This window comes from Mytilus edulis, chromosome 2 (assembly GCF_963676685.1).
Source record: "Mytilus edulis chromosome 2, xbMytEdul2.2, whole genome shotgun sequence".
Lineage (NCBI taxonomy): Eukaryota > Metazoa > Mollusca > Bivalvia > Mytilida > Mytilidae > Mytilus > Mytilus edulis.
The window spans coordinates 84,435,898-84,486,601 of record NC_092345.1 but is presented as its reverse complement, the minus strand read 5'-3'; the positions used below and the strand labels follow the sequence as shown (position 1 = coordinate 84,486,601).

At 32.2% G+C, this 50,704-nt stretch overlaps 3 protein-coding genes across 5 annotated transcripts; 1 reads left to right on the top strand and 2 right to left on the bottom strand.

The window, feature by feature from the left end:
• Nucleotides 1-7,549: 7,549 nt before the first annotated feature.
• On the bottom strand, nucleotides 7,550-23,642 carry LOC139513189 (cobalamin trafficking protein CblD-like). Of its 2 annotated transcripts, XM_071301467.1 has the most exons (8): nucleotides 23,500-23,641; nucleotides 20,923-20,969; nucleotides 20,224-20,356; nucleotides 16,871-17,091; nucleotides 16,062-16,146; nucleotides 11,199-11,335; nucleotides 8,778-8,864; nucleotides 7,550-7,874 (listed from the first exon to the last, which is right to left on the bottom strand). In XM_071301467.1, exons 2-8 carry the CDS (start codon nucleotides 20,932-20,934, stop codon nucleotides 7,677-7,679), a joined length of 873 nt encoding a protein of 290 aa, XP_071157568.1. In that variant the 5' UTR covers nucleotides 20,935-20,969; nucleotides 23,500-23,641; the 3' UTR covers nucleotides 7,550-7,676. The 2 variants fall into 2 exon arrangements, with proteins under 2 accessions (XP_071157568.1, XP_071157569.1); XM_071301468.1 differs by lacking the exon at nucleotides 8,778-8,864 and having other exon boundaries at nucleotides 23,500-23,642.
• Nucleotides 23,643-23,657: 15 nt separating this feature from the next.
• LOC139513187 (mitochondrial protein C2orf69 homolog) lies at nucleotides 23,658-42,602 on the top strand. Its single transcript, XM_071301465.1, has 2 exons — nucleotides 23,658-23,941; nucleotides 41,832-42,602. The coding sequence occupies exons 1-2, from the start codon at nucleotides 23,771-23,773 to the stop codon at nucleotides 42,567-42,569; spliced, it is 909 nt and encodes a 302-aa protein (XP_071157566.1). The 5' UTR covers nucleotides 23,658-23,770; the 3' UTR covers nucleotides 42,570-42,602.
• Nucleotides 29,342-38,719, bottom strand: LOC139513186 (uncharacterized). 2 transcript variants are annotated; one of them, XM_071301464.1, is made up of 5 exons: nucleotides 37,986-38,719; nucleotides 31,127-35,886; nucleotides 30,760-30,820; nucleotides 29,775-29,937; nucleotides 29,342-29,416 (listed from the first exon to the last, which is right to left on the bottom strand). In XM_071301464.1, the coding sequence occupies exons 1-5, from the start codon at nucleotides 38,028-38,030 to the stop codon at nucleotides 29,379-29,381; spliced, it is 5,067 nt and encodes a 1,688-aa protein (XP_071157565.1). In that variant the 5' UTR covers nucleotides 38,031-38,719; the 3' UTR covers nucleotides 29,342-29,378. The 2 variants fall into 2 exon arrangements, 1 of the variants encoding a protein (XP_071157565.1); XR_011662402.1 differs by lacking the exon at nucleotides 30,760-30,820 and having other exon boundaries at nucleotides 37,986-38,718.
• Nucleotides 42,603-50,704: the final 8,102 nt, after the last annotated feature.

The window sequence follows — 50,704 nt, the reverse complement described above, 5'->3', positions numbered from 1 at the left end:
GTGAAAAATGAACAACGAAATGATTTTGAATATAAACATATTATTGCTTATTTGGAGGACAACCAACTCCCTCTGTCTCAAAAACATGCACGGCGCATACTACTAGAAGCTCCGGATTATATATTGATAAGTGGTGTACTGTATCGTTCTAGAAAAGCTAAATCCGATCGAAATAAGAGAAAGTCCGCCTATCAGTTAGCTGTTCCCCACAAAATGATCGATATGATATTGTGTATGGTTCATGATTCGCCACTAGGTGGTCATAGCGGTATTCAAAATACACTAGATCGTTTGAGAGATGATTTTTATTTTCCTAGGATGGGAAAAATTGTTACAGATTATGTTGCGTCATGTCATGACTGTCAATCCAGAAAAGTTACGAATCTTAAAACAAAAGCCAAGATTGTTCCGTATCGTACACCAAGTGAGCCATTCCAGGTATGGCAAGTTGATTTGTTTGGGCCGCTCAAAACATCTCCGAACGGAAACCAATATTTATTCACTGCAAGTGATATGTTCTCAAAATATCTATTTGTGTTGCCTATTCGAAATAAGGATATGCTTACTGTTTCAAATGCAGTATTTAGCCTAGTATCTCAATTTGGAGTATGTGAAACACTGATTTCAGACCAAGGTTCTGAGTTTATTGGAAGTTGTACACAAGAAGTATGTAAAATGTTTGGTGTTCATCAGGATTTTATACCGAGTTTTATGCATCATTGTCTCGGGCTATGCGAAAGAACACACAGAACACTGGCGGAACGCATTACCCCATATATAGAAAAATGGAAAGAGTGGGAATTCATATTACCCGCTGTTGTGTTTTCAATCAATGCATCAATCAATCAAAGTACAAAGTATTCCCCTTTTGAAGTTTTATACGGCAAGAGACCAGCCTTCCCGTTATCTGCATTTCCGTCAACAGATTTGAATAATATACCCGCCGATACAAAATCATACATTGTGGCACAACAGAAGCGTCTCGACACAATTCGAAATTCAGTGAAAGAACATTCTATTGAGGCACAAGATAGGATGGAAAAGGCGACAAATGCAAAAACAAATGAATTGGAATTATCAGTTGGCGACTACGTATATTTGCAAATTGAGCAACAAGGACAAGGCAGAAAATTTAAACAAACATACGATGGTCCATTTGTAGTCACGAACATACCGAGTGATCATTTAATTCTTTTGCGGGATCCAAACGGAAAACGTAAATTCAAACAACCAGTACATATCAATCGATTAAAACTTGCCAATATCCGGGAACCTAACCCTAGACCCTATTTTCGAAATGACAGCACATCTAGCTCATCTCACAGTACGACAGAAGCTGCAGTGTCTCAGTCCGATAATTTGTCAGCATCACAAGGCAATGATAGCCCGGATGAACTTAATCCGCAACATGTAAATGAACTTAGACGTTCTTCTAGAAATATTCGTTTACCGGCAAGATATCAAGATTCTGATTTTACAAATTTAGATTCTGTTGCGTCGGAAACAGACAATGGTGGCGTTTTTAAAGTCAAACGTATTTTGGCGAAAAAGCGAAATAAGGGAGGATTTCTTTATCTCGTGCAAAAAGTTGGTGAACCCGCCGAAAATGCGGAGTGGCTTACAGGTTCACAATTACCACCGAAAGCTCAGGAACTCATGATTAAACGACCACCTCCTTTAATTGAATGAGGACTATGTAGTCAAAATATGTTAGATTGCGCTATGTGTAAATAATGTGTATCAAAGATCTATTCCCATTGAAATTTACTGTATTTTGGTGATAATTGTATCGCCAATGTTATATTATGCTGATGTACAGTCGGAGAGAAAATACCGTTGTTATAAGATATTGGTTTCCGTTTTTGTTTGGTGATAATTGTATCGCCAATATCAAAATAAGTGTTCAATTATGCTGTAGTACAGTCAGAAAGAAAAACCCGTTGTTATAAGACTATAGTTTCAGTTTTGTTTGGTTATAATTGTATCGCCAATATAAAAATAAGTGTTCAATTATGTTGTGGTACAGTCAGAGAGAAAATCCTGTTGTTATGTATATCAAAGCCGTTGGTTTCAGTTTTCGTTTGGTGATAATTGTATCGCCAATAATTTAATAAGTGTTCAATAATACTTGTGTGTGCAGTCAGAATGAAAATCCCGTTGTAATAAGACTTTACTTTCCGTTTTTGTTTGGTGATAATTGTATCGCCTATATTATATGTTCAATTAGGATGGATTATTGTCAGAGAGAAAATCCCGTCGTTAAGACATTAGTTTTAGTTTTATTGGTGATGATTGCATCTCCACGATTTATATGAAAAGAAGACTGCGTTAAGCTACAACTACCATTATGCCGATATTTTATTACTGTATACTAACTGAATTCAAGTCAACCAAATTTACTTGCATTTAAGACATATATTGTGGAACATAAAATTGTGCTTGGTACTTAAGTTCATGTGCGAGTTAGACATAAAATCTACTGTCTCATATGATAATGTTGATCTTGTATGTGTGTGTGATTGTGAGTGATGCATGAGTGTCTGGTTGTAAGCTTTTGTAGTTTGATATTTTCATTTGAAGTCAATTTAAGAGTATAGATCTCTACTAATTTCACAAAGATAGGAACGCAAAGTTACCATTGCAAAATATACAATATCATGAGTATTGACACATCAATTTTATAATTATCCATAGACATGTATGCTAATTTAAGCAATAATAGCAAGAAATGGTATGAAATATCTTAGAGTATACTAGAGTATGAAAGTAGAAATATATAATGGAATAAGGAAGAAAGCAGTTATTTAAACTATATTGTAATGTGTTCGGCACTTCCGTTAACCAGACAAAATTTTCCAAATTTTATAATTTGGGGCGGGGATGTTATATTCCTATTTTGGGTCTTCTGGTTATCGGGACTGCCTCACACAATTTATACATTTAGGTCAGAAAACGTGGAACATGTTTTAGCTTTTGTCATTACGTTGAGTTGTCGTCTGCCAGTGCAGAGAGCATGGAGATTAAATAAAGATTGATTTAAACAACGTAAAGTTTATTCGTCGCTCGTTGCTTGTGCTTGCCATAGTCCCCCAGCCAAGTACACGATAACAGTTTCTCTGTCATTCTCAGAATCTGGGTAGATGCGCCACATACCTCTTACTCACTGTAGGCCTTTCAGATGGCTCTTTGGTATACACGAGCCAATGGAGTTGTAAAGTTCGAGGTGCGTAAGGTATTGATCTGGACTTGGTTTCACATCACCAAAGAGGTCAGTTTCCAGAATAAATACAGGTTTTACAGAACTTAGCGTTTTCGTGAGTTTTGGCATGAGGTTCGCCATTCTTTAGGTATAATAAGAATAAGAATTTTTTAGTCTAAAATCCAAACAATAGGATTGTTACTAAAATACAAAACAAAACCAAAAACAAACAGACAGACAGACAGACAGACAGACAGACAGACAGACAGACAGACAGACAGACATATTAATTACAAAACGATAGACATTAAACACTACAAACATGTAGCTTTGAAAGAAAAAAAATAGATTATTAATATTAATCATAATACTATTTTTGACAGCATGCCTCCTCTTTAAAATTATCTATTCAAATAGTATGCTTAGGTAGCAACCATTTGATTTTCTGGGGGGGGCTATGGATTTTTTTGGAAAAAAAAGTTTGTTTCTAGTTTTTGGAGAAAAAAATAATTTGTTTTTGACCCTGAGAAAAAAAAATTGTTTGTTTCACACTCAGCTGCCACTAAATGTAATGCTAAAATTGAAAGAAAAAAATTGTTCTAGATTTGTCGCGAAAAAATAGATTGTTTTTCGCTAAAGGCAAAAAAAAAGTTTGTCTGGAAAAAAAATCCATAGCCCCCCCCCCCTCCCAGAAAATCAAATGGTTCCTGCCTTATATATAACATTTTAAGTTGAGCCATCAATTACACAGTTCATATATTGACATTATAATTGTTTCTCTCATCATACATTTCACTTTAGACCTGCCTTAACTGCATCAGTGTAAGCTTTGGATGAATTGGTGTTATGACTGATATCACTGTCATTTTGTTGTTTACTTGTGGTAGCCATATTTTTTTACAACGTAGTTTTGTCTGAATTACACATTCAATTTGGCTAATTAAACAGTATATGCACATCACTACACTTTCAAAGGTTCGTTTTGTCGGAAAAAAAGTCGTTGCAAAGTCCTCATGCCTGTCAGACAGTTTTCACTTGACCTCGACCTCATTTCATGAATCATTGAACAAGGTTAAGTTTTGGTGGTCAAGTCCATGTCTCAGATACTATAAGCAATAGGGATAGTATATTAGGTGTATGAAAGGACTATAAGGTGTACATGTCCAACTTGCAGGTGTCATCTGACCTTGACCTCATTTTCATGGTTCAGTAGTTATAGTTGAGTTTTTGTGTTTTGGTCTGTTTTTGTTAAACTGTATGCAATAGGTCTACTATATTTGATGTATGGAATGATTGGAAGGTGAATATGTCTAGCTGGCAGGTGTCATATGACCTTGACTTCATTTTCATGGTTCAGTGGTCAAAGTTAAGTTTTTTAAGTTTGGTCTTTTTGTCTAATACTATATGCAATAGGTCAACTATATTTGGTGTATGGAAATATCTTATGATCTATATGTCAGTTGCACAGGTTTTATTTGACCTTGACCTTATTTTCAGGGTTCATTACTCAGTGTTAAGTTTTTGTGTTTTGGTCTATTTTCTTAAGCTATAAGCAATAGGTAAACCATATTTGTTGTATGGAAGAATTGTTAGTTTTACATGTCTGCCTGGCATGGTTCATCTGACCTTGACCTCATTTTCATGGTTCATTGGTCAATTTTTAGTTTTCTTGATTAATGTTAGGTTTATGTGAGAGTTGTAATAAAGCTTTATATTTATGACTGTCAACATAATATCAATTATTAGTAAAGAAGGCGAGACATCTCAGCGTGTGCACTCTTGTTTGTTAACTTTGCATGCCAACAGTCACGCTGCCAAAAATTATATGGAAATAGGCCATCTATCAGAAAAATAGAAAGACACTTCTGTTTAAGTTTCGACATTTATTGATGTCCCAGGCAAGACAATACTTATACTTATACTTTTTAGAAGACTGTATGTTGACCTAAAGACATTTATTGTTGTTTAGTGTTGTTGAGGGACTGCCTCACTGACTTATACATATACCCTTTTATTCTTATATAAATTTCAGAGTAGTTGTGATACATGTATTTGTACTAATTACACATAATAACTTTTTTGGCACATCACAAAATAAATTATGACCACTTAAATATGCATTCTTTGTGTCTTCAGTCAGTTTTTGTCCAATTTTCTCATAATCTACAGTTTATAGTATTATTTACCTTAGCTGCAACCTTTGATCCAGGAAATATTGTGTCTTGTAACATGAATGGTAAATTTTCCTTTGATTTTCTAGGGAATTAACTTCAGTTATTTTTAGAGGAGTGCGTTAACTTAATGATTGTAACATGAATGGTAAATTTTCCTTTGATTTTCTAGGGAGTTAACTTCAGTTATTTTTAGAGGATTGCGTTAACTTTATGATTTTTTAGTCATTTAACTCTCCAATCCCGCCGTTGAAGACTTCTCGTTTGAATAGCATAGAATGTGAGGAGCTTAACCCAGTGCATTAACTTCCATCTCAAAAGTTGTTAATGCACAGTATGGCTCCGCCTCCTTGGGGTAGTAATTAGGGAGCAACTATTTAATTAAAAAAAGGGGGGTGTCTGTTTTTTTGTTTTTTTTTGTCGGTAACTTTTTTCGTGCATAGCGCGCACGATTTTAATCATTTTTTCAATGTTATCAATCAAATTAATTTTTCAATAAATAACACTATAAGGTATAGGGGGAATCTGGATTTAAAATATAATTTTGTCCTATGTTTGACCAGAATATTATTTTTAATCAAGTTGAGGATCAGAATATTTTTTTTAAGAATTTTTTTTTTAACTCCCCATAAATGATCATTCCCTTAACGAAAGATTAAAACAAAATGAAAGAAAAATGAGTATACATTTCCCAACAGTTATTTTGCTTGGATACCTGATGTATCGTGTCGAAATTAATAATAATCTAAAAAATATATAGAACTTGATGTTTAGTAATTTCCTTTATATCATAAAGGTCTATTTCCATGTTTTTGCTTCAAACATTTGTCACTGGACCTTACACGCATTAAACATGCAACCACTACAATCAATTAATCGATCTTTAGACAGTTTTTGGGTTTTGGGAAATGAAAGAAGATTATTTTGAATAACCTTTATAAGGAAATGTTTCCTTTTTATCACAATGTCCATTAAAACTACACGTCTTTTTTTCTGGATTTGAAGGAAAATAAACATGATAGAATAAATTTTGCATTAACAAGCCCAAACCCCCCCCTCTCTGGAAATCAGATATAGTATCACACGACTATTTGATTGACATATAGAAAAGTGCAGAACATTTTTATTGGTCAGGATTTAACCGTTGATATGTGTCATAGTCCATTAATGTTACAAATCATATATGGACACGCCTTACTCATTAACATATTTAATCCATTCAAAGCTACGCTTTTCATGAATTGAATAAGTTAATCGTAAAAGGCCTGCTATATATATAACTAGTGATTTAAATCAAACCTTGGCACCTTTCATTTACAGAACATTTTGAATTGTATATCGTTGTCTAAGTTTTTAAAGCTTTGTAGTAGAAAAATGCACAAACTATAACCATAATGTGCTGCCTTTCTAGCCTTTAATATAAAAATTAAGAAGCAATAAAGCTAATAAAATTATTTTATATTTCCAATTAAGAATCAAATTGGGGTCTTTTTTATATTTTATTATTTAACTTGAAATTCAAGCCAAAATTGAACCGTGTCCTTCAGGGAAATATATATGTATATTTTTTATTTCATAGCATGTGGCACTAGAGCATGTATGTTTATTGTGTTGATTTTTAGTCAAAAGTAGTTTACTCTTTAATAAAAGTTCAAATTAAAAAAAATCCGATAAAAAAAAATTTGCATTCAGAAAAAACATAACATACCATGCTGTAATAAGTATTCATATATACAAAAACAACATTTTGGAGTTAGAACTGACAAATTCGTCTATCACAAAGTGCAAAAGTTTTACAATTTATCAAACCTTATTGAAAATAAAAACAAATCAAATTTGGTTAAATAAAATCCTCGGACTTAATCCATTACAATGGTAAGACAACTAGTTGCATACATAATAAACTCAGAATCTGCTATTCTACAGATTATGGAATTTGTTCTACATTTGTGTTGACATTTTATTTTACTGACAACTGCCTTACAGGTGACTTAATTACTGCAATGTTAACAGTTTAATCACCTAGATGGTTAAATTGCTTGGAAATTTGTTTGGCACCAACTAATGTATCTAATTAGATAGTATCTGTCAAATACTTTGTGTGTTCGTTTTTGTGACATAAAAGTGTATTACAAAAATATTTCATACTAGCTGGCTGTACATTTATTAGAATCAAGTCTAAGCATTTAAAACACGTTTATTTCCATTCTTTCATCAGTTTAACAGCATTTAATCTCTCACCAACTTACATAAATAATAGCATTGGAAATAGATAACAAATAAGTCCAAATTCAATTTCACTCTCACTAGTTCTTTGCTTTCATAGCACTTATAAAAGGGTGATCTAACGGAGCGTCAGTGAACAGACAGCCAACATAAGAATGTGTTCCCCACAAACGATGTCTGAGAACTTTACAACAGCCTAGATCATCTATTTCAAATCCAAATGTTCTGTACCGTTCATCTGTTTCAAACATGGTGGCATTGGTATGTGGACCAAGGAACTGAAAATAATCAAGAAAAAATAATGTGGTCATTTTATAAATTTCCTGATTACAAAAGTCTGAATTTTTTCAAAACACTAAGGATTTTCTTTTCCAAAGCATAGATTACTTTGGCCATACATGGCACAACCTTTTGGAATTTTGGGTCCTCAATGCTCTTCAACTTTGTACTTGTTTGGTTTAATAACTGTTGTGATCTGAGCGTCACTGAAAGGGTTTTGTAGACAAAACTCGCGTCTGGCATATTAAATTATAATCTGGTACCTTTGATAACTATTTACAGGAATCAAGGAAATTTTGAAAGTCTCTTTTATTATTTCAGAAGAATTACATCAAAATAATTTGCAGAGCAATGTTGATATGATTTATTCTCTTTGTACAAATAATATTTTCAACAATATTAACTAGATCTTCTGATAACTTATCCAACTCCTATTAATGTCACTTTTCTAGTACAGTATAGCGGGTCATTTTCACGGTGTGCAAATTTTCGCTTATTTTCGCTGATAGAACAAAATGGCCAAAATAAATTCTGCCAAATAAAAAGTGTACATTCAAAGGTATTGATAAAAGTTTTGAATCCGCCAAAAATACTTGGTATACCTTATTCAATGAAAATCCGAAATTTTACCCCCGCTCAAAATCAATGGCAGATCTAGAAATTTTCATAAGTGGGGGCCCACTGGCTGCCTAAGAGGGGGCCCGCTCCCGTCAGGTTTCAGTGTTTCCTTATATAATCAACCAAATTTTTTTCTCTCAAAAGGGGGGGGGCCCGGGCCACCTGGGCCCCCCCTAAATCCGCCTCTGAAAATAACCCACTATACGGTATCATTTAAATGTGTAAGAGAATTTTTGTGACAAATATAAAGCTTAACACAGATTTTGTTATAATACTTTACATACAGGTTTTCCGCAAGAAGGATCAATAAAATCTGCCCAGTATCCAGCTTCCATTAAAACATTACAAATATCTGTTGCTGCTTCATTGAACTGGAAATAAAACACAAAAATTACAAATATCTGTTGCTGCTTCATTGAACTGGAAATAAAACACAAACATTACAAATATCTGTTGCTGCTTCATTGAACTGGAAATAAAACACAAACATTACAAATATCTGTTGCTGCTTCATTGAACTGGAAATAAAACACAAACATTACAAATATCTGTTGCTGCTTCATTGAACTGGAAATAAAACACAAACATTACAAATATCTGTTGCTGCTTCATTGAACTGGAAATAAAACACAACATTACAAATATCTGTTGAACTGTAAATAAAACACAAACATTACAAATATCCGTTGCTGCTTCATTGAACTGTAAATAAAACACAAACATTACAAATATCTGTTGCTGCTTCATTGAACTGGAAATAAAACACAACACATAAATAAATCATTCCAGAATGGTCCAAATCTACTTTTGGCTGTATTTTATAACAAAATAACATTTTAGAATAGATTTTGACAAGCAAGACTTTCATTTTTTATCAAGAAACAATCAAATTACTAATTTCTAACATAATCAAAGAGCTTTTCTCTTGACAAATGTCAAAATCAAATTTTACACCTATTTCATGGTCTATGACATTGTGTTCAAATATCTGAACATTTTGTCAAGCTGTTATTAATTATCATCACCAAAAGTGTAATGGGGTGACAGACATGGCCCATGATGGGCATCACAAGATAAAGAAGATACAAATGTGTCCTCATCTCCTATTTTTTAAACTGATATATACTAACCCAGTAGTTACAAAAGAGACCAAGAAAAAAGAAACCTGATGCTCCGGAGGTCGCAGCTTTATACGACCGCAGAGTTCAAACCCTCAACATTGGGGCAAGTATGGACATAGCTCAGAATTTGGATTGTGATTAAATAGTTGACACAACACAGGTTTCTGACACATAATGAATGTGGTCTAAGAACTTAAACTTAAAAACTTTTTAAAAAATTTTAAATTGGACATTACCTATTATGGTCCAATATCCAAAATCTAAATACATGGTTAGATTCAGCATATCAAAGAACCCCAAGAATTCAATTTTTGATGAAATCAAATAAAGTTCAATTTTGGACCCTTGAAACCTCAATGTGGACCAATCTGATAACCGGGCCCAAACATAAAAAATCTAAATACAAGGTTAGATAAGCATATATCAAAGAACCCCATATATACAATTTTTGTTGAAATCAAACAAAGTTTAATTTTCGACTGCGATTTGGACCAACTTGAAAACTGGGATTAAAACAAAAATCTAAATACATGTTTTGATTCAGCATATCAAAGAACCCCAAGGATATAATTTTTGTTGAAATCAAACAAAGTTTAATTTTGGACCACGATTTTGACCAACTTGAAAACTGGGCCCATAATGAAAAATCTAAGTACATGTTTAGATTCAGCATATCAAAAAACCCAAGAATTCTATTTTTGTTGAAATCAAACAAAGTTTAATTTTGGACCCCAATTTGGACCAACTTAAAAACTGGGCCAATAATCAATAATCTAAGTACATGTTTAGATTCAACATATCAAAGAACCCCAAGAATTCAATTTTTGTGTTAAAATCAAACTTTTAGTTTAATTTTGGACCCTTTGGACCTTAATGTAGACCAATTTCAAAATGGGACCAAAAATTAAGGATCTACATACACAGTTAGGTTCGGCATATTAAAGAACCCTAATTATTCAATTTTTGAAGAATTCAAACAAAGTTTAATTTTGGAACCTTTAGGCCCCTTATTTCCAAACTGTTGGGACCAAACTCCCAAAATCAATCCCAACCTTCCATTTGTGTTTATAAACCTTGTGTTTAAATTTCATTGATTTCTATTTACTTATACTAAAGTTATAGTGTGAAAACCAAGAAAATGCTTCTTTTGGCCCCTAATTCCCAAACTGTTGCGACCAAAACTTCCAAAATCAATCCCAACCTTCCTTTTATGGTCATAAACCTTGTGTTTAAATTTCACAGATTTCTATTCACTTATACTAAAGTTATAGTGCGAAAACCAAAAGTCTTCGGACGATGCCAACGTGATACCAATATATGACCAAATATTTTTCAATTTTTGCGGTCGTATAAAAAGGGTTCATAGAGAGTTGCATAGAATCTTCCCTATATATTCCTTAATATGATAAAGACTAGAGTTATAGCTAAGAAAGGGTCTGGAAAAGGTCCTATTCACCAAAATTGTGTGAGAAAATTTCCAGATCCTTGTGGCTAACACAGATAAGATGGCTACAAACTGAATGTTGCTTATAACTCTTGTTTATTCTATATCAAGCGATTGCCTATGCCAATATAAACATGTACCTCTGCCAACAAATTTTCTCTCTCTTCTTCCACCTCCTCACTCCATCCTGACATATCATTTGTGGTTTTCTGACTAATAACAATCACAGTCAAATTTGTTTTTTTTAAATCTCTTTCTGGAAAAAGATCCTGAACATCTGCAATATTACAAATTTTAACAATCAATTGATCTATGAATATTACAAATTGTCACACATCAATTAATTTATGAATATTTCAAATTGTCACACATCAATTGATCTATGAATATTTCAAATTGGCACACATTAAATGATCTATCTATATTAAAAATTGTCACACATCATATGATTTATCTATATAACAAATTGTCACACATCAAATGATCTACATGTACATGTATCTTTATAACAAATAGTCACACATCAAATGATTTATCTATATTACAAATTGTCACACATCAAATGATCTATCATCAGGATAGCTTCTTTTTATTCATTTCAATTTCTTTTTGAAGTGCAACCAGATGCTCCACAGGGTGCAGCTTGATAAGACTGCAGAGGTCGACCCTGAACAGTTGGGGGAAGTATGGACACAACATTCAAGCTTGATACAGCTCGGATTTTGGATTGTGATTAAATAGTTGACACAGCATAGGTTTCTGACACAGAATGAATGTAGTCTAAGAACTTAAAAAATTTCAATTGGACATTTACCTGTTATGGTCCAATATCCAAAATCTAAATACATGGTTAGATTCAGCATATCAAAGAACCCCAAGAGTTCAATTTTTGATGAAATCAAATAAAGTTCAATTTTAGAACTCAATGTGGACCAATTTGATAGAGGGTCCCAAAATTTATTGTGCAAAAACCAAGAAAAATGCTTATTTGTGCCCTTTTTAGGCCCTTTATTCCTAAACTGTTGGGACCAAAAACCCCCAAAATCAATCCAAAAATTCCTTTAGTGGTTATAAACCTTGTGTTAAAATTTTATTGACTTCTATTTACTTATACAAAAGTTATTATCTGGAAATCATCCGTCTTCATCTACGATGACGACAACGCAGATGAGGACGACATGATACCAATATTCGACCATTTTTGTCGAGCCTTCGACTTTAGTCGAAAAAGCGAGACTAAGCGATCCTACATTCCGTCGTCGTCGGCGGCGTCCACGAATATTCACTCTGTGGTTAAAGTTTTTGAAATTTTAATAACTTTCTTAACACGGCTGGTAATCTACACACGCAGAACATTTGGTTCTGCAATAAAAACCGTGAGAGAATTTCCGGTTGTGCTTGAGTGGAGCAATTGTCACCGCTTCGAAAGGTATATACATTTCTAAATCGCAATTTTCTTATTCGACTGATCAAAATATTGAAAATCGGAGAATGCTATGCTGTGGTGAATAGTTAAACAAAATGATACATGTAACATTTACTGTTGTACGTGGAGTTGAACTCCTACAAAATCAGTTGCTGCACGAGAATTTGCCTAAAAAAGTGACATTTAAATTTTAAAATAGTTCTAATTACAGACCCTCAAGTTCAAATTTACTTTTTATTCGGCCAATGGGTATGAATGTCGTTTTGGGCGGTGTGTACGCTGTCCGGTGTTGATCGACATCTTAATAAATCTTAAAACTTCATAATTTCATTATGACATGCGTGAGGGGATCGGTTCTGATTGAGGACATCGCGAATGCGTGAGGGGACGGGAAATCAAAATATTATATATCCAAACAGAGTATTTGAAAGTTGCCTAAATGTGGTCAGGTTGTTCATGAAAAAACACATTTGTGTGCATAAACAAAATTAATGAGATAGAATTTTGAAATACATTGTGGGAAGATAGGTTTTACGAACAATAAAAGGAAAAATTTTGTCAACGATTTGTTTCTAGCTACAAATAAAAGTTGAAAAATTTCATATCAGCCCAGTATATATTTTTTACGAAAACAGTTAACTCCCCTTGTATTGCGTATTTTAAAAAAAATGGATCGCGAAAACACAAATTTTGATATTTAGTTGAATATTTTGATTTATACAATACATCATAAAGTTTTCTGTATTTGAATAAACAGTCTTACCAATCAATTACAAATGTCTCCAATAAAGGCAACAGTAGTAAACCGTTGTCGAAATTCATAAATTGATTGAGAAAAAACAAATTCGGACTACAAACTAAAACTGAGGGAAACACATCAAATATAAGACAAAACTACGACACAACAGCAACACAAAATTAAACTTTAACACACACAGAAACGAATAACAATTTAACAATGGCCATTTTCCGGACTTGGCACAGGAAATTTTAAGAAAAAATGGTGGGATGAACCCGGTTTTGTGGCATGCCAAACCTCCCGCTTCTACGGCAATGGTAAATATATCAGTTAAAGACAACATTACATGACATGACTACAATACAAATAAATGATAGAACATATAGGAGAGAGAAACACTCCAGTTATAGCTAACAAAAGGTACCAGGTTTAAAAAACACTTATACGTCAGACGCGTCTTTCGTCAACACAAGGCTTACCAGTGACGCTCAGATGAAAAAAGTTCGAAAGCCAAGACAAGTACATTGAAGACCAAAAGTTCCAAAAAGTTGTGTCTAAAACGGCTAGGGTTTCTGCCTGGAAAAAGAACATCCTTGTTATTTCGAATAATTCATAATTTTGCAACCAGTGATGTTTTATAAAATGACTATATAATAGATATACATGATAAAATCGAATTGGTGACTAACTACACAATAAAAACGGATACATAAAATTACCTAAACCAGCACATTAAAATTCACAGCCGAGTTAGCCAAACCATAAACGCACAAAGTGACGTAATATATGAATTTCTTAAACAATATCCCAAAAATAGGATAGACAGAATTCAGGATTAGATTTGCAATACTGATATAACATTTATCAATAACAATGAAAATTGCAATATTAATTAATATCAAATTGTGGTAGTAAACTATACCGATTATTTGCCCAAATCCACGAATTTGGACACATATTTGAAATTTATTGGTTAGACTTTTATTCATAAAAAGAAAACATGGTCATTTATTGTTATTTCAAAATTCTATCTCATAATTTTTATTTATGCACACAAATTTGTTTTTTCATAAACAATCTAACAATATTAAGGCAACTTTCAACGACTGATAGCTTGTATATAAAGATATGGTTTCATGTCCCCTCACGCATTCACGATGTCCTCAATCAGAACTGATCCCCTCACGCATGACACAATGAAAATATGAGGTTTTTAGATTTACGCGCCGCCCAAAACGACATTCATACCCATTGACCGAATAAAAAGTAAATTTGAACTTGTAGGTCTGTTAATAGAACCATTTCAAAATCGAAATGTCACTTTTTTAGGCAAATTCTCGTGGGGCAACTGATTTTGTAGGAGTTCAACTCCACGTACAACAGTAAATGATACATGTATCTCTTCGTTAAAGTATTCACCACAGCATAGCATTCTCCGATTTTCAATATTTTGATCAGTCGAATAAGAAAATTGCGATTTAGAATTGTACATACCTTTTGAAGCGGTGACAATTACTCCACTCAAGCACAACCGGAAAATCCTCTCACGGTTTTCATTGCAGAACCAAATGTTCTGCGTGTGTAGATTACCAGCCGTGTTAAACTATACTGAATTTCTACCAATCTTGAACAGAAGCTTGTTTATGATCATAAGAAAGTATCCAGAAGTAAATTTTGTAAAAATAAAATTCCATTTTTTCGGTAGTTTACTTATAAATGGACTTAGTTTTTCTGTGAGGAAACATTACATTCACTCTGTGGTTAAAGTTTTTAAAATTTTAATAACTTTCATAAACTATCCTTGATTTGTACCAAACTTGGACAGAGGCTTGTTTATGATCTTAAAATAGTATCAAGAAGAAAATTTTGTAAAAATAAATTTCCACTTTTCCGATTTTACTTATAAATGGACTTAGTTTTTCTGCGAGGAAACATTACATTCACTCTGTGATTTAAGTTTTTAAAATTTTTATAATGTTCTTAAACTATCCTGGATTTTTTACCAAACTTAGACAAAAGCTTGTTTCTGATCATAAGATATTATTCAGAAGTATTTTTTGTGAAAAAAAAATTCACTTTTTCCGTATTTTACTTATAAATGGACTTAGTTTTCTTTCAGTTAACATTACATACAGTCTGCAGTTAAAGTTTATAAAACATTTATTAGATTCATAAACTATCCTTGATTTTTTTACCAAACTTGGAAGCTTCTTTCAATCAAAAGACAGTATCGAGAGGGAAATTTTTATTGATGTTTTTCCTCATTTTTGTTGAGTCTGCAATTAACAGCAAAAGTAGGCGAGACACTGGGTTCCGTGGAACCCTTACAAATTTTTATTTTTATTGTTGTATAAAAACAGAAAACAACTTTTTTAATAGTTAAGTTCTTATTTTGTTATGTTTTTACACCACTGTCCTGAGACAAACATGATTAACCCTACCCCATTTTTTGGGTACATGTTTAAGGTAAAAAGCCTTTTATCCAATGGTTGTTGTCAGTCACTGTCTGTAATAACTGTTTTTCTTCATAGTTGTTTTTTTTCCATTATTGATGGTCATACAGTGAACTATACTAGTCTCTAATGAATTGTTATCTGATGGGTTATCATGCCATGTGTTTTTAGTTTTTATATTCATGACTGAAAATTGTTTTCTATTTTAGTATGAAGGTATTGAACATTTCTGCATTTTCATGATTTTTTTGTTCAATTTCATGTGTCATTTGTAAAATACATAAAGCATATCAGTTTGTCATTCATTATTTATATATTCTTAGATAATGTGCTATTTTATAACAATGAATTTACCAATAGCTTTAACAATGAAATAAAGCGTTACCTCTTTTGAGACGGTCTGGACATTGCTGTGCAATGCATTCTAGATTATCACCAGGAGATGGTTCCCCTAAAAATTGATCCTCAATCTGAAAAAAAACCAACAAACAACATTTAAATATCATAAGAGCAAGCACGACATATTTATCAATTATGGTCTTTTGACAAGGTCAATACATTATATATGGACCTGTTCAGATTACATGTATATTGACCGAGGACGAAGTCCAAAGTTCAATATAATCTAACAGGTCTATATATAACTTATTGACTGAGTGAAAGTCCTTTTTTATATTACATATGTACAATGTATGTAGATAATAGCTGAAGTTTGAAAACGATACTGACTAGATGTTACTATTTTTTTTAAATGATATTGACTCTATGTTTCTATTTTTAGTAACATGGCTGAACATAGTAAGTGACTTTTAAGTCATTGTAAGTCGAGTCAATTATTCAATATGGCAAAAATAGTGAAAAATACAAAATATATTTTGGAAAACATGTGACCAAATAAACCAATGAGAAACAAGAAAAATCAAACTATGTGTAATATTTATTAATTCAGATCTGTTTTGCTGTTTACTTTTCAATTACAGTTAAACAATATGAGGTTATACAATTCTAAGTCTTAAAAAAAATGGACAGATATCACTGTCCAAGCAATTTGGAAAGAAAGGCATTCTAATACTGCAATAAATATTTCACACTTCAATTATAGGTGATTTTCATCAGAGTTAAATAAGAACTACAAATCAATTATTTGAAATTAATGCAATAATTCCTATTAAATTATTAGTATAAGGATCTTACTACTTCTTGTGCTTGTTGAAAAACTTCTTGCTGTCTTTTCTCTAGGTTATTTTTGGTTAAGAATTCATCAATGTTTACGGGTTCTCTATATAAAACAGGTTGTGTCACCATCGTTGTCTTAACTGAATTGTTTTTCAATCCAACGTGCCCTGGAAGTGGGAATCTTTTATCTAATGGTCCAAATGGACCAAGTTCAGGTGATATGTCATATTTTATATTACCTACAAAATATATTTAGCAAAGTTAGAATTATTTGCAGCAGTGCACATATAATAGGTATGTAAACAAATAGAAGAATCATGATAATGGTTATGGTTAACCTTTTGAATTTCCTCACATTAACATCAATGTGCAAGATTTAAATTAATAAAATTCTATTTATTTCATTATTTCTTAATAAGGAGATCTCCAACTTCTTAAGGGCATACTATACAGTTACAATGGAGGAAATGATGTTGCTAATGTAAAAAGTTATTTTTAGAAACATTAAACTGTGACCCAAGGAAAAGATGCATTTTAATCAGTAGTTTGATACCGTTACATGAACTCCTATTTTTTTAAATGGCATTTGACTTGATTATGTACAAGTGTTAAGAGTTGAAGAATATTTGTACCAATCTTTACTATAAAAAATCCCCAATGATTTTTCAAATAAGATAAACATACAGCAACAAAACCATTTTTTTCTAAAATCATGAAAATGTAATAAAAAATAATAATTTCTAAACAATTATTGCTAAAATTTATACACAGTTTAATAAGTAAAGACAAGATTTAAATTTATTTTTAAAAAATCAGCTCGGTTTTTTTTTTTAAACAAAAAGTTAGATATGTCTGTCATTACCATTATTTTCATTTATATATTTAAATTGTCTTGGAAAAAAATAGCTTGTATACAATTTTTCCTAAATAAAAAACACCATTTGGTCAAAAATGGAAACTGTTGTCTGCCTTTAAATAAATCTATTCTTTCTACTTTTAAAATAAGAAGATCTCAAACTTCTATAACAAATTCATTATTCAAAATTATAGGAGCAGGAGAATTTAGAGTGGACCCAGAAAGTAAGCTTCTATTAGGTTGCTATGAATTAAAGTAAAACTATTCAGGGATCTCCATGGATGAAAATTGAACGATGGAGGAACTTTCACCATTACAAACCGTGTCTACGCTGTACAGTGTAGCGCGATCGGAAGTATTTTATCCCTCCATACAAGGAATGGTGAACATGCTAATTCATTGCTTATATAAATTATATCTATTTGACTTTTCATTATAGAATTAGAAGTATCAATATTTTCATGTATTGCCGCTTTTAACCATTCAAATGCCAAGTCTTCATGGTCCCCCCCTTAGTCGAGATGAAGGTCCCCAAGTAGATTTCTTGTATTTTTGGTAATTGTTATGGAGGTTAAAAATCATATGATGTGGAGCTTATTTTTCATGGACACTGTCAAATTCAGAACCCATTACCGGTATGGCTGATTTGCAGCAACAACAAAACGATTTGTACGGGTTAAGTAAAAGGTTAAAGAGATTTGTAAAGCAAACGTTGACAAATGAAAAGGTTATTATGACTTTATCTGGCAAATTGATGCTGTGCAACAGCATCTTTAGAGTCTGAATAGAAACCGGAAGCGCGGATGTATCAATTTGATTGTAATATACGAAATGAATTCGGAATTACGATACGATATTTCTTCACAGGAAATATTTAAGTTTTTACTTCATGTACTTTTAAACTTTTAAAGTAATTCTAAATTATCGTTACAGCAATACTCGAGTTATTTGCGATGAAATAATATTTACTGTTTTGCATCTTATTTTGTACTTATTAAAAAAGGGGGATGCTGATTGCGTCAAAATAAAGCATGTGTTCGACTTGTTAAACTGTTTTCTTTGTAACTGGATTATTAATTTATTTATTTAATCTAAATTATCATAATCATTTGCTGAAACTTAGTTGATTATTTCGACAAATGGATCGTCTATCCTCAGATAGTATTCTCCTGTCTGGTTTGTTGATCTACCTGTACAAGCTCAGGTACAGGTGATTAGCGATCTTAATCGGATATCCCTCAGGCGTTAGAACTGTATTGGATTATAACATAAAAAGCCTAAGGATTATGCAATTACATGCATTTGATTATAAATGATAAAAAAAAATGGCGTCGGGCTACAAAAAGCGATGAAGTTTTGAACGATGGCGGAAGACAATTTAACGATGGCGCAAGACAATTTAACGATGGCGTGACAGTGATTTTCCAACCCTCATTTTGGGGCCGAATTTCGGCCCCATTCCCAAAGAGAAATATGCTCTTTTTTTCCCAATTTTCAGCTCTAAAATTCCCAATCGTATATGGACATCGTCGCGAGATTTTGTTATTGTCGTATCTCCGTATCGTGTATTATTTTGTTGACAAATCTCTGAGCGTTCGGGGTATTTCGGGAGTTATCATTATCGTTCATTTAAGACGATGATTGGTTTGCAATCTTTTTTGGATTGCATTGCAATCTACGATATTCTGGTCACGTTTGCGCTTGAAACATCCGAATGAATAATTCAATGACAAAGCAAAAAAATGGGACATAATGTAAACAAAATGAACGTAGATCATGTCTCATAATTCCAAATATTACACAAAGAAGCTAAAGGCGGCGGACGGTAGTAAATGCCGGAAGCTGGAAGCTTTTGGATTCAAAAAGTCGTTTCTACTTCCTTCTGATGAAACAAGTGAAAGAAGGAAAAGACCGACTCTCAGATACAGAACTGGAACAACTAGTTGACATGTTTAAAAATAAACATGAAGGAAAACTTGGAATTTTAAATAAAACTAAAAAATAAATGCTTCAGATTTCAAATGTGTCTTTTTAGAATTTCTATAGATTCTCATCATTATAAATAGAATCAGAAGGGATAGGTTGAATTTTACCTTTCAAGAGTAAAGTTACAAAGCTTGAGTGCATGCAAATGTGTCCTCAGACACATTCAACTTTTATTTTTTATCCTTTTCCTTAAAAAGATAGCTTATTTTGTAGGCAATTCATGCAGTTAATCCTTTTCAGAATGCAGGATTTTGCACCTAATTTTCAAAATTTTCTTGGGGGGCATGCCCCCAAACCCCCCTAGCAAGGCGCACACGGCTTATGCCGTGTGCTTGCCGTCGTAAAGACCAATCATATTTTTCCCAAACCATAATTTTTTTCCCAATTGCATGGGCCCCAGGACCCTTCCCCTAAACACCAGGAAAATCACTGCGTGAGTCATTCGACGATGGCGCAAGACATTTGAACGATGGCGGGGCGCCATCGTTAAACAGGCCATGGAGATCCCTGACTATTTATAAAGAATTACCATTACTGCTTTCATCTGAGCATAAAGTAATATGCTGATCTTTCAGGTAGTGTGTAGAAAATGTACGGAAATGATTTACAGCAGCATTCAAGTTAGGTAAGTAGGCTGTCACACGACCAGACTTTGTAATGAGCTGAAATATTAAAATTTCTTTATAAACTTCCATCAACAGTCATATTTAATACTAAATTTAAATTCAAAACCATCATATATTCTCTATCCAACAAACCCTTACTTCTCAAATAATAAAAAAAAATCAAACCTTCATCCCAGAAGACATATCTTGGTAATATCCAGATTACAATGCAAACAAAACATTTATTTTTCTATTAATTTATTGCAGTTTACTGTTTACCATTTGTCATATTGAAGATATGTTTTCATTGCAATAGCATAGTTAACATGGTTGATGCCTTTCTGCAATAAAGTAGTGATTCATTCAATCATTTAGATCCTGTTTTGCTATGCTGTGTTATAATTTGAAAAGTGACAATTTTGGTTTAATTTTAATTCTTTTTGCAAGTACATGCAGTTCATTATATAAATTAATTATTTATTTGACAACCATTACATGTAGATCTAATAAGCCTTAGTAATTGGTAAAATGAAACACAATTTATCTGTATTTTATTTTCTATCTAAATCTTATACAAACACATGTACATGTTCAAAATTTTAATATATATTTCTATTTTTTACCCGTGCAGCCATCTTTTCCTGATCACAAATCTTCTTTCCAACAATTACTGTAAAATTTGGAGAAAACACATAAATTAATGCATAAGATATAATAATCAGATAATTGAATTCATCAACAAACAACTAGCAACTTTTTTAAAGGGCTTCCAAAAAGTTTGAAGTATGAGTCAATAAAACACAGACAATTACTAAAGTTTGCCTCTTTCTTCACAATATGTTTAAATATGATTTAATTTCATTACAGAAAGAATGGGTTATTGGTGAGAGCTTCTTTTACCTGGATGCAAAATTACTTCTATTATTGGTGGAGGATTAGGAAATCCATTACTACCAACTAATGAAAGTATGCCTTTATTGACAGATACAAATGGTATACCTGTCAACAGTGAACCCTCTCATTTTGAGGAGTCTCAGGACGGTATACCTGCAAACGGTGAACCCTCCCATTTTGAGGAGTCTCAGGACTGTACAATAGAAAAAATTCCTTTAATCTCTCCCACAGGAACATAGAATCTCAAGCTTACAGATATTTTGACCTGCGTTCTTATTTTTCTAGAATTTTCATAACTTTCAATAGCAATAAATAAACAATCAGCTATCATTTGGCATCACTTTAAACATAAGTTTAGATGACATTTTATTGATGTTAATAGAAATTACTAGGATAATAGCTTGTAAGTTTTTTATAATAGTGGTACGTTTTTTAATACATGTCAGTTTCTGTATTGTGTCTTGAGTAACTAAATGTATGATCCGACAATAAAATCGTCTACAACAAGGTAGTATCAAGTTCCGTCAATATATGTTCCTGCACTCAGCAATGAGCATTGCCCTCTTTGAAGGTTTCAGAGTTTCGCAGGTATGGGATGGACATTTTAAAATTACTGTAGTTAAAATTTTGCAATTTTTTTTTATTAATTATTTGTATGTGATTCGTCCTCTTTCACATACCACCTGTCATGTTACAACAAGAATATGAAACATTGTAATCTTGTACTGTCACTTCTGACATACGGTATCAGGTCTGTTTGCGTCCAATACACTTTCACACCCTACACGTTTGCCCCAGAAGTCTGTTCGCACATCATTTTAACCAAATTCCAGTTAAATTATTAGAGAATCATGATGGTTGTGTTAACTTGCTTTGATGTAAATACTGCATGTATTTAGCTTGGTATAAGTAAAACATTGAAGAATTTAAATGAAAAACAAGAAAGTTAATTTGGCCTTTGATCTCACTTTATTTTGAAACGATAAAAAAATGTAAAGTAATACACTATTCAAAACATGAGTAAAAATTTTCAACACAAAAAAAAGACCTTGTCAGAATCTCACTTAATTTAGAGACAATGAATTTTTTTTTTACAATACACAGAAACTAACCAAAACATGATTAAGAATTATTAAACATAAAGAAACACATCAGATTTTCACTTTAATCATGTTAATCTGAAACAATGAAGAAAAAAAACCCATTTACAGTGGAGTCCCCGGTGTCTGTGCGGCCGGTGATACCCTGCATTAGGTGATTTCGTCATATCAACACAAAATATAGCATATACGGTGCAGTCCGGTGTATCCTCGCACCTAAGACTTATGACTTCACTTCATTCAACTGATAAAACCAATAATTGGATAATATTGTGTGAATACATTTATAAAATACTTATATTTCATAAAATTATCAGTTTGTAGGGTTTAACCCTCAAGATTTTGTGTAATGTGTGTCTAAAAGTGGGGAAACCCCTGTTCTGAGAGTTCCTCCAATGTCCGGTGATTTCGTGCATGCCTTCCAAAAATAGCTTATTTTGAATAGAGGAAAGATTTGCTGCTACGAAAGGTAGTTAAATTCAAACCAAGAACACTTCCAAGGATGCAGAGCAAATATTATTTCAATCTGATAAAATTTGACTTAAGTAAAAACAAATTTTATCTGATGCTGTATTTTTTTAATGGTTATTGGCCAAATATTGTAAATCTATGGATTGCAGTTATTATTTCAATCTGGAACTTATCAATTTTATTCTTTTTTATCCCTCTGGAATGCTAACACAATAACAAGAACAATTTTATTTGCATTACGGTGTTGATATAACGAAATCAGCTAATGAGCGGTATCACCGGCCGCGCGGACACCGGGGACTCCACTGTACACAAATTAAAAAATTATTAAACACAAAACCAATAAAAATGTAAAAAGGGGAAAGTGCTGAACATGTTAGGCGTGAGTGTGTTTCTGGGCAACGGACTTGGATTCTGTTTTATTGTATTGTTTGTAGATGGTCAATTTTTTTGTTGATAGTATACAACCGTGTGATGTATCTCCTTCTCTAAGTAAATTCCTCTGATATCGGAGCACCTGTGCCAATCGGTATCAAAGGTCCATAATTTTACCAGTATGATAATTTTAATTAAATTATAAACATATATAATCCTTGTATCCTTGTCAGAAATATATTTGCACGTACACGAGTACGACTGCGAGTTAATTTAGTCCAAATAACTAGAGTTACGTGTACGGTCTCTAAAAACAATCCAATCGGAAAGTCCTACAATGGGCTAATAGGTCATACTTACGTTGATAAACATGCAATATGTAGGTTTCTCTTCTTCGCCAATGTAAACTATATTTTCTGTTTTCAACGTAATAACCTTGAACTTCTTCGTGTAGACTTCGACTTTTCCAGTCATGAAAATGAAAAAGTCCGAAACATAATTGATTATGAAAATCTTAGTTTCGTCTGTGCTTGCAGAAACCATTTTTTACATGGGATAACAAATAAACTTTTTGACATTAACCGTAGCAAAACACTAAAATTATTCTTTTCGGATTCCTGTTATATTTGGAATGACAAGCATTAGTACACCAGATTTACAGTCATTGTATACAGTGCAACGTTTTGAAAATGTAACTGGGGACCAGGATAAACAGAATGACTTGATACTTTGCTTTCCTTCAGCAATAAATCCAATTAAATGCCTGAGCAAGACAGTGATTTTCTTTGGTGGAGATGTGCAGGTCATTATTAGAATATTGAATATAGTGCAACATCTAGAAGTTTTTTCCTTAGTCATAGTCCAGTGTTCTCTTATAATACTAAAATTTTGAGACTTTTTTAAAACTGTCAATTGCACAATTTACACTCCTTACAGCCACAGGTACAAATCAAATCAAATATATTTTATTGTCAATTAAAGACACCCATTACAGCCAGAGTAATGCAAGTGGTAATCATTTAATTCAATCAATATCATAATCGATAAAATTTACTTACCCGGTAATCAACAAGTTGTTTATAGTTTGATCTTTTCTTTGAGGTTTTAATAAATTGATTAATGAAAACCCAAATACCTAGAATCCAAGTATTCACATTCAACCCTAGTCCCTGTTTGCCCTGGATGTGTTCATATTGTCTTACTTATATTGGAATAATTTATTATCTACATGTGTAAATAGAGTAAGTATGTATAGCCAAAAGTTAAATAGTGTGTTAAAAATTTCAAAAAGATAGATTTTCATGTATCCTTGAATTAATGTATTGAGTCAAGGATATACAAATTAGGGCATGTTTAGTCCGCACTTTTTTCCTTAAATATGTAGATTGTACAAGGGGTGCGGACTATACACAACTACAGACGGTTTTTAGAAATTTATAAAAAAAAATAAAAAATTCATGAAATATATAAAACATAATTTTTTTATTTTTTTTTATAAAATACATGGAGAATAGGCCCCTTTCAATGGATTTTTACAGTGAACTAGACTTTTACAAACAAACAAAAAACTTTTTTTCTTGATTTTAAAGGGAAATTCCGCGATTTTTTACTTATCATCTAATTATGTTCATCTTAACATAAAAAACACATTTGCAAAGTTTTAAATTTATATTCCTTCTAATAACGGAGAAAATCAAGTATTTGTAACTTTTTTGGTTGAATTCTCGAGTGGGTCGTGACGTATTAGCCCGATTTATTGAATTCTGGGAAAAAATAAAATCTGTTTAACTCTTATAGCTTATCGACAATATACGTAATTAAAAGCGCACAGCTGACGAATGGTCGAAGTTATAAACCACAATATAAGAATGAACGAAAGTGAATATGCATATATATACCGTTTTGTATTGATTGAATTAAACTCCTATAAAATTATCTCTAGTAAATGTTTTTGAATAAATTTAATTAATTATTGTTGAGATATTTTTCATAAAATATTTATTGAACATTTTTACTGATATTGAACTGAAAATATTTCAGTTCTATTTACCGTTATTGTTTTGATAATCAGTTCAATGCAACTAATGTGTGAGCAGAGTGTGTATATTATTTTGTAAAGGTCACTGTATATTTCTTGGCTTGAGGTCAATTCGTTTACCTTGTAGCTATTTAGCCGCAGGTGTGAGTTCAAGCGTACACAGGTATAAATGTTGTTATTTGGAAAGGATAAATAGAAAGGATTAGAGTATATGCTGTCATGATGTTAATACACTAAGATTAAATACACGATGAGAATAAAGATACAATAATTAAATTGTGTAAATTAATTGAAAATAAAATTCAGATTCGTAATTCCGAAAGTGTATAAAAATAAAAGGAAACAATTTTTGATTACTTTCTTAGCGGCAATTGGCGTAAAGATTCAAATATGAAGCAAAAAATAGTAGTTTTAATCTTTAATAAAAACTAAATGCAATATTACCCAATTTGATATACCATTGTACATCTGTTTGATATCATTGACTTTACCGGAATTTCTTAACTTGTATTCAAATCTGGCTGTGTTTAAATGCTAATAAAACTATTGCAATTTTAAAGATTTTAATTGACAAAAAAATACAACATACAACATGCATAATTTTTTTTTAGTTTCTTTTTAACATTTTATTCTTACATAATTAAATTCATTTGACAATCATTTACACGAACTTTTTGTGAAAAGAATACTAATTATCTAAGCTAAGGCATTATATCTTTTGAGGATTTTTGAGGATTTTTTTTAAAATTCTATGATAATAGTTGTGCAATGTTGAACATGATAGCCGTCATTAATCCAAATAAGTAATACCAGTGATTTTCCAACCCTCATTTTGGGGCCGAATTTCGGCCCCATTCCCAAAGAGAAATATGCTCTTTTTTTCCCAATTTTCAGCTCTAAAATTCCCAATCGTATATGGACATCGTCGCGAGATTTTGTTATTGTCGTATCTCCGTATCGTGTATTATTTTGTTGACAAATCTCTGAGCGTTCGGGGTATTTCGGGAGTTATCATTATCGTTCATTTAAGACGATGATTGGTTTGCAATCTTTTTTGGATTGCATTGCAATCTACGATATTCTGGTCACGTTTGCGCTTGAAACATCCGAATGAATAATTCAATGACAAAGCAAAAAAATGGGACATAATGTAAACAAAATGAACGTAGATCATGTCTCATAATTCCAAATATTACACAAAGAAGCTAAAGGCGGCGGACGGTAGTAAATGCCGGAAGCTGGAAGCTTTTGGATTCAAAAAGTCGTTTCTACTTCCTTCTGATGAAACAAGTGAAAGAAGGAAAAGACCGACTCTCAGATACAGAACTGGAACAACTAGTTGACATGTTTAAAAATAAACATGAAGGAAAACTTGGAATTTTAAATAAAACTAAAAAATAAATGCTTCAGATTTCAAATGTGTCTTTTTAGAATTTCTATAGATTCTCATCATTATAAATAGAATCAGAAGGGATAGGTTGAATTTTACCTTTCAAGAGTAAAGTTACAAAGCTTGAGTGCATGCAAATGTGTCCTCAGACACATTCAACTTTTATTTTTTATCCTTTTCCTTAAAAAGATAGCTTATTTTGTAGGCAATTCATGCAGTTAATCCTTTTCAGAATGCAGGATTTTGCACCTAATTTTCAAAATTTTCTTGGGGGGCATGCCCCCAAACCCCCCTAGCAAGGCGCACACGGCTTATGCCGTGTGCTTGCCGTCGTAAAGACCAATCATATTTTTCCCAAACCATAATTTTTTTCCCAATTGCATGGGCCCCAGGACCCTTCCCCTAAACACCAGGAAAATCACTGAATACAGTAGTTGTAATAAAAGTTATACTTTAGTCATGCATTACAGATATTGACGAATTTATAATAGTTCGTTCATACATCGTTGTTCATGAAACAATCATTATTAGTATACATGTAAGTTTCCTGACGTATAAGAGCCATTGAGGATGAGCTCCAGGGAAATCAGACTAGTTGCGTTTCGTTCGTTTGTTTGTTGGGAAAGGAGAGGAAATGCAACCGCTTGTACAGATAAACGACAGAATTACCATACAAGCATTTATAGTCAACACAATCAGAAAGAGTTCCCATCGTTAGACGGGGAATATGAAGGCTTCCAAGAATGAACAAGTGACATGTCTAACTCTGAACAGTTAGAGAACAGACTATCGACATCGAACGCTTGTTCTTGATATTTGAAACTGTATGCATAGGGCAGATTTTTCAGTATTGTGTTTTGTCACCTACTTTCAAAATAAAAAAATAAAGTAGACATTTCATGGAAACAAATTATATTTTTTGAAAATTTATGATCAGTAGGGCTTAAATCTTCCAACACATAGTAAATAATGTACCAGATTATTGAATAATTTCCAATGAAACAGGGTTGCCCACATTTTCTCCTTTTCCACCCTTGTCCAAAATTGCATAAATTTTGGTTTAAACCCTTTTCCCTGAGTTAAAACTAAAACACATTCTGAAAGTAAATTGGTTTTGGAAGATAATTAGCATCTAACACATTACTATTTCCAATATATTAGTGGAAATAAATAATGTATAACTTGTTGGACATGTAACGGACATAAAATGTGACGTAAAGTTTTCATTTTGCTAGGAAATTGACCTCTTCTTCACAGTATTTTTTTTTTAATCAGTTAAGATTTTCATGTGTTACATATATTAACATTATACAAGTTGAATTTATGCCAGATTCTTTAAAAAAAACATGTTTTTAATTACTGCTGTTGCTAATGTGACAGAGACAAAAATTAGTAACGTTAGCAACATTTGGACATGTCACATTAGCAACAACATCTTTAAAAGTTAAAATGTATGCATACAGTAATGTTTATCTTTGCCTGTAGTTATACTATTATATATATTCTGGTTAATAGTTTCTTAATATACAGAATGTAATTGTCTTAATATCAAATGTCAAACTAGAAACCAATTCACAGTACCCCGGTTGTAACATTAGCAACACCTTCTTCAGTTATACTTTAAGAAAATTCCCGTTCTTGTTGATATCTTTTTCAGTTACCCAGATAATCATGTCAAAATGATTAGAGTACCAAAAAGAACCCTTCCTTGTAGTAGATGAACCAACCAACCAGATTTAATGGATGCATTAATATTAATTATTGCATAAATTCCATTAGAAGCCAAGTGCATATATGGACTAGAACAAGTTAAATATTATTAAACTGACCCAGACATACTATACTAACTGTTTTGCCTATATTTCTGAGCCGACCTTTGCTCTTATTAAAAGATGCTGTATGCTTGGAGGACAAGAGGCACAGTATACACATTTTAATGTCTATTGTTTTATCCGAAATTGGAGTAAACCTGAAACCAAAAGCACTAAATACTAGTTACTAAAAGGCAGGATATTGATTCTTTTTGAAGTATTAAAGCTATGTTTCCCATGTCAAGAGGCAAATACCAATTTTAAATAAACCTGCAACCAAAAACACTAAATACTAGTAGCTAAAATGCCAGATATTGATTCTAGATGAAGTATAAACTAAGTTATCCATGTCAAGAGGCAAATACCAATTTTAATTAAACCTGCAACCAAAAACACTAAATACTAGTAGCTAAAAGGCCAGATATTGATTCTAGATGAAGTATAAACTGTTATCCATGTCAAGAGGCAAATACCAATTTTAATTAAACCTGCAACCAAAAACACTAAATACTAGTAGCTAAAATGCCAGATATTGATTCTAGATGAAGTATAAACTGTTATCCATGTCAAGAGGCAAATACCAATTTTAATTAAACCTGCAACCAAAAACACTAAATACTAGTAGCTAAAATGCCAGATATTGATTCTAGATGAAGTATAAACTGTTATCCATGTCAAGAGGCAAATACCAATTTTAATTAAACCTGCAACCAAAAGCACTAAATACTAGTAGCTAAAAGGCCAGATATTGATTCTAGATGAAGTATTACTGAGATTTGCCATGTCATGTCTGGCCAGAAAAATCAAACAAGAAATTAATAAACAATTTCAAATCAGTTTGCACATATATAGTGAGTACTGATATGCAATAGTGATCAATGCCTCAACACCTTGTTTTGTCAATTAAATCATGATCCGATGATAGATGCATCAGCATCTTGCATTCAAAATCTCAAATACTGCTGAAGCTTAAAATTAATTTAATGTTTTAATTTAACAGTCATTTTCTGTCTCCCGGTTTCTTCTGGAGGACTTCATCTGAAAGAAAATAAATTGAAAATATTACTGCTTATAATATATATGATTATGAAAAAAAAAATGTTTTACTATTATTTTAGGACTTTTCTTCAAATTTACATCACTCTTAATGGGATTTTTTCTGAATGCTTGAAGTATGGTTTTAAAAATTTTGTTGTCATTATTAGTTTTAGCTGAAACGGTAACCATGTTTTTTTACTGATTACCCTAGATAATGCTAAGGTACACTTGAAAATCAAATTGACAATTTCTTGGTAATTATTTCTGTGAACAATGACTTTTATGCCAACTAGATATATATATATATGGTAGCTTAAATGTGATATAAAGCCCTTCAAAGAAACAGATTATAAATTACCTTTGAATATATATAAAAGTAAACGCCCCTCCATTATTATCTCTGGTGGTTTAAGTTTTTGTATAATATCATGTTCAGCTATGATGTACTTTAATGTTCCCTCCTTCCACCTTCTATTACATCTAGTAGATGCATAATAAAAAATCCATGGCCATTCAGACACCTGAAACAAGATTTAAAAATAATGACAAGTGACTTCTCAATACACAAATGATACATGTAGATGAAATCAATGAAATAACAGAACACTGTAAATATTATTTTTTAATTGTAGCTTGATTAATGTGTTTTTTTTTCATGTATTCTGACATTTAACAAAGAATATCTTGTGTCATTAAGTATAAATCTAAATTTTCGTACAATGAACATATCTTTCTTAGTTTAAAGATAACACATATTTTATTAATAAATTGTTGATATAAATCAAGAAATGTATGTACATATCTTCACAAACAAAAAATTAAACATAACCTGACCTAAACTTCAAAATGATAGCTTTAAAAATAATGACCGATTTTTTTTTCTTCAAATGTACCAATCAAGCAGTCATTGAAAATTGAAAAGCATTTAAAGATTTTCCAAGTTAAGACCCTGTTTTTTCAATAAATATATCCCATTTCTATTTGTTCTTGATCTATATAGCATTTCACTGGAGAAATCTAAGTCAGGTTAGATAAAGAATGAAAAATCCAAGAAAATAAAACAAGAGGCTCTCAAGAGCCTGAATCGCTCACCTTCAATTTTTTTATGAAATGGTATATAAAACACAAACTTTATTCTAGATACCCTAGGGATCATTCAGCTTAAGTTTGGTTGGAATTAGTTCAGTAGTTTCAGAGGAGAAGATCTTTGAAATAGTTTACACCGGACAGACAGACGGACGACGACGACGACGGACGCCAAGTGATGGTAAAAGCTCACATTTCCTTTTAGGAAAGGTGAGCTAAAAAATAACATCAACAATTTGATGAAATTGATAACTTACAACTGCTGGGTATACATTATTTCCAAATCTGACAGCCAGATAATCCCCAGTTTTAAAAGTTCTGTTTTAAATAACATTTACCTTGTTTATAAATTATTAACCATAAACTATTTGATAAATTATTGTCATATTGTATTGGCTGTTTTTTAAAATTCTTCTTCATTTAAAGCAATGTAATAATTAGAAATTACAAGTTATAAATCTATATATTTTTAAATATAGATTCTGGTGATAATAATCTTTAAGTTAAAAAAAGTATCCAAAACGTTATCATAATTATTTAAGTACAAATGTAGTAATTGTGAGGGGAAAAAACGCTTTGACTAGAAAAATTAATAATTTAACATCAAATGTAATTCACTTATACCTTGATTTCTCTGCTACAGTTGTCTCTAATGCACTATTATCCATAACATCTACATCAGACTTGACTTCATCATCTGATTTGACTTCTGACTTTTCATCACCTATGTTTGCTTGGCTACATAAAACTTCAGACTTGACTGGCACCACCTTGACTTCATCATCTGATTTGACTTCTGACTTTTCATCACCTATGTTTGCTTGGCTACTTAAAACTTCAAACTTGACTGGCACCGACTTGACTACATCATCTGATTTGACTACTGACTTTTCATCACCTATGTTTGCTTGGCTACTTAAAACTTCAAACTTGACTGGCACTGACTTGACTACATCATCTGATTTGACTTCTGACTTTTCATCACCTATGTTTGCTTGGCTACTTAAAACTTCAAACTTGACTGGCACCGACTTGACTACATCATCTGATTTGACTACTGACTTTTCATCACCTATGTTTGCTTGGCTACTTAAAACTTCAAACTTGACTGGCACCGACTTGACTACATCATCTGATTTGACTACTGACTTTTCATCACCTATGTTTGCTTGGCTACTTAAAACTTCAAACTTGACTGGCACTGACTTGACTACATCATCTGATTTGACTTCTGACTTTTCATCACCTATGTTTGCTTGGCTACTTAAAACTTCAAACTTGACTGGCACCGACTTGACTACATCATCTGATTTGACTTCTGACTTTTCATTAACTATGTTTGCTTGGCTACTTAAAACTTCAAACTTGACTGGCACTGACTTGACTACATCATCTGATTTGACTGCTGACTTTTCATCACCTATGTTTGCTTGGCTACTTAAAACTTCAAACTTGACTGGCACCGACTTGACTACATCATCTGATTTGACTTTTGACTTTTCATCACCTATGTTTGCTTGGCTACTTAAAACTTCAAACTTGACTGGCACCGACTTGACTACATCATCTGATTTGACTTCTGACTTTTCATCACCTATGTTTGCTTGGCTACTTAAAACTTCAAACTTGACTGGCACCGACTTGACTACATCATCTGATTTGACTTCTGACTTTTCATCACCTATGTTTGCTTGGCTACTTAAAACTTCAAACTTGACTACATCATCTGATTTGACTTCTGACTTTTCGTCACCTATGTTTGCTTGTCTACATACAACTTCAAACTCGATCGGCATTGACTTGACTACATCATCTGATTTGACTTCTGACTTTTCATCAACTATGTTTGCTTGGCTACTTAAAACTTCAGACATGACATCAATGTCACTATTATCAATGTTCATAAAAACATCATTTTCAAGAAAAGTTTTAATAAAACTGTCATCTTCATTTAAACTAGTATCTGAATCATCAAAGCAAATCAAGGGTTCAGTATTAACTGAGTGTGATTCTTGTCTATGAAGTGGTAAGAGCGGGACAAAATGATTGATGAATCCATCATTTCTAGTTGATGACCACATTACAGCAGCAGAGATAGAATATAAACCTTCTTGTTCTTTCAAGGGAAGAATTCGCCTGTGGAGTACAGTTCTTGGAACAACATCAGTGTGTACATCTGGATAAACAGACATTATTTCACATTTTAATACTGATGAAACTGCGAGAAGTTCCCAAATACCCATCCAGGATCCATTTTTACACGAGTTTAATACCTCTTCTTCATACAGTCTTCTTATAACATTTCTTGTAAGTCTATCTCCAGGTGTATATTGCTCCAGAAACATTATATACGTATTTAATAGATAAGAAGCATCCTTCTTGGGGAAACTGTTTCCCTTGATAAGATTTTCATTTTTGAGGTATAATTCTGCATTTATGCACATCTCTACTGTTATTCTTGCTCTAATTTCCTTAAAATTATTTTCATTCCCAAAGACAAGAGTGCTGATGCTTCTGGGAAGACAATTCCCATCCCCGTACACCACCACTGGCAAATAGTTCACAAACTTTGTTGTCTGTAGTCTAAGTTTGGGGAATAAATTTGATGCATCACGGTCAACTACTAAATTATTTGAGACAATATTAGTATCTTCATTTATCACAATTTCAATTTGTTTGAATTCTTCATCTAACTGTGTACATAATGCCAGTAAGATATCATAGTCTGCACACCTTTGCAATTCCTGAAGTTTTAAATCAAAATATTGTTTCCTGTCTATTGCTGTGTGCTCATTTGGTGGTTGTTGTTGTTCTGCTGTCCTCAATGGCACACTTTGTTTTACTACCTTTGGTTTTGAAGATACTGTTTCATTCTTTTTCCTTATTGATGTTTTCTTTTCTTGTGGAACAACAGGTACCTTTGGTTTTGATGATGCTGTTTCCTTCTTTTTCTTAATTGCTGTTTTCTTTTCTTGTGGAACAACAGGTACTTTTGGTTTTGATGATGCTGTTTCCTTCTTTTTCTTAATTGTTGTTTTCTTTTCCTTGACTTTCAATTTTGCATTTTCTTTGTTTTCACTGTTTTTATTTCCCTGTATAATTGTCTTCCTCTTTGATTCTTTAACATCTTTACCTTCATTTTGGATCTTTATTCTTTCAATATCTGTATAGTCAGAATTTATACATCTTTCATAGTCCCGTTTTAAACATTGTTCACAAAAACATGACACCTTCTTAATGTTAAGTGCACCTTGTGTTTGAGGATCATTGTTAACTTGATGTATCTGTCTTATTCCTTTAATGGGTTTAACAGTGTCTTCTTTAGAATGTTCGATAATGTTTTTATCAACTAGGAAAAAATCTCTCTTCGATCCTGGTTCATCAAAAACAATATGCTCACAGCACCAATTATACATGTCTGTAGCATTTGTTATAATTGCTCGTCTTCCTATTACAACTGAGTCCACTGCTTTATTAACAGCAGCAACCTCTCCATCAGATTCACTTTTGCCGTGTTCACTCCCAAAATAATGACGCTGTATAACAACATTTTCTTGTGCTAATTTGGCAAAAGTGTGCCTACTTTTATACTGTCCAGCACAACCATCAGAAAAAATTATCAATTCCTTGTAGGGTATAGATTTTTCATCCAAAAATTCAAGAGTTTTGTTTTGAAAATACTCGACTGCTTTTGAGTCGTGTGTAATATCATCACTCAGAAATACTAAAGAATGTCTTACAATCAGTTCTGGCACATCATTGGAGTGATAAAATAAAACTATAGGATGTATTGTAATCTGAGCTGCAGCAAAATATGCTGATTTAATTTCATCTTGATATCTCACTACTCTATTTCTTCCGAAATCCATTACCATTAAAATATTATCTTTAGGAAGATTATCTTTTATCGTGTTAAACTGGAACTGTTGCCAATCAGCAGTAAATACATGTTTAACAAGGGATGTTCCTTGTGTTGGTTTTTCAACGTCTTCCTGCAATTCCTCTAGACATTGATGAACATTTCCTTCTTTCTGTACCAAACATTTCCTTATTTTACCATCACTTCCCATTTTTCTCTCCCAATGGTTCCAGGACAGCTTACGTATTTGTTCTTGATCTGTATTTAAATCACGATAATGTTGTACAATATTACAATGTTTCTCGTGTGAACTACACATTTCACAAATGCCATAAATGCATTTACTTTGGTGAAATCTCCTTGCATCAGGTTTTCTACATAATAAAAAGTTGACTAGCTCTTTTTCATTTCTTGGACTTTTGTGATGAGAGAAAGCTCTGTTTAGGCATGTAAGTTTGTATTTAATGTTAAAACATGTAGGACAAACACACACATTCCACTGAGTTTTTGTCAATAGTCGGACACATTTTGGCTTTAATGATATAAATTTAGAAAAGCTCAATTTAATAGTAGGATTCTCATCTCTGAAGGTTTTAAATGCAGCTGTTAATGTCATTTGTAGAGAATAACCAGGCCCATATTTTGTAGTATATCTCTTCTGTGGTAGAACTCTGGCTGTTCTTAGGAAAAATGACTTCACCAAGTTTTCTTTTGTTTTCGAAAATTTATCCTTCCTTGTTTTTCTAGGTTGTATCTTCAGGTTCTTCAATGCTTTTCTGACTATGTTTTTTCTATCATAACTTTTCAGATATCTGAGAGTATTTCTATCTAAAAGATCCTTAGTAAATGCCATGTTTCTACGCATAAATATGCTTGCATACTTTTTTTCTTTCTGTATCAGTTGTTCGTATATTGCATCCTTTTTCCTTGGTGTTGTGTTTTTAATGATGTGTGTTAAAAGATCTACAAACTTTCTTGGTGTAGTTGGCAACTGTTGTCTTACTGAGGACGCCTTATTCCACAAGGACTGCTTTGTTTTGTATCCTATCATGTCATGACTTTTTTCAGTTTTCTGTTTCAATTTTGGCAATTGCATCTTTTTCTCATCATCTTTTGTTGTTTTTTTACGATTTTTATCCTTTTCCTTAACCCATCTTTTTTTATAATTTGAGGTGTTTGCTCTGTATTTTGCCTTTGCCACTCTCCATTTCTCTCTCTTTGTTTGCACATTTTTTCTTGTTGATGGTTTACTTTTTGTATTTTTGTTTGATCCAATCTTAACTTTAATTGGTGTTTCAGTTTTTTCTTTCTTTCTTTGTCTTAGTTTAGCTTGCCTCATTCTCAGATTTTCTAGGATATTTTTGCATACTTGCTCTTCTTCTGGTGTTTTGTTCTTTTTCAATCTTATTGACTTCAATTTTTGTCTATTTGTTTTGGAGTGTTCTTTTTGTTTTTCTAAATATTGTTTATACTTTTGAGGATTATTCTTTTTAAGCTGTTCTCTCCAAATGGTGCTGCGATGCTTCTAGAAAAGAAAAAAAAATATAAGTGTTTGTGACAGACAGGCTAGGCTGGCTGTACAACCTCATACAAAAGTTTTTTTCAGTAAAAAACAAGTGAAACTGCGAGCTACTGCTCACTGATGATACCCCCGCCGCAAGTGGATAATATTAATAGTGTAAAAATATGCAAGTGTTCGGTAAACAGGAAGTTGTCGAGTGATGAATCTGAAAATGCATCACACGGTATAGCTGACTTATAAAAATCCTGAAACCAAATTTCAGAAATCCTTGTATTGTAGTTCCTGAGAAAAATGTGACGAAAATTTTTTACTTGGTTATCATGTGTAAAATCATACAAGTGTTCGGTAAACAGGAAGTTGTCGAGTGATGAATCTGAAAACGCATCACACGGTATAGCTGACTTATATAAATCCTGAAACCAAATTTCAGAAATCCTTGTATTGTAGTTCCTGAGAAAAATGTGACGAAAATTTTCAACTTGGCTATCATGTGTAAAATCATACAAGTGTTCGGTAAACAGGAAGTTGTCGAGTGAAGAATCTGAAAACGCATCACACGGTATAGCTGACTTATATAAATCCTGAAACCAAATTTCAGAAATCCTTGTATTGTAGTTCCTGAGAAAAATGTGACGAAAATTTTCAACTTGGCTATCATGTGTAAAATCAGACAAGTGTTCGGTAAACAGGAAGTTGTCAAGTGATGAATCTGAAAACGCATCACACGGTATGGCTGACATATATAAATGTTGATACCAAATTACAGAAAGGGTGGATGTGTAGTTCCTGAGAAAAATGTGACGAAAGTTTCATGGGACGGACTGACTGACGGACTGACGGACTGACGGACTGATGGACGGACGGACGGACGGACTGACAGACAGAGGTAAAACAGTATACCCCCCCTTTTTTAAAGCGGGGGTATAACCCTTTTTTAAAGCGGGGGTATAAATACAGAAATCCAGTTAAAAACAAGAGTATCTGTGAGCTACTGCTCACTTATGAAACCACACTAAAAGTATACAGTAAACAGGAAATTAACCATTTAGCCACTGTGGGATGGATTGATGAATAATTCTTGAAACCAAGTTTTAGAAATGCTTATATTTTAATATAATGTAGTTGTTCTGAGAAAAAAATGTAACAATTTAAAGCGGGCATATATCATGTATATCATGTATATAATATTACTTGAAATAAAATTATCAGAATGGTTTTTTTTGTATTTTTTTATTTGTCCCTGTACCTTCAAATAAAATTGAATGCTAACCCTGGTTCTTTATTATTTATCATATGATTTTAACCTTCTTGCTGCCAGATTAAATTTTTTTACCATGTTACTCACACCACAATAGTGTATGACGGTCTCAGTATTTTGTTACGTTTTAAAATTCAAAATTCTGTGTGATGTTTTTAGAATTGCAATAGATGCAATTTAGTCTCACTTGTAGCATTAGCAACTTTAACAAATGTCTTTTCGTAACATATGCAACATAGTATATCTGTTCCATCTCATAGCATCATAGATGTAAAAATCCTTCTTTAAATTTATTCAAAATTATTTGAAAATACTAAATTTACAGAAATTAGTAGTTTTTTCACCCATATTTCAACTGTTTCTACAAATATTTTTTTTGGAAAATTTATGAATTTATTGTCGTAATTTGTGTCCAACATGAACATTAGCAACATAATTGAACATTACTTCCTTCTTTTTTGTCCATAAGTAACGTTCCCAACACCTATTCAAGTCTTCAGGGAACATTCGCAACGACTGTACTTGTCTCACTAGACTCAGATCGACATTCGCAACATTGAATTTATGTCCGAAAGTAACAATCGCTACATAAAAATGTGTCCAACTTATACCGTTCACAACAACTTATCAAGAATAATGTATATTATATGTTCCAAGATGAACGGGATGACTCAAATGTTCGTAAAATACGATCAAATCTCGATTGACGATGAAAAAACACAACAAAAGCTTCTTAATTTGATATTATCATGAAATTACTTGATTCGACTATTTGTTGCGAACTTCCTTATGATGGACGGAATATATTCAAGTTCCTCATGCAGTGAAATTACATACAACTTACCTTTTGTTTCCTCCCATCCTGTGAATCAACCGATTCAGCTTCCATTTCTACTCAGGGCGAGATCGTAACTTCTATACAGGAGAGCTACAGATCTAAATATAATGTTCCTCACGTGACCCTGATAAGGACGGAAACGTAGATCAGTAACATTCGCAAAAATAGAACAGCCAATGATATTGATTCCTCTAGTCCGTTGACCCCCTTAAGGTCATCAAAATGTAAATAATTGGTATTTTCAATGATTCATAAATCCGAAGATAAAAATAACTACAATGGACTGTCTGAGAACCAAAATAAAAGTTGCGATCGCGACATACCACACCGGACGGAAAATATGTAACATTCGCAATTTTTTATTAAAATGCACTTTTTTAACCTTTACTAATAAAAATCTGCCTTTAAATTGTGATAAACACCCAAAAGGAGACTTTTTATTAAAATATAAGCCCATGATATAATGCCCAACATATGATTTATACTTTAAAATTCAACTCAAAATAAGTTAGATTTTGGGCAAGTAGGATACCATGTCTCTGCAATGTCTAACATTTTGAAATTAAAAACTCTCTACATCTGACAGAAAACACAAATACAAATTAATTTTTATTTTTATTTACTCAGAAATACACATTTAATAGAATAACATTCTGCATTACTACATTTCACAGTCTGTTTCACAGTTTCAGCAATTCCTTTTTTGATTGATAAAAAAAATAAAATATCCTGGTTATTGTAAAATCTGCCATATATATACGTATACGTTTATGATATAGTGATGAGTTCTGACAAAAACTAAATTCCTTCATGGTTATATCTTGCCATACGTTTATATTGGTTTGTAAGGTGATTACTCAAAATCGTTATTTGAAAATCCTGTTTGTGAGATGTAGATTCATTTCAATACAGAAATTTCGTCTATATATTTCACAAGTGTATAACACGGAGAAGCTCTGAAGGTTCATTACTCCCATTTTGTTTGGGTGTGAACCATCGATGTTTACAGCAATATCAAGGAATAAGGTGATGATGGTAGAAAGAACTATGGGCGTCATGTGGCAAATATTACATGCATATCGGACAATGAGTTGTCAATCTGTATGAAAAGTTTTCCAATACAACCATATTATTGAGAAGGAATGTTTACATGCTATACTCTCGTACTAGTATTACAGGGTTCTTGTGGCGTTCACCTTAGACACACATCGTTTTAACGATGTTTAAAAAAAGACAGAACCAATTTAATGTCATATTTCCCTATTTTTTAAATATAACTAAAATTCTTTTATTTGACAAGAATATCCCTATTTAGCGAACAAGTAATTTATTCTTTTTTCGGTTATTGAATACCAAAAAAAGAAAATAAATCCCGAAATTAATTTGAAACTTTGATACTCAAAAGTTTCCCAGCAAAATATTCACATCCCCTGGGGATAATTAGTGTTCGTCCAGTGGCATATATAACAATTGTGATGACGAATTCCTTCCTTTGTTTGAGAACAATCTTATTGAAATATAAATCTGTGATTTTCCTAGGTCCACAGCTTCAATGAACCAAAGCAAAAGTTATACATCGACCTGTATTTAAATCAAATTGGTTCTCTTCTTCTTTTGGTATACAACTGTAGTCTATCGACATTCGATGATTACATACTGTTGGCATACGTTGGCTAGTCTATTTACAACACTTTTACCCCTATTTATTCAAAATATATGTTTTTTTCTTATGTTCAATGTATACACGTATATATTTTAAATTGCGCTATAGTTCCGTAACTTTATATCCAGTCGTATAAACGAATCGTCGGCAAGTGCGTACTTTTTTTTAAATCAATATTTCTGGTCTGTTCCAATCTGTCCTTCACTATTGACAATGACTATATATTACATTTTCCCAAATTCACCCTTGGAAAAAATATTTAAATAGATTTTAATTTCATCAAATCTTATTTTTTGGGTATTATTTATATATTATGAATTATATTCTTTACACCAGAAATGTTATTTATAAACAAGCGTATGAGTTTAGTAATGACAAGTAAGACAGAGTTGTATATTATACATCTGATAGTTCAAAATGGAAAGTTATAAGTTATAAGTTATCAGCCGTGTACACTGATCAATACCTGCAGAAGTGAAACGATGCATGAACTTGCAAGCCCGACAGGAAATCGCTTGAATACCTGGACGTGTCACCTCACACCCCTCACAATACCTTTGGAAGTAATACCTTTAGCCATGCTGGTGATCAGATAAGGGAAGATCAAAATATATTTGAAAAAAGTTTATTACTTTAAAGAATTATGAACAAATTAGATTTTCGAAAACAATTTTCACGGAACACTTATTTATGATTTCAACTTTGACTTTTCACCTAATTCCAATATCAACAGTTTAAAAACAACAGACCATGGTAATTTAAAAAAAGTAAGAATATTTTCCGTATCAAGTTAGTTAGTCGCTTTAAACAACCGTACGATTGACAAGATATCGACACGCAATTACGACTACATCGGTTACTGTAGTTTTGTTTCTTTGTGGTTTATAGACATATCGTTTTTATTCATCGGGAAAGAAGACAAGATGGCGGATCTCGGAGAATTGATACTCTTAATTTAAAATCGATGGTGATCGCTTATCTAGCGGAATAAAACTTTAATATCTATGAATTTGAACATTTTTATACAGAATGAACATAATATCAATTTTTGATTTTTTTGCGAAGTTTCCCTTTAAGGGAATTAAAATGGGGTGTAGACTATACATAAATGCGTAGTATACACCGCTGAATACAGTATGTAACCTGGTAACTTGAATAATATATGCATGATATGTGTACTTAATTTTTTTGGCACACGATCTTTTTCTTAAAGTTTCATCATCTTAAAAGGACAAACTAATGTTAGTAACCCATATATAATTAAGGCAGAATACTCAGCTCTTATTTATCCTTTTTTGTTTATTTGAAAATATATATGTAGTACATGTCATAGTGTACAAATATATTAAAATGAAGTATAGTTGAGTACAAACCTATTTTACACTTCAGATTACTTTTTGTTTTTGTCCAATTACACAATTTATACATAATGTGTAACCAGTTCGTTGTTGTATGTCATGTTTTTATGTTGTGGTTTTTGAGATAAAGTACCACAGCAATCAAAACCCTTATACATTTGTTATATGCCAGGCTAGTTTGGTAGTTTAATATCCATTTTCTAGACTTTATCACTACTTTTGTGAAAAAAACCCAAAACAGTACATTTATCACAACATTCTTCAGATTTCATCAATGAACATATTAAGAAATTAATCCATGTTTACATACTCAGAGTTATAGACCCATTCGTGGCCTTCGGCTGTTATCTGGTCTTTGGTAAGGTTGTCTCTTTGACATATTTGCCATTTCCATTCTCAATTTTATACTCAGATATTCATGTTATTCAAATGTGTATTTGTTTAACAATACTTGTCAAAAAAATTATACAACATGGATCTGGTACTAGAAGACCATTCTAAAAGTTTCATGGTGTTATTTAAAGTAATATTTAGAAATTAGAGTTATCTTCATTTGTATACAATGCAGTTCAATTTTTATTCCCAGCAATCTTTAATACCCTTCAGTGCTTTCAAGCACTTTGATTAGTTTAGCCTTAATTTCCTAAGATTAAGACTCTAAAACTCAACTAAAAAAATATGTTTTGTTAAAATTTACAAAAATAAGCATTTGGTACAATTGCTTTGATAAAGTGTTTTGTGATATTGTGAATGGACCATGTTTTAAGATACTTTGAGATTTTACAGACCATATAACTAAATAAGATAGCTTGCTTTTTCTTATAATTTCAGAATTACCCAGAGATAATGAGTCAACACAGAACAAATAACTTATATCTTCATTGGAATCTAGAGTCTACAGCAAGAATTCTTGCAAAGAGATTTGAAGATAGTTTAATAATAGTTATAAAACCAAAGGAAATGTTGTTGAATACTTTTAGTATCTACTCAAACTTTGTTGAATTTGATCAAGACGGCATTCCAATGTTATTTACATATACAAATTCAAATGGATTAACTCATTTGTCAAAACTTTACTCTAAAGCCTTAGAACTGTATCAAAACAGACAAGCTTGTGATTTAGATAAAAGTAGTGAGAAGAGTGATACAAGACCAGTCATTGGAAGTTCGGCAGAGTTATCCGTGTCTTTTGTTGGTTTTAGTAAAGGTTGTGTTCCATTGAATCAGATATTGTTTGAGGTTGCCACAAAACCTTTATCACCAGAAACATCAGACTTTGTATCCAAAATAAAATCTGTATATTGGCTTGATGCTGGACACAATGGACGTGAAGACACATGGATCACAAGTGAATTTGTTTTACAGAAAATCGCATCAACCATGATAGAGTTGTTTGTTCATATAACACCATATCAAATTAAGGATATAAATAGACCTTGGATTGGAAAAGAACAAAGGAAATTTATTCAGAAATTAAAAGCATTCAAGGCAAATGTAACAGAAACAAGACATCACTTTGATGAACCAGGATCACTTGACCTTCATTTTTCAATTTTAACTGAATTTTAGTTGAGATAATATAAAATCTTTTGTATATTAGTACCATGACTTTGTGTAGTACATGTATCTATTACCCATATTTCATTATATTAAGACACAAAAAGAGTGTCTGAAATGACAAGGTAAAACAATTCTAACAAGATAACTAACGGCCTCATTTATGTAAAAATAATGAATGAACAAAAAAGAGGTAACACAGCAAAAAACTACAACCACTGAGTTACAGGCACCTGACTTGGGACAGGCATATGCAGATTCATATGAGATTGTGGTGGGGTTAAACTTGTTTGAAAGAGCAAACCTCCCCTAACCTGGGACAGTGGTGTGACATTAAACAACCATGTAACTGTAAGAACACACTATAAAATCACTGTTGAAAAAGGCTTAACAAATAAAAAGTGAGCCAAGAACTGTTTGTATTGTAGTAAATTCAATACAAAAAACAGTAAAAAATGACAACTTCCTAATAACAGGCTCCTGACATGCTAATACAGTGTGTGGCAGGGTTAAACATGTTTGGATTTGGATTTGGATTTGCTAACCCTCCCCTGGCATGGGACAGTGGTACAATGCATCATAAAAACAAACTATACACATATATGGCAAGCCGTTTCACTATTTTTTAGAATTTCAAGATTCCTCATTTAATATATATAAATGTAACATATCATACCGGTATATAATATATAAGATATTTCATGAATATGCTCTAACTGCAATCAAATAGAAGATGAAAAACATTTCCTTATTTATTGCAAAAAATTTGAAAATTATAGAAAACAACTATTTAATAAACTAAATTTTAATTCACAAGATCTGTGCCCTGAAAAAGTTATGGAAACCATTATTAGTTTACTTAACCCACAAAATATTGATGACACAAAAAATATATGCCATTACATACAATTATGCTTTGAATCTTTGTAATTTTATTCATTTAACCTTGATTTGATATTTTGTCATACATAATATATATTTATTTATGTGATGTAATATCATGTTAATGTGGGGGAAGACATCATTATACTTGTATTGATTTTCCTGATTTAATAAAAACTTGAAACATTTAATATATAAGATATCTCATTTAATATATAAGATATCTCATTTGAATTATAAGATATCTTCTCTAATTCTTCGTCAATTTATCCCTTTCTGCACCCATTGTATAAAAAAAATTTAATCAACGTGTGGTTCGTTTGATCTCAGTACTTCATTGGTTAAAATCCGATTATGACGTCGAATTTTCTTGCTTTCCTCTAAATTTCCTATTACGACGACATGAAAAAAGGCGACAATGCCTGATGACGTCACATAGAAAGAACACATCTTTTTGCAGATCATTCGAAATGAAGGAATAAGTTTGCCTGCATAATGTTAGAAAATCATTAGAGAAAGAGATTCCACCACCAAATCTCGTGTAATACGATATTTATCCACTCTCGACAGTTAAATTTTAAATATTTAAAACGCTCGGACAAGCCTCACGTTTTAAATTTGAAAATTTAACTGTCTCGAGTGGATAAATATCGTATTACACTCGATGCAGTGGTAGAATCTTTATTTATATAATTACATTTTTATAAGATATCTTGTATCACAGAGGCAGATTTTTAGTCCGCTAGTGACTACCGATGAAGTGGAAGGGGACTTTAGGTTTGCACTCAGTCTGTCTGTCTGTCCATCCGGCAGTCCGTCAAATCAGTTTTCGAGACTTTTATTCTTCATGCTTGAAGATATTGATTTGATCTGAGACTACTATATATAGTAGTCTCAGACTTGATATTTGAATTATAATTGTTTAATCATGACAAGTTGACAAGTTACAGCTCAAGTTCAATTTTCATGATTTTAGCTAATCTTCTTTTCTCCTTTGTTCAGTTAAAGCCCTTTCCCTAGAATTAAATATTTGATGAAATACTTATTAATAAATAGATTTTCTCTTCAAAGGGAAATAACTCAATGACATTTGGATTTTTGTTGAGCCTGCAACTTTTGTCTCAGAAAGCTCCACATAGGGATAGTGATCCGGCGGCGGTGGTGTTAGCTAACTTCTAAAAAGCTTTATATTTTAGAAGGTGGAAGACCTGGATGCTTCATACTTTGTATATGGAAGCCTCATGTTACGAAGTTTCCATCAGTCACATGTCCAATGTCCTTGACCTCATTTTCATGGTTTAGTGACTACTTGAAAAAAAGTTAAGATTTTTTGTAATGTAAAATTCTCTCTTATTATAAGTAATACGATAACTATATTTGGTATGTGCGTACCTTGCAAGATCCTCATGCCCGTCAGACAGTTTTCACTTGACCTCGACCTCATTTCATCAGTGAACATGGTTAAGTTTTGGTGGTCAAGTCCATATCTCAAATACTATAAGCAATAGGCCTAGTACAATGTATATTCGGTGTATGGAAGGACTGTGAGGTGTACATGTCCAACTGGAAGGTTTCATCTGACCTTGACCTCATTTTCATGGTTCAGTGGTTATAGTTAAGTTTTTGATTTTTGGTCTTTTTTTCTAATACTATATGCAATGGGTCAACTATATATTGGTGTATGGAAATATTTTATGACCTAAATGTCTGTTGCACAGGTTTTATTTGACCTTGGCCCAATTTTTACGGTTCATTGTTCAGTACTAAATTTTTGTGTTTTGTTCTGTATTTCTTAAACTTTAAGCTATAGGTCAACCATATATGTTGAATGGAAGGATTGTAAGCTGTACATGTCTGCCAGGCATGGTTCATCTGACCTTGACCTCATTTTCATGGTTCATTGGTCAATGTTTAGATTTCTTGGTTAGGTCTGTTTCTTAAAATTATAAGCCATCGGTTTAGGTATTGAATGATTGTAAGGTGTACATGAATTTCTCATTTGGTGTATATGACCTTGACCTCATTTTCTTGGATCAAGTTAAGTTTAAGTAATGGTTGTAGTAAAGATTTCTAATTAGGACTATCAATATATCAATGGTGAGTTAAGAAGGCAAGACATTTTAGCGTGTGCACTCTTGTTGGTTTTATCATGACAAGTTACAGATCAAGTTCAAATTTTGTTCCAGTCTGATGATTTTGTGCAGAGTTATGGTGTTTTGACTTAGAAAATTGTCATGTTAAAACTGAAAACTGATAATTTTAGTGAATAAAATTATCAGTTTTCCAAATTTTTTATCGTCATTCTTGAAGATATTGATTTGATTATTAGTTTATAGTTTTAACATGACAAGTAACAGATCAAGTTCGAATTTTGTTCCGGTCTATTGATTTTGTGCAGAGTTCTGATCTTTGGACATTGAAATAATCAGGGTTTTTTTTCGTCATGCTTGAAGATACTGACTAGATATTTTTATTTAGTTTACACCATGACAAGGAATAGATCAAAGTTTGAATTTCCTTCCATTTCAACGATTTTTTAAATGGTAGATCCGGTAGGGGACTATATGAATGTATTGCTATGCAATACTCACAGAATGCTTGTTATAACTGTTTTCAAATTGTTCCTTCATTTCTATCAAGATTGAATTGAATAATAATCAGTCGTCTGAAATATGCATCCTATATAAGTTCTTGAGAAGTCTTGCGTTATCTGTTTAAGAGCCCCCCGTTGAACACATGCTTCCGATTTTGTATGGGTTCACTGAGAGGAGATGCGGCTCAATGAAATCGGTCTCTTCCTTTAGTCTCCGACTACTAAATTTTAGGATCAGCTTTAGTAGTATAGAAGTGTGTATTGTTCAAAAATTTGTGTCATTTTAAGTATAACATGAAGTTTGAAAAAAAGGGCGTTATCGCTGGAAATGTAACGGTATGATGTTTCAATTTTCTTTCAGGTAAGGATGAAGGTTGGTACCTATTAAAACGTTCAAAACCGCTGCATTTGTTTGCACCTGTCCTTAGTCAGGAGCCTGATGTTCAGTGATTGTAGTTTGTTGATTGTGTATCTCCTTTTTTATATAAATTAGACCGCTGGTTTTCCCGTTTGAATTGGAACCAGTCATTTGTGGGGACCTTTATGGATCAGTTGCTGTTTGGTGTGTGCCAAGATTCCGTGTTGAAGACCTTATTTTGACCTATAATGGTTTACTTTTGATCTCTCACTTTTACAAAAATTGACTTGGATGGAGAGTTGTCTCATTGGCACTCATACCATGTCTTCTTATCTTTATAAGCTGTTGAGGATTTACTTAGGACTCCGTATTCGGTATAAAACCAAAAAAAAAATGATTTGGGTCAGAAGCGGTATTGAAAATGTCACCCAATTTCATCATAAACTGAGAAAAATGTAGATATATTAAGATAAAATGATAGTACTGTTGGTTTATGGTGGGATTTTTTTTTAGGGAAGACATTTTTTATCTTACAAAAGAACCTGTGTACCAACACAATGGTGCTTATAATTGATTGTGGTGTCAACTTTATTTTGTCGAAATTTAAATAAGAACTTTTAGAATTTCATATTGATTTTTATTTATTTAATTTTAAAAAATGTTAAATACCCTTTGTTATACCTGGGAACATAATATATATGTTCCTGGTTATACAAGGTTTTGTTTTAATATAGGGAAACAGAGTATTAAAAGATACAGGATACTATGATTTCAAAGGGAAAAGTACATGCCTATTTTCTTGTTTATTTTTCTTTATAACATTTTTAATATTTATAGTCCTTTCAAATTGCGCATTCGTGTTAACTGAATGGATTTAATAGAAATCTACATGAAGTTATATTCTACTTTTACTTCGTTCATACGAATATAAAACATTTCAAATTTCTCTATAATAAATAACAAACAAATATATAAAATATTGAGATGGCATACAAACCAGTTTTAATTAAGTATAATATGACATGAATTTCGATATAGTCCGAAACGGTTGACTTCCTCAATGAAGATCAATGAACAGTAAAATGAATCTACAAAATAAAATATAGTCGAGTAGACCGAACTACTTAAAGAAAACGCAAGCAAATACATACTTACAGCGGATTCGATTGAGTGTGTAGCCAAAGGTAATATCTTTGGTTAGCTTGCTTGTTAGTTGAACCGTGAAGTCATTGTAAGGTTAGGTAAACTACCCTACTTTAAGAATAGACTAGTCCTACAGAATTCAAATCAATCTGTCTGTTGGACTATGCTACTTCGAAAGGAGGGTAGTTTACCTAACCTAACAATGACTTCACGGTTCAGCTAACAAGCAAGCTAACCAAAGAATTACCTTTGATAACACACTCAATGGAATCTGCTGTAATGATTCAAAATGAAATAAGTTTAATTACGGTAGCTTAATGTTTTAAAACCTAATCCGAAACAATCCGTTGGTTTTATACGACGGCAAAAATTGAAAATTGTTTGGTCGTATATTGGTACCACGTTGGCGTCGTCGTCGTCCGAATACTTTTGGTTTTCGCTCTTTAACTTTAGTAAAAGTGAATAGCAATCTATGAAATTTTAACACAAGGTTTATGACCACAAAAGGAAGGTTGGGATTGATTTTGGGAATTTTGGTCCCAACATTTTAGGAATTAGGGGCCAAAAAGGGCCCAAATAAGCATTTTCTTGGTTTTCTTGGTTTTCGCACTATAACTTTAGTTTAAGTGAATAGAAATCTATGAAATTTTGACACAAGGTTTATAACCAGAAAAGGAAGGATTTTGGGAGTTTTGGTTCCAACAGTTTAGGAATTAGGGGCCAAAAAGGGCCCAAATAAGCATTATTCTTGGTTTTCGCACAATAAATTTAATATAAGTAAATAGAAATCAATGAAATTTTAACACAAGGTTTATGACCACAAAAGGAAGGTTGGGATTGATTTTGGGAGTTGAGGTCCCAACAGTTTAGGAATTAGGGGCCAAAAAGGGGCCCAAATAAGCATTATTCTTGGTTTTCGCACCATAACTTTAGTATAAGTAAATAGAAATCTATGAAATTTAAACACAAGGTTTATGATCATAAAAGGAAGGTTGGGTTTGATTTTGGGAGTTTTGGTCCCAACAGTTTAGGAATAAGGGGCCCAAAGTGTCCAAATTGAACTTTGTTTGATTTCATCAAAAATTGAATAATTAGGGTTCTTTGATATGCCGAATCTAACTGTGTATGTAGATTCTTAATTTTTGGTCCTGTTTTCAAATTGGTCTACATTAAAGTCCAAAGGATCCAAAATTAAACTTAGTTTGATTTTAACAAAAATTTAATCCTTGGGGTTCTTTGATATGCTGAATCTAAAAATGTACTTATATTTTTTATTTTTGCCCAGTTTTCAAGTTGGTCCAAATCGGAGTTTAAAATTAAACTTTGTTTGATTTCATCAAAAATTGAATAATTGGGGTTCTTTGATATGCCAAATCTAACTGTGTATGTAGATTCTTAATTTTTGGTCCCGTTTTCAAATTGGTCTACATTAAAGTCCAAAGGGTCCAATATTAATCTAAGTTTGATTTTAACAAAAAATGAATTCTTGGGCTTTTTTGATATGCTGAATCTAAACATGTACTTAGATTTTTGATTATGGGCCCAGTTTAAAAGTTGGTTTAAATCAGGATCCAAAATTTTCAATTGCACAGTATTTAGCAATAGCAAGAAATCTTCAATTGCACAGCAATAGCAAGAAATTTTCAATTGCACAGTATTGCGCAATAGCAAGAAATCTTCAACTGCACATTATTTGTGTAATAGCAAATATTTTCAATTGCACAGTATTGCGCAATAGCAAGAAATTTTCAATTGCACAGTATTGCGCAATAGCAAGAAATCTTCAACTGCACAGTATTTGTGTAATAGCAAATATTTTCAATTGCACAATATTGTGCAATGGCAAGAACTTTTCAATTGGAGTTATCTTTCTTTGTCCAGAATAGTAGTTGAATCAACTTAAATCATTGTTTTATACAATATACAATGTATATTCACTTTTACTACCAACTGATAAATTAAAACAATCTTTACCATTCAGTGATAACAAGCACTTTATTTTACATTTTAATATTTTATGATGTATTTAAATGAGTAGTTATTGTTGCAAACTCCATTAGAAATTTGAATTGAGATCAGTTTTGGAAAAAGGGAAAGGGGGATGTGAAAAAAAAGGGGGGGTTAAATTTTTCTCATTTCAGATTTCATAAATAAAAAGAAAATTTCTTCAAACATTTGTTTGAGAGGATTAATATTCAACAGCTTAGTGAATTGCTCAAAGGCAAAAAAAATATTTTAAGTTCATTAGACCACATTTATTCTGTGTCAGAAACCTATACTGTATCAACTATTTAATCACAATCCAAATTTAGAGCTGAATCCAGCTTGAATGTTGTGTCCATACTTGCCTCAACTGTTCAGGGTTCAACCTCTGCGGTCGTATAAAGCTACGCCCTGTGGAGCATCTGGTTGTAATTCGATTAAGAAGAGAAGGTAATATACAAAAAATAATGAATCCCATGACTCCAATATGAGCGAAACCAGGTGCACCGACACAGAAAGCGTCTCCTGTTATGTAGGCATCACACGTCATCCGAATTCTTATTAAGTCGAAACGTCTACAGAAATGATATATCATTTTTTTTTTTAAATCAAAGCTTTTTACATACATTCTAATCATTTATGGACCCCAATCAGCGCAAATTTAAGATTTGCTATACCTCCATAACTATAGAATAAGAACAAGAGTATTTTGTATTCATATCAAGATGGGCAGCATGACATGAGTATATTAAAGAATGTAGAACAGAAAGTCACAATAGTCACAATTCCAGTTTTGAGTTTATTTTTCTTTATAAGAAAACACCTATTTGGAAAAAAATATTTTCTTTAACTATTTTTATATACAAGGCAACTTTTTAAACAAAATATATTATATAGAATCAATAATGAACGAACAATGCTAAGTAAGATAAACTGTATATCGTTGTCTTGGCTGGTGAAAAAAACAGTACACAATCAGTCTATTTCATTGCTTAAATTTATATCAACGAAACAAACAGACATAATAAGTAAAAATGTCAAAAATTGGGGTGTGGCAGTCAACATTGTAAAAAACAAACAACAATGCAAACAGAGAAAAACAAAATAGCATACTCTATAGACAAAGTAAAGAAGCATTAATTAAAGAAAACAATTAAAAAAACATAGGCTAGCACAATAATACGGAAG

What these genes read in the sequence shown, in the direction of transcription:
- LOC139513189 (XM_071301467.1), bottom strand. An exon ending in TCCAGACCGTCTCAAAAGAG is followed by an intron (nt 11,336 to 16,061) that starts GTAACGCTTTAT and finishes GTAATATTGCAG; the next exon opens with ATGTTCAGGATCTTTTTCCA. An exon ending in ATCCTTCTTGCGGAAAACCT is followed by an intron (nt 7,875 to 8,777) that starts GTATGTAAAGTA and finishes GATTATTTTCAG; the next exon opens with TTCCTTGGTCCACATACCAA.
- LOC139513187 (XM_071301465.1), top strand. Translation starts at nt 23,771, where the DNA reads ATGACAAGCATTAGTACACCAGATTTACAGTCATTGTATACAGTGCAA. An exon ending in TCTTTGGTGGAGATGTGCAG is followed by an intron (nt 23,942 to 41,831) that starts GTCATTATTAGA and finishes TTATAATTTCAG; the next exon opens with AATTACCCAGAGATAATGAG.
- LOC139513186 (XM_071301464.1), bottom strand. Translation starts at nt 38,030, where the DNA reads ATGGAAGCTGAATCGGTTGATTCACAGGATGGGAGGAAACAAAAG. An exon ending in AGGATGGGAGGAAACAAAAG is followed by an intron (nt 35,887 to 37,985) that starts GTAAGTTGTATG and finishes TTTCTTTTCTAG; the next exon opens with AAGCATCGCAGCACCATTTG. An exon ending in ACTGTAGCAGAGAAATCAAG is followed by an intron (nt 30,821 to 31,126) that starts GTATAAGTGAAT and finishes TATTTAAAACAG; the next exon opens with AACTTTTAAAACTGGGGATT.